Here is a 66,776-nt window from a genome sequence, read left to right on the forward strand (position 1 = left end):
TGATATGAATTAAATAATTCTAGAACTTCTTCAACCTTTTCTTTATGTACAGCTAACATAATGTCATCAACATAACGCAAATAAAAGGTGAGATGATATTATTTGTAGTGAAAATTTCTTGTTCTAAGTTTTGTAAGACTATATTCGCTAGTATAGGAGATAGAGGAGAGCCCATTGGCATGCCAAAAATCTGTTTAAATATTTTTTTATCAAAAATGTGTTTATCTAAAAAATGTGGAGTTAATCATAATCATAACTGCCTTAACAAACTCATGTAAATTTGTAATGCAAGAATAATTAAATATCACAAACTATAACTTGTGCTGTAGTTCTTTATGCTCTTGTTTTTCATAATTTTGAAATTATAACAATTGTTTTTTATAATAAATATAATTAAATTTTTTTCTTTAAACCTAATAATAAAAATTTTACCTATAAATTCTATCAATTTAGTCCCAATTTTCATTTAACTTTCATAAACTCTAATATTTTTAATATGTGTATAAATTTTTCTATTAATATCAATAAAAGAATATTTGAAAATATTTTCTATATTTACTTTTATTCTTACAATAACATTACTTTACTTTGCACACTTTTCTATTCATTTTTTTTGCTACTCATATCTATATTTATAATTATTAAAATATGTTCAATTAAATCTTCTTCCTTACGAAAAATTAATTTAAAAAAATATTTTATTAAATTATTAAAATCTATCCCCAATTAATAATATATAAAAAAAATTAATAAAATAATCAAATACTCTTTAAATCTCCCTTCCCCTATCTTACAGATGAAACTTCGGTTCTTTATTTTATTTTCTTACTAATTCAAATTATTAGAGGATTATTTCTATCTATTCATTATTGTCCTAATATTTTTATTGCTTTTAATAGAATTATTCATATTATTCAAAATGTCCCAAACGGATGAATTATACATAATATTCATATGAATGGAGCCTTACTTTTTTTTATTTGTACATATTTACATATTAGACGTCATACTACATTACTACAATTCTTTTAATTTAATCCACACTTGAATTTCAGATGTCTCAATTCTTTTATTATCAGCCTATAACTACAACCTTTCTCAAATATGTTCTTTCTTGAGGATAAATATCTTTCTGAGGAGCAACAGTAATTACCATATGTCAACTATCCCATACATTGGAAATATATTAGTTACATGAATCTGAGGGGGATTCTCCATTAATAATTTAACTTTAAATCGTTTCTTCTCTTTAAAACTTTTATCCTCCCATTTATCATTATTCTATTTATTTTTATTCATCTATTTTTTTTTACATTCAACCGGATCCTTAAACCCCACAGGAATAAACAGAGATCTTTACAAAATCTCCTTTCTGTGAGAGGTTGTTTTTATTGTTTACATGTAAGATTTTTATGTTAATAGGTGTAGACAGGCAGACATAAATCTCACTAGGATTCAGAGACCAATAGGAAACGATCTTGAAGATAGGTAGATGGCAGTACGAGATCGTGACTCTATATTCTTTTTTGGCAACTCTGGACACACCTTACTAACTATATAGTCCTTGTATTTTCTCACGAGAGCATTGTATCGTACATCCGCAATATTAAAGAGTTTACTATATTACGTGGTTAAATTATAAGATATTATTTATCGATAGCCTCCTATCCTCACACTTTCATCCATATTTTTTTATTTTAAAGATCTCCTAGAATTCACCTCCATTCTCTTCATTTTCCTTATTATCATTCTCCAATATCCATATATTCTAAGTGACCCAGATAACTTTACCCCTGCAAATCCCATAGTTACTCTCATCCACATTTAACCAGAATGATATTTTTTATTTGCTTATGCTATTCTTCGATCTATTACCAACAAATTAGGAGGAGTTATTGTCCTTACTATATCAATTTTAATTTTTTATACTTTCCCTCTTATTAAATCTAAATACTTTACTTCATTCTCGACTATTATTTCTAATCACTGAATATTCATTAATACTTTTATTCTGTTAACATGAGCCAGAACCCACTAATTAAAATATCATATATCTTAATTAGCCAAATTCTTACTTTAAATTACTTTTCATTTTTTATTATATCTTATCTCTAAGTCATAAAATATTATATGAAAAATTATTATTTATATTAATATATAAATTTATAAATAAATTCTCTTTTTTTATTTTTATTCTTATTATTTAAATTTATTCCTATATATTCTCCTCTTATTAAACTAATTAAAGTAAAAACAAAATAAAATTTTTATTTAAATAATTTAATATATAAAGAATAAATTAATATATTTATATTTATATATTTATACATATATATTATAATATATTTTATATATAATATATTTGTTTATCAATGATATTAATATTATTTTATATTATTATATTATTATATTATTTTTTTTTACATTCCTCTAATTATTAATAAATAACATTACTTTAAATCCGAAGCGCCACTACGGTCTAAGTATTAAGATGTTGAACTAATATATATATTTTTCCAACGAATGAATTAATTTTCAGAAATAATAATTACGTGTCGACAACCATATCGACACGTAATTATTATTTCTGAAAATTAATTCATTCGTTGGAAAAATATATATATTAGTTCAACATCTTAATACTTAGACCGTAGTGGCGCTTCGGATTTAAAGTAATGTTATTTAACATAAACGGTCTTGTTTCCTATCTTATTATTAATAAATAATTATATATATAATATATAATTATAATATATAATATATAATTATAATATATAATATATAATTATATATATAATAATTATATAATTAATTAATGATCTTGAAATAAGTTTATGTTTTGAAAGCATATTAAAGAAATATAAATTTTATATAAATTTTCTATTAATTTTTATCATAATTTACTTTACTTTTGAACCTTCCATTCCATTCCCCCCACTCACATCCCCCTAATAATTGAATTCAAATAAAAATTTAATAAAACCACATGCACACCACCACTTATTATCTTCCTAAACAACATTCTACACATACATATGGTATTCTACATATACTAATTTTAGTTTATTAATCCCTACAATTTATTAATCCTTACCCTACCTTACCTACCTACATTAAATAAACACAAACATAAATTTAAATATCAAAATAAAAATTATATAATTTAAAATACATCATAAAAACGAACGTGATTTATAAATCAAAAACGTATGAAAAGAAGAGCATAAAAAACCACCGCACAAGATATTGTTTGTGATATTTAATTATCATTACATTAATAAAACATTAGACGTTTCGGCTACAATCTGGCCATCTTCAGTAAATTCATAATATTCTTGAAACGCAGAATTACATACAGCTGACATTAAGTTCAACCATCGTATGATATAATTATATTGTATATAAACGTGTTCTTTCATGTGAAGGTGCCTCGTACAACAATCTTACACCGCCAATTGTCATATCACGAAATATGTAGAACAAGAATTTCCAGATTCTAATTCAACAAATTAACCTACCATTAATATCTTTTAATCGAATGAATGAGAATAGAATCGTTACCTGTTTTACAGCAAAAAAATGATGAATCTCAAGTACATCCTTTACACAGATGAAAAATTGCCGTGACATTGTGTGTTATTTTGTCATATCATATATGTTACCACTATTTATATATATAAGTCAAAAATTTAAAAAGTTCTAGAATTATTTATTAAATGTGAGAGAGATCTTTCTTAAGAAGAGGCAGATAAACATCAGGCAAACCTTCAATGTCACTTTGCTTATTGATACCACTTATTTGGCCTTTAATGTATATCATTTCAGAAATTCTTCTTTTCATTAATGATTGTTCTGTGTCTAAAATTCTTATGTTATTCCAATCCAATTCATGCATCTCATTCAACTGATGACGTGAAACTACTGACATCTTAGAGGTGGATCTTCTTATGTCAGCCCTATGTTCTTTTATTCGAGTTTTTAATTTCCTTTTTGTTTGGCCAACATAAGAAGACTCACAATATTTAAACAATTTATTTTATAGACTTCACAATGGTCCTCTTTACGCAAAGGATCTTTTCCCGTTCTTATAAATCTATTCATTTTATTTATGGGTTTATAATCGATATTAAAGCCATGAATATATAAAAATGATTTTTAAAATTTTCAGATATTTTGCTTAAATATGGTATTATGAAAAACTTTTTCTTTGGATTAGAATTAGAGTCGCATTCGTTATTATTGTCCTCGATTTTTATCTAAATTAGTTCTACTTTCTAAAGTTTTTATTCTATTTTTTATTGTTGAAAAGATGAATTTAAGACGATTATCATTCATTAACAGAATGTGAATTAAATCAGAGATGTTTTTCTCCTGAAATTTTGGATGGGATAAAAGCAAAATTCTATCTAATTGCCCGATGATTACACTCTTTTATGTACTAACAGATGATTCGAAAAATAATTTAAATCTCCCTGAATTAGTACGTTTTTATAAATATCGAAGATGATTCTTCCTTCTTGTCTCATTAGTTTTACGTCTAAAAAATTTATGCCCTTTTCATCGCCAAAGTCAACAGTGAATCTAAGCCTTTCATGATATGAATTAAACAATTCCAGAACCCCCTCCACCTTGTCTTTATGCACCGCTAACACAATGTCAACATAACGGAAATAAAAAGACGAGATAATATTATTAGTAATAATAATTTCTTGTTCTAAGTCTTGTAGAACAATGTTCACTAATATAGGAGACAATGGAGAACCCATTGGCATGCCAAAAATCTATCAGCTATATGTAATTCTGCGTTTTAAGAATATTGCAAATTTACTAAAGATGGCCAGATTGTTGAAATGTTTAATATTTTATTAATGTAATGTGATAATTAAATATCACAAACAATATCTTGTGCGGTGCTTTTTTTTCATACGTTATATAATTTAAAATAAAAGATAAAATAATTTTTCAACATAAATATTAGGTGTTGGAATTAATTCGTAGCGTTTTACAAGAGATGGCACAAGCAGTACACTATTTCGTTGTTACCTATAGTTCTGTATACATTGTAAACATCTATCATAGGACGTCATTTGCCGTACATAACCTTTCTTGAAATCATAAATAACAATACTGTATAATTCATTGAATATGTCAAAATTTGTGCCAGATAAAGTGTTTTTGCGGGGAGTTTTGCTTCATTACTTTAATATGAACAAAAGTGCAGCTGAAGCTCATCGTATTTTAGTGGATGTGTATAGTGAACATGCTCTGGCTGAGCAAACGTGTAGGAAGTGGTTTGCACGTTTTAAAGCTGGTGATTTCGACTTGGATGACAAGGAGCGACCTGGTCAGCCGAAAAAATTTGAAGATAACGATTTGCAGGCACTGCTCAATGAAAACTCATGTCAAACACTTAAAGAATTATCTACGTCATTGGAAGTTGACTTCTCAACAATAGGAAAACGTCTTAAAAGTTTGGGCATGATCCAGAAGGAAGGACATTGGGTCCCATATGAATTGAAACTAAGGGATATTGAGAGACGTTTTCTCACGTGCGAACTGCTGCTTCAACGGCAGAAAAGAAAAGGTTTTTTGCATCGGATTGTTACCGGTGACGAAAAGTGGATCCATTATGACAATCCAAAGCGCAGAAAGTCATGGGTTAAGCCCGGCGAACCATCAACATCAGTGGCAAAGCCCAATATCCATGGCTCAAAGCTCCTGCTCTGTATTTGGTGGGATCAGAAGGGTGTCATATACTACGAACTGCTAAAACCGCATGAAACCGTTACTGGAGATCTCTACCGACGGCAACTGATGCGCTTGAGCCGTGCATTGAAGCAAAAACGGTCGGAATACTTCGAAAGACACGATAAAGTCATCTTGCTGCACGACAATGCTCGCCCACACGTTGCAAAACCGGTAAAAACATACCTGGAAACACTTAAATGGGAAGTGCTACCGCACCCGCCGTATTCTCCTGATATTGCACCTAGCGACTACCACTTGTTTCGATCATTAGCTCATAGCTTGTGCGAGCAGAAGTTCACATCTTACGAAGATTGTACAAAATGGTTCGATTCCTGGATTTCATCTAAAGATGAACAGTTCTTCCGACGCGGTATTCATTCACTGCCCGAAAGATGGTCAAAAGTAGTAGAAAATGATGGGAAGTACTTTCATTAATGTATTTTTTAATGCTCATGTGAAATAAATAACATTCTTTCATTAAAAAAACGCTACGAATTAATTCCAACACCTAATATATTAATTCATCAAACCGCATTTGCGATAAAACTCCACATGTATTAAAATAATTAGAAATACTACTACATTAATATACAATCATATTCATAATGAAATATTAGGGGTTTGCATTAAAAGCCGCTGTTTTTTCTTTATATTTGAGCACTTATTTCAATAACAAAATATATGAATACCTCAATCAAAGTATTTTCCCTCGGAAGCTATGACTTTTTGCCACTTTTCAGGCAGAAGTTGAATTCCACGACGAAAGAATAGTCTGTCTTTTGAGTCAATCCATTCAGCAACCCAATTTTCGACTTCGCTATAATTATGGAAGTGTGTATCTTCTAGAGCATGTTGCATCGATCGGAACAGATGATAATCGCTTGGTGCTAAGTCCGGAGAATACGCTGGGTGCGGGAGAACTTCCCATTCGAGATCTATCAGTGTTTGTTTCACGACTATAGCAACATGCGGCCGAGCGTTATCATGGAGTAAAATCACCTTTCGACGATTTGATGCAATTGATGGTCGTTTTTGCATCAAATTATCATTCAAACGTTCCAATTGTTGTTGATAACGCTCGGTGGTGATTGTTTCGTTCGGTTTAAGCAGCTCATAATACACGACACCTTCCATATCCCAACAAATACAGAGTATTGCTTTGTGACCGTGGATATTTCGCTTTGGAGTCGATATTGATGGTTCGCCAGAATCAACCGATGATTCTTTGCGTTTTGGGTTGTTGAAAAAGATTCATTTTTCATCGCCGGTCACGATACGCCACAAGAAACTCTTCTTGTTATGCTTTGCAAGCAAAGAAATTGAGATGTTTAAACGGTTGGCAATGGCATTTTCAGTTAATTCATGTGGCTGCCATTTTCCTTCTTTCTGAATCTTTCCCATAGCTTGTAAACGTCGAAAAATAGTTGATTTATTGACTTTCAGTTGTTGAGACAATTCTTTGAGTGTTTGAGCTGGATTTTCTTCCAATAGAGCTTGCAGTTGTTCATCTTCGAATTTTTTCGGTTGACCTGTTCGTTGTTTGTCGTGAACGTCACAATCACCACTTTTGAATCGTCGAAACCAGTCTCTACATACTGTTTCCGATGGAGCAGATTCACTATAAATTTCCGCAAGCAATCGATGAGTTTCAGCTGCACTTTTTTTCAAATCAAAATAGTGTAAAAGTACACATCGGAAAAACAACTTATCACGTTCCATTTTAATGAACTGAATGTTCAGTTATAGAAAAGCACATATGTAAACAAAGATGACGTCTGTTGACTGAATTTTAGTAGGAAATGTTCACATTTAAAAATGATATAAGTAGCAGATGTCTCTGACCATAGCATACGCAATTACTGCTATCTAAATGTGAACAGTGGCTTTTAATGCAAACCCCTAATAATTAAATTAGTAAACATACCCACCACTAAATATCTAAAGATAATTATACCACCATATTCCGCCATAAAAATCAATGCAAATATTAGCCTACGATTTAACTCAGTCATTATTCTCAATAAAAATACTAAAAATAAAGCCATAACTATAATTCCATACCATACATATATCTGTCACTTTAAAAAATCTATAAAAGAATATCTCTCTCTCAAAATCATTAATACTAAAAAAATTATAATTAAATTAACTTCATAAGATAAAGTTTGAGAAATACTTCGAACTGCCCCTATTATAACGAATATGAAGAATTAGAAAATCACCCCATAAATATAACTTATAATAGTTAAAATAATAATCAAAATTAATAATGAATAATTTAAATAATAAATATTAGTAATATAACCATATATTCAATTTATTATCATTATAAAATAATAGGACAAATATAATATATATAATAATTCGACATATAAACAATAAAAATTTTTTCCCTAAACAATTCAATAGCATCTTTGAAAGGCTGTAATAATTCCTTCAATCTTACTTTATTTAGATCCTTACGCTTGAATATACCTCAAAATCTCTACGCTCTAAAAGCGTTAAAAAGCCACCCTCATTTATACATAAATTTTTAAAATAATTAATCTAACCACATTTATTAATATATAATTTATATATCTTAAAATTATTACTTATATATTATTTAATATTAAATTCTAAATTTAATACACTATTCTGCTAAAGTACTAAATAAAATTTTAATAATTATATTTTATCTTTCCATATCATTATAAAATAAAAATTTTATTATGTTTATTATTTATTATATTTATTTACTATATATATTAAATTTTTTTTTTAATTTCAAATTCATAAATATAGTCCTTTCATACAAATATTTATAATCTAATTATATTAGGTGTATGACTTTGCTCATTCGGTTTTCGTATAGATGGCTTTAGCGGTAAGTGGTGATCGAAATAAATAGATCATAGACGTCACACAATAAACTTGGGCATCTGTCAACATAATCCCATAGAAACATTAGTCGATTTGTGTCTGCATCATAAAGTTATTCTCGATTGAAAATGTCAGTTTACGAGCCAAATTCTTGTCATTTGCGGAAGGTTTTAATTTTCTGCTTCAATATGAAGAAATTTGCGGCTGAGGCTTATCGAATGCTTTCAAATATTTATTATATAGTGAAGTCGCTATTAGTGAAAGAACGTGTCATAAGTGGTTTCAACACTTCAAGAACGGTGATTTTCACGTCGAAGACCAGCATAGCGGTGGAAGAGAGAAGATTTTCGAAGATGCAGAATTGAAGGCATTACTTGATCAAGACTCTTGATCCAAGATCATGCTCTGTATTTGGTAGGACCAGCTCGGCGTAGTATATTATGAGCTGTTAAAACCGACTGAAATAATCACAGGCGATCAGTATCGAACGCAATTGATGCGTTTGAGCCGAGCATTGAAAGACAAACGGCCGCAATACAACGAGAGATACGATAAAGTGATTTTGCAGCATGACAATGCTCGACCCCATGTTGCGAAAGTGGTCAAGACATACTTGGAAACGTTGAAATGGGAAGTCCACCCGCCGTATTCTCCAGACGTTGCTCCCTCTGACTATCACTTATTTCGATCAATGGCACACGACCTGGCTGACTAACACTTCCGATCTTTTGAAGAAGTCAAAAATTGGATCGATTCGTGGATCGCCTCAAAAGATGAGCCAGTTTTTTCGACGCGGGATTCGTATGCTGCCCGAAAGATGGGAAAAAGTAGTGGCCAGCGATGGACAATACTTTGAATCATAAATGTATAACTAGTTTTTTACAATAAAGCCTCGAATTTCGGAAAAAAACCGCATAAGCAAAGTCATACGCCTTATAGATAGAAATCGATCTGGCTCACGTCGATCTAAACTCAAATATGTAAGATTCTAAAAGTCGAACAGATTTAAATATTAAACTTCTACATTTAATTTTTATCTTAATTCAACATCAAGGTCGCAATCAATTTTATCAATATGATTTTTCTAAAAATATTATGCTGTTATTGCTAAGGTAATTATTTCTTGTTTAATTTTAAATAAAAATTCCTCATTTAATTAATTCTATTTCTACTAATTTATATTTAATTTTAAATTAAAGTTCATAAAATTTTACAATTCTCCCAACTAAATATATAAACTCATTTAAATAATTAATAAATACACATTAATAAATTTATATACAAAATTCTGTAGGGTCTTCTCGTCCCATAATCTCATCTAAAAATTTTTATTTAATCACTAAATTCGATATTTTAATTTAAGACAGCTTAAATTTCATTCTTACGTTCATTCTAATTTCCAATTAAAAAACAATTTATTATGCTACTTTTGTACAGTCAATATGCAGCTATTTAATTTTTCAAATCATTGAGCAGTAAATATCTTTTATTATAATCAAAAAACAATGTTTTTCTTAAACCTTGAATTTATTTATTTTTGTCTAATTCTTAAATTAACATTTCTAAAACCTATATTTTTATTATATTTTTTATTTATCTTAATTATCATGTTTTTTATTTATTTTATCATATTTCTTATTTTAATAATTTAAAATAATATTTCTTTATTCAATTAAATTTTTTAATTACAATAAAATCATTACTTTACTTTCATTTTCTTAAATACTAATTATCAATAAATATAATAAAATTATTATAAATATTATATATTATATTTCTATTAATTAATAAATTATTAAATTTTTTTATAAAATTAAAATTTTATTAACATTAATTTAAATAAAAATTACTCCCTATTATTAATTAAAATTATTTAAATTTAAATTACAGATTATTCCATAATTTTTTTCTGAAATAATAATATTTTAAATAAAAAATATATATTACATCATTAATCTGATAAATAAACCAATTTATTTACCATTTAATTAAGACTAAATTAAATTTAATTATAAAAAAATTAGATATTTTTAAAATTGACTAGAATATCTCCTCTAATAACTTATTTTTAATAATTATTACACATTAATTACCATAAACTAAATTTTTATTATTAGTTCTTTTAAATTCGAGAAATTTAATAATTTATAAATTATAATTTAGTTAAACCTGATACCAAAGGTACATTCAATTAAAATTACTTTTATACATTTAAATTACAACTCATTTACATTACTTTTTCTTTATAATCACTTGTAATTATTTCATGCTAATTAATAAAACTAAATAAACATTAATATATCATTAATTATTATTTACAAATTTTTCCCCCCATACTATATATTATTTATATTATAATTAGTAACTATTAATATTAACTAATTAAAAATTAATTCCAAATTCCTTTAATTTATCATTTATCTTCAATACTCTTATCATGTAAATTGAATGTAAACACATTCCTGTACATTTACTTTGTTACGACTTTCTTCAATTATTTATTTATGAAAATGACTGTCGATTTGTACATGTTTTATTTAAATTTCAATTTATTAAATTTAATACATTTACTATTAAATCCTTCTTCGTTTAAATATTTAAAATTTAAAATTTGTAATAATTTATTTAAATGTAACTCATTTTTTTCCTAATAATTCTACATTTTAATTTGAATTCAAATTAAAATAAATATAGGAATGAGTTTTTCTAATTTCTTTATTATTATTCGTATTAATATATAAGCATATATTAATTATATTAATAGTAATTGAATTATTGATAGTGAATATGTCAATAATTATATATATTGCTATTGTTACGTTCAAATCCTTGAAAATTTGGTCAAGAAGACAATGAGGGAGAATGGAGAGGGTATGGAAGGACGGTTAGACTCAATCTCACAGATATACGCGCGGAGGTGAATACCTGTGAGTTGCACGCACCTTTTCGCTCCCGGAATATGGGTTAACGTCCGAAGGGACGCTATGACATCTATTCCGATAGACAGTGCGAACGTCGATCCTATTTTTTGGGTCAAGGAACTTAATCCTTTTCTCGGGACTGGACCTCGGGTACGACCTCAGATATTAGAGGGAAGTGAATGCGAGAAGTGATTTTAATAAAAAAAGAGAGGGAAATACACTAAGTTACGTTTATTAACAATGAAAAAATAAAAAAAAAATGTTACATATAATAGACTTCTTCTATACTTTTTTTTTTATATAAAAATATAATTAACACCTTATGGGTGTGTGTGTGTGTGTGTGTATGTGTGTGCGCGCGCGCGCGCGCGCGCGCGTATGCGTGGAGAGGAAAGGGTTAACGAGTATGGGAGGCGAGGAAAGTGTTGCGAAACACATCGAGATGCTTGTAAAGAACGGTCTAAGGAGTGGGGTTTCCGGGAATGTACACGGTGACTACTCTATCCCCATCGTTGGAGGAGGACGAATATAGCCTGAATAATCGATCTCAGTCGATCGGTTCGGGATTCAGTTGAAACGGGAGAGGTGGGAGCTGATCCAAGGGAGGAGGGAGAGAAAATCCTTCTTCGCGAGAAGGAAGGGGAGGGAATCGTTCCTCGAGGGGGGGAATAATTCAGGATTTCCCGAATAGCAGGATCGATGACAGGAGGAGAGGTGAGATCTAAAGGTTGTGTCTCTAGTGTTGGTAAGTAGGAGATCTCGCTAAATTGCTCGTCAATCGGCGCAATTGTGGGTGGTCCAAGGGGACGGTTCCGCCTACTCCTCTGGACATAGGAAGTTTTCTTTCATCGTCCACGTTTTCTAATGGTACGCACTGCAAACCGAAGGGTTAAAATGATGTGTTAGGGTTAGAATTATGTGTGTGCATGTTCGTTGGAAACGCGCCCAAGTGTATATAGGTACAAATGTATGTGTTTCCATGCGGGAAAACGAAGGGATCGACTGGAAGGAATAGCGACTTACTGTTAGCTGCCCCCAAGATATCGGGTAGGTTCCGGTGGGTGATTCGTCGAAGGAGATCCGTCGTCTGCGGAGAGCGTCAGAAGGGCAGTCGCAGTGGCGTACGCCTAATGATTCCAGTGCCGATTTTCCCATAACTTCGCACTCGTGGAACCGCGAACTGGCGTGATTAACGCGGGTTTTAATAATTTCCGCACTACCCGCGACAATACGTCAACTCGTGGACTGCACTGACGTGAACCGAGTTAGCTTGATTTTCGTACTGATCGCAACAATAGTTTGGATCGCGAACTTCACTGATGTGGGCCGAGTGGTTTAAAATTCTGTACTGACGCCCTGCGCTTCCACGGAACCTTTATTTATACCCCGAAAAAAGAGCGTTGTGCTCTTTGTCTAGGATGCAAAAGTTAGTTGCAATGTCACGCGAGATTTACGATTTTTATAGCGTCCTATCGTTGTTAATCTAAAATACATCGTTAAAGCAGTTTCGAGAAAGTGATTTACGTTTTTTCTTAAAGTGCCAAGATTGCTCCAGATGGATGACAAATTCTGTTATTCTCGCGGAAAATATGGCTAGATAAACAGATGGTTACACAACTAGATTTGCGTGCAGGGCTACCATTGTCAGTCGCGAGTCTGATCTTAGATAACGCTATCGTGGGAAGTTATCCCATGCGTTTTATGATTTTTTAAGCGCGACGTGGCGCTTGTTTTCCTAAGAAGAAATTGTTGGTCAGTCTTGCACGACAAAGCTTAGATTTTTACTATTGCGTGACTTCGGTGCATTTATAATGTCTTTTGCAATCTTGTCTCTTTTCGGGCCTGCATTAAGATTGTTATTTCTTCCGTTGATTATATATATATAGAATAATTGTTAAGTTTAAATTAATAATGGTTATGGGAAGTTATGATTTTACTTTTTGAAGATTTTTAATGATTTATGTAGCTTTTTTTATTCAAATATCTATTTATTTAATTCATATTTGATTACCTAAGGCTCATGTTGAGGCCCATTTATGGATAGTTTTAGGTGGAGTATTATTAAAGATGGGGGATATGGATTAATTTGATTGTCAAAAATATATTATAAAGTTAGGATTAAATATGGGTACATTATTTTTAGAATTGGGATTATTGGTAAGAATTATGATAAGAATTTTATGTTTAGTACAGATTGATATAAAAAGTATGTTAGCTTATTCTTCAGTAGTTTATATGAATTTAATATTGTGTAAATTGATGACTTTTTTTTAAAGTAGGTATTGGAGGATATGTGATGATAATTTCTCATGGGTCATGTCTTTCTGAAATATTTTATATATGGTAAATTTGTATCATAAACGATCAGGGAGATTAATGTTTTTAAATAAGGATATAGTAATTTACCTATAGCTATAATATGGTAGTTTTTATTTTGTATTATAAATTTTTCTTTCCCTTTGTCATTAAATTTTATAGGAAAGATAATAATATTGATAAGAATTTTAAATTGGGATATTATATTAATATATTTAATATTAATTTGTTTTTCTAGAGGAACTATTTCATTGTATTTATTTTCATACGTTTATCACGGGAAAAATATTTATTATAAAAATAAAATTTATAATTTTAATTTAAAAGAATATATAATTTTATTATAATTATACTTTTTTTTCCTTTATTAATATATTTACTAAATTTAATTATATTTATGTATAATTTTAAAAAAATGAGTAAATATTTAGTGAATATTGTTGTAAAGATAAATAAAATTTAAGTAGTTTAAAGCAGAAAATATTAGTTTGTAGGATTAAGGATATGTGTAATTTTGAATCTTAAATTAATATTTTGAATGCGTTATTTTTTATATATATATTTTGAATATTTATAATTTTGAGAATAGTGAATGTTAAATTTTATTATTTAGATTTAATAGTTACTTTAGAGTTTTAGTTATTTTAGTTTTTTTTTAGTTGAATGCTACAAATTTGAAGTTTATTTTTTTAATTGATTGAGTTTCTATATTGTTTATTAGATTTATTATATTAATTTCTTCAATAATTATATTATATAGAATGGTATATACAAGATTAGAAAAGTATATAAATCGATTTAATTATTTATTGTTGTTATTTATTTTATCTATAATTTTAATAGTGATTAGTCCTAATGTAATTATAATTTTAATAGAGTGGAATGAATTAGGGGTAGTTTATTATCATAATTATGTGTCTTATAATTCTGGGATTACAGTTTTGTGTAACCGAATTGGAAATGTTGGGATTTTAATAACAATGAGAATAATGATAATAGTAGGAAGATAGAAGATGGTTATGTTTAAAGAGGGCGTAGAATGTTATTATTAATATTGGCGGCTATTACTAAAGAGATTCCCTTTTCTGTGCTTATCGTTAGCTATGGACGCCCCTATTCCAGTATCAGCATTAATTCATTCTTCAACATTGGTTACTGTGAAGATATATTTTAATAGATTTTTAATAGAGACGAATGTAAGAGCGATTTTAGGTTTTTTATGTATTATGATTATATTTATATCTGGAATTATAGCTAATTTTGAGAATGATTTAAAAAAAATTATTGCATTATCGACTCTAAGTCAATTAGGATTGATAATAATGATTTTGAGTTTTGGGTTTAAATTAATAGCGTATTAGTACATGCAATTTTTAAGTCTATATTATTTATGGCTGCAGAGGTTGTTATCCACTCAATGAAAAATACTCAGGATATTCGATTATTAGGAAATTTAATAATGTAATAATAAGGTTATTAATTTCATTAAGTATGTTAAAGTAGTAAGTATATTAAAATATATCATTAAGTAGTGTTCTTTTTATATCGGGATTTTATAGAAAAGATTTAATTATAAAGATAATTTATAGAAAAAGAGGAGTAAATATATTTATATTTATTATAATTATTTTATCTTTATTATTAACAGTGTCTTATTCAATTCGATTAATATATTATTTATTTTTTAATAGAAGATTAAAATTTTATAGACATATAAATATTAAGGAAGATAAGATCATTAATGTGTCTATAATTATTATAATATTTTTAATAATTTTAGTGTTATTAGTAAATTGGATTTTTTATTTTGATTATTATATAATTTATTTGCCTGTTTATTACAGTTTTTTAAGATTAATTTGGGAAATTTGGGGGGATTATTAATATTTCAGATCAATTGCGTTTAATGCCGACAACTATATCGGCACGTAATTATCATTTCTGAAATTAATTCATTTATTTGAAAATATATATATTACATATATACATAAACGGTCTTGTTTTTTATCTTATTGTTTATTTACCTATATTAGTAAAATTAATTAGTTTGGAGTGTTGTTTAATGGGAGTGGTTTTAATATAGACAATTATTATTATAAGAAAATTTTTAGGATTATATTATTATATATATTTTTTTCTATATGATTTTTAAGGAGATTATGTAGGTGAATTTATAATCCAGTTAATATGTGAAGTTTAATAATTTTAGAGTTAAAAGTTAGGTAGAATTTATAGGTAAAATTTTTATTATTAGGTTTATAGAAAAAAAATTTAATTATATTTATTATAAATTGTATATATTTATATTTATTTTTGTTTATTTTAGTATTATAATATTTGTATCTGTATAGTTTTTATAATTTAGTTATTATAATATTTAGATAGCTTATAAGGCATAATATAGAAAATATTATGAAAATTTATTTAAAAAATTTTTAAATAAATATATAAAATTAATATATTATTTTTATAATGAAAATATAATGTTTTTTTATAAATTATATTTAAAAAACAATATGAAATGACATGAATAAGTTACCAAAACGTAATTTATCGTTAATATTACTTTAACGTTACTATTTATCGTTAACTTTACCGTTAAAGGTTTCGTTATGTTATCTTTAACTGTTATTGCCGTTATCGTTGCCTTTGCTGTTGGCATTAATTTTGCCATTTCCGTTATCATTAGCGGTTGTCGTTGTCATTAATTTTGTCGTTTACCATTGCCGTTGTCTTTAACGCTATCGTTTCCTTTGTCGTTAATGTTATCTTTGCCGTTGCCGTTAACATTGATGTTGCCTTTGCCGTTGCCTTTGCCGTTGCAAATGCCATTTTTCCGTTGCTCTTGACGTGTTGACGTTGCTGTTGCCGTTGCCGTTACCGTTGCCGAGTTGCAGAGTTGCCGTAGCCATGATGCCGTTACCATGTTGCCGTTGCGGTTGCCGTTGTCGTGTTTCCTGTCACGTCATGCAATCATCTAAGCTGAAAATCTTTTTTAATTTATTATTATTATTACTATTCTTTTATCCATATATATATATATATACATATATATATATGTATATATATATATACATATTATATATATATATATATATATATATATATATATATATATATATATATATATATACTAAATCGCATCGATTTTTCTTCTTTTCTCTCTCTCTCTCTCATACTTTAAGAACAAATCCCGCACATTACCGTCTTGAACAGCTAACTTTCAGGCAGCAATCCTATTAATTCATTATTTTATTATCCTAACAACTTAAAAATTTGTAAACATAATTCAGAATGATTATTAGAATTCTGCTAGACAAAAATTATAATTTGTTTTGTTTTAATAATTAAAATACTAAATTTGACCCTTGAAAGATTTCAACTAAATCAGAAGGCTAGGAATATAGTTTTTCTTTCATAATTCCTTTGCAATGCCAAAAAACATCAGTAAACCATAAAATAGAATGCAAAAGAGAACAGTAAGTTTTCAACCTTTGGAAATATCTTAAGCTTAATTCACATTCCAACAACTACTAAACTTAAACTCAAACTTTCAAAATTCATTTCAAAGTCAATAACAATGACAAATCCTTTAAAAACCAATATTAATTTTTGTAAATTTCATTGCAAAAGGTATCGACTAATCGAAGCATGGATAACCTAGTGACCTGACTAAATGCCCTTTTTTTCAAATTAATTGACAATTGAACTCCACGACAAGATTATAATCCTTATAAACAAACTCCCGCAACTATCTAAAAGTCATAAATTCAAAAATAACAAATACTAAAATTAACGATACCAGTAAGTTACTTTACGTCAACCTCTATATATACAATATTTACATTATGGTATATTACTGAACCGTATTTAGACGCTTATTTAAAACAAACCCTTCGAGGGATTATAAATATAAGGGCTACACGAAATTAAAGCCTGCAATTTTTACTTTTCAGTCATGCCTATATCTTTTCATCATTCTTAACAAATTATTGGAAAAACCATCTCTACAATACCCGCATCCATATACATTCGACAGATCTCGTATACATAACAACCTGAACCGCCTCACTGAATTCTCGCCTGAAACCTAGTAGAACTAAAAATAAAATAAATACAAAATCATTACTAAAGAACATTATTAACTAACAAATTATATTGTTATAAACAATCGACCCTATTAACCACTACATTTTATGTTGAATTATTATGGATCATAGCCCTACACATAAAATCTTTAGTATGACTTATATCCGAATTCTCAATAATATAGGAGATATTCTAAAAATTTTAATTGTACAAGAATACTATTCATTAACATCCAACTCCAAATCATTTGTTTATTACTTTTTTCAGTTGAGCGTTATCTAAAAACAATATAACAATTGTAACGATCCATTATTATGCATAAAATAATTATATACTACATTATATGTAAAATTGATCCGTATTAAAAATAGTAATAATATTAATATTGTAGAAAGACGAGAAAGATATTTTATTTATGATTCACAGCAAATTAGACGTGTTACTTAATGAAAGAAACCAATGTATTGGGTCATCTAAAAAGTATCCGCGGTACTTTGTCATTAGATATATGACCATCAACACACATCTAGTGACAAAAAACCGCGGATACTTTTTAGATGACCCAATAAATTTATTTAATAATAAGACTAGGAAATCTACCAATCATATGTAAAACACATCTAATAATAATTCTTGCACACATTGAAACGAATAAAATTATTAACTATTTCTTAAGTAAAAGGAATATCGTCCCATAGAATAAGCTTTGCCATAGCATCACGACTCATGCTCTGCTTAGATCATCCATTCATTGGCGACCTACATACTTCACATCAAGAATCGTAGCTATTTTTAGGCGCACAGTCATCCTGACTCATCATTGTAAGCGAGCTAGACACATATCTTATCATAAGGAGCGAGCCATAAATCTTACATATAATGAACAAAACTTGCGATCACGCCATTACTTTATAAGGAGCATTACTCATAGATCTTGATGAATCATGCCCATTTCTGCTATATAAGCTTCCTTCCCTTAAATGACGCATCATTATTTTCAAACATTCAAGTATTTGTTATTCCTTGTTCATAGATTTTTTTCCTTGAGCAGAAAGTGTTACTTACAGACGACTACTTCGAAATTCTTCCCTTTAACTTCATTCGTTACTTAGAAGTCAGTTCCTTTAGTTCCTGTAATTAATTAATATTATACTTCATTGTAACCACAACCATTATTTAAAATAAAATCATATTTTTACTATAACTTAAACATCACGTGCTCATCGTTTTATTTAAAACCACGCATTTCAACTGAAGTAGGAAGCTGTTCTGCGACGACCAACAATTCCAAACCAGTCTTCAGATGTAGAAAGCAGCTAATTATCCTGGGATTTTAACTTCCTTAACCGAATGAGAAATGCACCCCCAACAATGTCGCATCTAGGAATAGGAAATAAGAATTTTTTATTCTTATCATTAAATAAATTTACATTGGTTCTTTTTATTAAGTAACACGTCTAATTTGCTGTGAATCATAAAATCTTATATTTTCCTCGTCTTTCTACAATACTAATACTAATTTTGATTTAAATCCATTTTATATATAATAATGGTTCGTGAAATTGTTATATTGTTTTTAGAAAACATTCAACTGAAAAGGGTAATAAACAAATGATTTGGATATTAATATATGGTATTCTTGTCCAATTGGATTTTTTAGAATATCTCCTATATTATTTGAGAATTCGGATATAGATCATACTAAAGATTTTATGTGTGGGGCTAGAGCTTTATAATAATTCAGTATAAAGAGTAGCGATTAATAGGATCGATTGTTTATAACAATTTGTTAGTTAATAAGTTTCTTTAGTAATGATTTTATATTTAATTATTAATTAGTTCTACTAGTTTGCAGGAATCATTGAGACGGTTTAATTCGTTATGTATATAAGATCTGTCGAATGTATACTATATATGGATACGGGTATTGCAGGGGTGGTTTCTCTAATAATTTGTTAAGTGTAGGAATGATAAAAAATAAGTTTATAGGTATGTTTGGGAAGTAGAAATTGCAGGCTTTAATTTCGTATAACTTTTATATCTATAACTCGAAGGGTCTGTCTTAAGCATCCAAATGCGGTTCTGTTATATACCATAATGTAAATATATAGAGATTTACGTAAAGTAACTTACTAGAACCGTTAATTTTAGTATTTGTTATTTTTGGATTTATGACTTCTAGGTAGTCGCGAGAGTTTATTTATAACGATTGTCGTGAATTTCTATCGTCAATTAATTTGAAAAAAGGGACACTTAATCAGGTTACTAGGTTATCCATGCCTTGATCGATAATGAAATTATTTTTGATAATTAAATTGGCAATGATTATAAAGGATTCATTATTGTTATTGATTTTTAAATAAATTTTGAGTTTGAGTTTAAATTTAGTAATTGTTGGAATGTGAATAAGGCTTAAAGTATTTCCAAAGTGTGAAAATTTATTATTTGGATCTCTTGCATTCTATTTTATGGTTTACTGATATTTTTTGCAAAAGAATTATAGAAAGGCATTTATAATCCTAGCCTTCTGATTAATTGAAATCTTTCGTGAGTCAAATCTTGTATTTTAGTTATCAAAACAGAACAAATTATAGATAATTCTTGTGTAACAAAGTTCTAATAATTATTCTGAGTTATGTTCATAGGATTTCTGAAAAATTATTAGAACAATAAAGTGATCCAATAGGATTGGCTGCCTAAAAATCAGCTGTTCAAGACGATAATGTGCGGGATTTGTTTTGAAAGTAGGAGAGAGAGAAAAGAGAAGGAAAATCAATGCAATGACTTATTTGATATTAATTACTTTGATATTAATAAAAGTAACAGTAATAATAATAATGTTACATAAAATAAAATTTTTGAAAAGAGGTTTCCTGCTAAGATGATTGCATAACGTGATTTATTCGCTAGATTTATTCTGTCATTTGTAAGATTTTCCGATTATGCTAACATGTAATAATTTATTCATGCAGCTTTTCGTACCATCGAGATATAGCAACCGCCTATAAGGGCTGTAGAATTAAAATGTCATCATATCAATTGCGTGATCAAATGTGTGTAACATATATAAGTAGAACTGTTGTTATTTATTATCGCAAATAATTATTAAATATTAAATTGTGGTGTGTGTGTGTGTGTGTGTGTGTGTGATCCTATTGATCATTATTGCACTTAAAAGACAAATGAAGAAGAGAATATTCCAAGGAAATTATATTTTTCACCTTTTAATGACTTATCTTATCATGAACTTATCCCAGCATAACTACTATACATAACACAGATATTGTACATTTACGTATATGTTATACAGTACAAGTTTTATTTATATGTGTTTGCTGAGATTAACTTGCTTGTTATTTCGAGTATGTAATACCAATAAGTATGTAATATCAATGAGTAATTTCTTTAAAAACATTTTATTTATTGTGAAATATTTTGTATAACTATTGTAGATACGTTTCATATCATTTTATACTAAATTTATATGAATTTATATATCAATTTATATCAAATAATATACAATTAAGTAAATTTGTTCATGATTAAATTTTTTCATTAAATAAATTAATAATTAGAAAAATAATCAATATGTTTAAATTACCTATGTATATATGTATACATATATATATATATATATATATATATATATATATCACGAAAAAATTTCTAAGTCTCCGTAGCTTAAAGGAAGGAAGCTGCTTATATAGCAAAAAAGTGGGTTACATGATTCATCGAAATCTATGAGTAACGCTCCTTATAAGGTATTAGCATAATCGCAAGTTTCACTCCTTATATGATAAGATCTATAGTTCGCTCCTTATATGATAAGTTATGCGGAGTCTAAGGTTACAATGGTGAGTCAGGATGATTGTGCATCTAAAAATAGTTATGACTTAGTATAGGATATGTAGGTCGCTAGTGGCGTGATCGGATAATCTAAGCAAAGTATTAATCATAGTGCTATGGCAAAGCTTATTCTGTTGCGAGAACGATATTCTTTTAGTCAAAAGAAAAATGATTTCAATGATTTTATTTTAATGCATTAGGATTTATATTAATATTATATGAAATTGACATTAGACTTACATATGATTACTGATGATATCTTACATATGATTGGTCGATTTCTTATTCCTATCATAAAATAAGTTTACATATGATTCTTTTTATTAAATAACACGTCTAATTTGCTGTGATTCAAAAATAAAATATCTTTCTCGTCTTTTGCAATATTAATATCGTTTTAAATTTAGATTCGCTTTACATACAATGTAATAATGTCGCATCTAATTATTTGATGTAACAATTGTTAATAATGGTTCGTTACAATTGTAAAATTGTTTTTAGATAACGTTCAGCTAAAAAAAGATAATAAACAATGGATTTGGAGTTAGATATTAACGGATAATATTATTGTCCAATCGAAGGTCTTAGGATATCTCCTATATTGTTGGAAATTTGTATATCATATTAAAGAATTTATTATTATTATGTATATCATATTAAAGAATTTATATGTGGGATTGAGGTCTATAATAATTCAGCATAAAAGGTATTGCTTATTAAGGTTAATTGTTCACAATAATTTGTTAGTTAATAATTCTCTCTATTAATGATTTTATATTTAATTATTAATTAACTCTGTTTGATTGCAGGAATTCAGTGAGGCAAGGATTCGGATTGCAAGAATAGTTTCTCTAATAATTTATTAGGTATAGGAATAATAAAAAGGATAAATTCATAGATACGAAAATGGAATGTGTAGGTTTCAATTATACAACTTTATATTTATAACTCAAAGGGTTTGTCTTAAATAAGCGTCTGAATATAGTTCTGTTATATAAGATTACATAAGGTAACAAGAGATACTTAGGGTTACTAGGTTATTCAGGCTTTGATTTAATCCATAGTTTTTTTGATAATGGAATTTATAGCAATTAATATTAAGGATTTTCAAGGATTCGTTATTGTTATTGGCTCTTACGTGAATGCTAAGAGTTCGAATTAAAATTAGCAATTGTTGGAAAGTCAATTAGGCTTAAGGCATTTCCAAAGAGTGTGAAAACTTATTATTGGGTCATCTAAAAAGTATCCGCGGTTTTTTATCACTAGATGTGTGTTGATGGTCATATATCTAGTGACAAAGTACCGCGGATACTTTTTAGATGACCCAATATTTAGATTCTTTGCATTGTATTCTATGGTTTACTGATATTTTTTAGTATTGCGAATAAATTGTGGGAAGTCACCATATTTTCAGCCTTCTGATTGGTCTTTTATGAATTAAATCTTGTATTTTAAGTATTAGAATGGACAAGATATAGATAATTCTTATGTATCAGAGTTCTAATGATCATTCTTGGTTATATACATTAGGTTTTGAAGAAATATTAAGATATTAAAGTAATTAACCGATAAGATCGCTGCTTAAGGGTCAGCTGTTTATTACTATAATGAACAAAACATTATAATGAATATATTGGGCCATCTAAAAAGTATCCGCGGTACTTTGTCACTAGATATATGACCATCAACACATATCTAGTGACAAAAAACCGCGGATACTTTTTAGATGACCCAATAATATGCAAAATTCATTCTGAACGTTAGAAAAAGGAAGAAAACAAGCAGAGTCAATGCAATAACTCATCTAGTATGAACAAGAGTGGTGATGATAATAATAATAAAAAATGTATATGATTAAAATAAGAATGAAAAATATTTTTCAGCTTAGGTGGTCGTATGACGTGACACTGCTTCGAAACGCTGCTCTCGTTTATCGAGAAAATCTTTTACGGTCATTGAGTGCTCGCGAAAACAAATCCGTCAAGAGCACCACTGTGGACATACGCATAGAATTTGACTGCAAGAAGAATGTGCCCGCCAATACTACTGCCTATTACTTCATCATACACGATCGTGTAATCGAGTTCTGTCCGTTATTCAACGTAGTACGCAAGATTATGCAGATAAATTGCAAGGTCAGCAAGTATTTAGAACTTTGAAAGGAGAGAAAGGCCAGGTGAAACACAAAAATTCTTGAAGAATTGCTCATGGTTCAATGTTTGTGGATCTGCAAGGATTCATTATCGAAAAAAGATTTATCGTAAAAGAAGCAGTGCTGAAACAGGGGACCGTTCTTACACATTACATTTTTACGAGTCCCGTGCCATGGAAATTTTTGACAAGATCCGACAGGTCTTGCGCTTCCTAGTTGAATGCTTATCACCACGGATTGCGATGGGAGGACGGGATGGTCTCATACAGTGAGGCGAAATGCCTGATCACGGCGGCTGTATTTGAAGATGATGCTACCGTGTACGTCAAGGGACGCGAGAAACGAATGTGGTTTGTTTCTGGACGATGAGTGAGAACGCATGTACATTGAGACTCTGAATGCAGTTTGCGAAGACATGGAATCTTTAACTAACTTGGATGATTATAATACTATACGATATGGGAAACATGCAAAAAATTATGCTTTGCAAAATGTATTTAAAATATTTAACTGGTGGTCGCGACGCCTGGAAGAATTGTAAGATTTTTAAATAAAATATATGTTATCTCACATTAATATGTTTTTATTTCCATTACCCTGATCACTAGACATTTAAGTAAATATAATATATAGTAAATGGAGTTGAAAATAGACCGATAATGGTCTGATAGTTGTTTGAAAGCTGTTTATAGCTGTTAAATATTAGTCTGATATCTATTAAATATTTGTCTAATTATTCAATAGATATATACGCGCAATAGTACACGAAGCACTGCAAGTGAAAAATATTGAGGATTCTTTCAAGCGCGACGTCTTCTTGTATACTTTTTGGTTGAGGCATATGATTTTACTCGAGGCATTATACATTTTGTTGCTGATATTTATTATGATGATTTAATTATAACTGATGATCTAATTGCAACTGATTGTTATGTCCAAACTCTTAGGAATTCGGTGAAGGAGACAATGAGGGAGAATGGAGAGGGTGACAGGACGGCTAGACTCAATCTCACAGATATACGCACAGAGGCGAATACTTGTGAGTCGCACGCATCTTTTCGGTCCCGGGATATGAGTCAACGTCCCGAAGAGACCTATGAAACCTGTTCCGAGGGACAGTGCGAACGTCGGACCTACTTTTTGAGTCAAGGAACTTAATCCTTTTGACCCGGGACTGGACCTCGTACGATCTCAGGTGTTTAAAGGGAAAGGAATGTGAGAGGTAATTCCAATAAATGACAGCTAGGGAAATATACTAACTTACATTTATTAATAATAAAAAAGGAAGGAATATTAGGTTATATAAAATATTTATATACCATATGTATAATAAACTTTTTTTTATATAAAAATAAGAAATTTTATCCTTGTACATGTATTCAATATATTATGGAGATGTGCGTGCGTGCGTGCGTGCGTGCGTGCGTGCGTGCGTGCGTGTGTGTGTGTGTGTGTGTGTGTGTGTGCGCGTGTGTGTGTGTGTGTGTGCGTGCGTGCGTGTGTGTGTGCGCGCGCTCATGTGTGTGTGTATGAGAAGAGGAAAAAGTTATTGGGTATTGAAGATGAGGAAAGTGATGCAGGAGCACATCGAGATGAGGTGTTGTACAGGACGGTGTAAGGGATTCCCTGGGATATAGACTGTGACTATTCTATCTTCGTTGGAGGGGGACGAATATAGTCTAAATAACCGATCCCAGTCGATCGGCTCGGGATTCGGTTGAAACGGAAGAGGTGGGAGCTGATCCAAAGAAGGAGGGAGAGAAAATCTTTCTTCGAGAGAAGGAAGGAGAGGGAATCGTCTCTCAAAAGGAGGAGGGAGAGAGAATCGTTCCTCGAGAGGAAGAGGGGAATAGTTTAGGATTTCTTGGATGGCGGGATCGATGACAGGGGGAGAGGTGAGGTCTAAAGGTTGTGTCTGTTCTGATGTTGGTGAGACCTCGAGAAATTGGTCATCGGTCGGTTGTGGCGGCACGGTTGTGGCTTGGCCAAGGGGATGGTTCCGCCTACTCCTCCGGACGTAAGGAATTCGTCCCCGTTTTCTAACGGACGTATTAATGCGCACTACAATCCGAAGGGTAAAATATACCATATGTATGTTTCGTCGAAAACGCGTATAAGTCTGTATATATGTTTCCATGCGGAGAGACGTGGAGATAAACCGGAAGGAATGATAGGGCAACTTACTGGTTAGCTGACTGTCCATGGGATCTCGAGTAGCTACCGGTTAGTATGTGACCGAGGAGATCCGTTGTTCACGGAGAGCCAGAAGGGCAGTCGCAGTGGCGTATATCTGGTGATATATGATCTGGTGATATATCGCAATGACGATTTGCCCACAATTAATCTTTTTCTCTTCGCACTTGTATGAAACCACGAACTGGCGTGATTATCGCGGGTTCTGATAGGATTTCCGCACTGCCCGCGACAATGATTTAACTCGCGAACTTCACTGACTGAACCGGGTGATTTTGAGTTTTGTACTGACGCTCTACGCTTCCGCGGGACCTTTATTTATATCCCGAAAAAAGGGCGTTGTGCCCTTTGTCTAGAATGCAAAAGTTAGTTGCAATGTCACACGAGATTTACGATTTTTATAGCGTCCTATCGTTGTCCAATCTAAAGTGCATCGTTAGAGGAGTTTCGAGAAGAAAAGAAGTGATTTACGTTTTTTTTTAAAGAGACAAGATTGCTCTAGACGGATGACGAATTCTGTTATTCTCGCGAAAAATATGGCTAGATGGTTATCGTGTACAATTAGTTTTACGTGCAGGGCAATCATTGTCAGTCACCAGTCTGATCTTAGATAACGCTAACCGTGGGAAGTTATCCCATGCGTTTTTTAAACGTGTCGTGGCGCCTGTTTTTCTAAGAGGAAATTGTTGGTCAGTCTGGGACGACAAAGTTTAGATTTTTACTATTGCGTGACTTCGGTGCATTTATAATGTTTTTTGCAATCTTGTCTCTTTTCGGGTCTGCATTAAGGTTGTTATTCCTTCCGGGTTGATTGACATTTACGAGTTTTCGCGGAGCCTGTCCGGTCTCTCTTTTCAGTTCTGTCAGACAGTTATTAGAAGCCATTATTAGACTCCGCTCGAGTCTCGCATACGCCAACAATAGTCACGACGTGGAGCCGAAGAAAAGAATCGTGGCATCTGTAGGACGTAACATGATAAATGCTGAAGTTTATTCGTGGAATCGTTCGAACGCGTGATATATTTTTCGGGTGAGAAATAAACTTTTGATCGGGGTGTTGTACTTTCGGCTGCTGTAATACATTGATATAACGCATTGATTATAATTATAACATTAAAAATGCTGAAATTAAAAATGTTAAGTTTCATTATATCATTTGATTGCGTGATGTATTTTTCGGCTGAAGTGTAAATTTTTGACCAAGACATTGTTCTTTTGGAATAGTACTATGTTTCAACGAACATCTTTACTATAAAATCTCGCACAGCCTCCGGCTGTCAGTCATTTTCCAAGTCAATAGGTCAGTCAGATAGCTGTTAGTGAGTCTTACAATAATGGAGTGTTAGTGATTTGTTAGATATTGTGTGCAAAATATAAATATATTTATCGCTATTGCCATAGATCTGACAATTTTGTCAAATCTATGGCAATAACTGATAATGTAAACATACATAAAATAATAACAAACTTTGTTCATCATATGCCAAAATCTTTTTCCATTGACGTTAACATATAGACGAGCGTCAACTGAAGGGAAAATTGTAAGTATTAGGTATATAACTTTGCTTCCGCCGTTTTCCTATAGATGGCTTTAGCGGTAAGTGGTGGTCGAAATAAATAGATCATAGACGTCATATAATAAACTTGGGCATCAACATAACTCCATAGAAACATTAGTCGATTTGTATCTGCATCATAAAGTTATTCTCGATTGAAAATGTCAGTTTACGAGCCAAATTCTCAGTCATTTGCGGGAGATTTTAATTTTCTTCAATATAAAGAAATCTGCGGCTGAGGCTCATCGAATGCTCTCAAATACTTATGACCGATATTAGTGAAAGAATGTGTCGTGAGTGGTTTCAACGCTTCAAGAACGGTGATTTTGATGTCGAAGACCGGCATAGCGGTGGAAGAGAGAAGGTTTTCGAAGATGCAGAATTGGAGGCATTACTTGAGAGACTACTTTCAAGACTCGTGTCAAAATCAAAAAGAATTGGCACGATCATTGGGAGTGACTCAACCAGCCATTTCAAAACGCCTCAAAGTCATGGAAATGATTCAGAAGCAAGGAAATTGGATGCCGTATGAGTTGAAGCCGAGAGATGTTGAACGACGTTTGTTTGCTTGTGAACAGTTGCTTGAAAGGCAAAGGCGGAAGGGATTTCTGCATCGCATTGTGATTGGGGACGAAAAATGGGTTCATTACGATAACCCCAAGCACAGAAAATCATGGAGAGTTCCCGGCCATGCTTCCACGTCGATGGCCAAACCGAATATTCACGACTCCAAGGTCATGCTCTGTATTTGGTGGGACGGCATAGTGTATTATGAGCTGTTGAAACCTGACAGTGACTGAAACAATCACAGGCGATCGGTATCGAGCGCAATTGATGCATTTGAGCCGAACATTGAAAGACAAATGACCGCAATACAACGAGAGACACGATAAAGTGATTTTGCAGCATAACAATGCTCGACCCCATGTTGTGAAAGTGGTCAAGACATATTTGGAAACATTGAGAAGTCCTACCCCACCCGTCGTATTCTCCAGACGCTGCTCCCTCTGACTATCACTTGTTTCGATCAATAGCACACGGCTGACCAGCACTTCCGATCTTATGAAGAAGTAAAAAATTGGATCGATTCGTGGATAGTCTCAAAAGATGATCAGTTTTTTTGCGGGATTCGTATGCTGCCCGAAAGATGCTAGAAAGTAGTAGTCAGCGATGGACAATACTTTGAATCATAAATGTATAACCAGTTTTTTACAATAAAGCCTAAAAGAATTTCGGAAAAAAAACGGCGGAAGCAAAGTTATTATATACACCTAATACATTTATAAGTATAAATAAGTTGATATATATAATATTAATGTGGAACATTATGTGATAGCGTAAACTGCGATTCGGTAGAAGAAGTGTTGCTATCATCTAGTACGAAGTCTCGATGTAGGGTAGAACGGGACTAGTGTGTTGTGACACTTTTCCTTTAAATTATTATAAATCTTCACACAATTATAGATAGGACTAATGATAAATGTTTTAAAACGTTGCATGTTCATCTGGTTTAATAATTGAGTACTTATAAATCCTTGATATATCTCGTAAATAAAAAAAAGATTACATTAATTACAATGGATGCAAGTGAACATGTGGTCCATTGTGGTTCATTTTTGAAGGATAAATTGAACCATGAAGATAATTGTTTAAGGGGGGAAACCACAGTAAAAGTTTGAAAAAATCGAAAAAATTTTTTTTCGCTTATAAGGTGCTTTAGGGTCTTAAGAATAACATACCAAAAGATGGAGTGCCGCAAAAATTTCGGAATATTCAAATTTTCCATTCTGCGGCAACGCCTCTCAGGTATGCTCCGAGCGCCTTTTGTGATTCCGGCGCGCGCTGTAATTTATGAGTACGGGAGCAGATATAATGGCAGTCGATGGAGAAGGAACTTCCCTCCGAAAAGTCTATAGTACTTAAGAATATCTATATAGGTATCACCATATGTAATATACATTCAAAGAACACGTGTGTAACGTTAGTAAACCGAATGTCAATTGTTGAAACGGACGCTTTTTCGCTTCGCTTCGCCTCGTGTATACGTTCCATAATATTCGAATAATAGTGATAATAAGCAGTGATTATTGAAAACTATGAGTGAGAGAAAGAGTTATCGTGAAAAGAAAGGTGCAAAAGGTTATAATTCGTACGAAAAAAGACCGACAAAGAAAAACAAGCGAGCCGTTGAATCGCTATGAAATAGAAAAGCCGGAGGATTTAGACGTCAGCGCATCGGCAAAGAAATTGAAAGGGCGAGATGTTACCGACATTGAATGGGATCCTACGTTTAATATCCTACGCTATAACATCGTAAATTTTGTAGCAGTTTTTGCCGCCATTTCCAATATCGTCGTGTGTAAAGTGTGTCACTCTGAAGTGAGTTTCACAGAAAGCAGTAAACGAGGATTAGGATTTTAAATTGTTGTATCCTGTAAGAAATGTGACAAAACAGAAATACCGAGTTGCCCATATATCAAGAATGCCTACGAAATTAATCGCAGAATTATTCTTGCCATGCGATTGCTTGGTGTTGGTTTGCAAGGCATACGAAAATTTTGTGCATTTATGGAACTGCCCCGCCCGGTCTATCAATCGGTTTATGACAGGATCATTGAAAATATTTCTAATGCAACAAAAATCGTTTCCGAGAGGAGTCTGTCAAATGCAGCGAAAGGAGAAAAAAGACTTTCTGTCGAGAATGGAGAAAAAAACGGAATCACGATGTCGGGCGATGGATCATGGCGAAAACGCGGCTTTTCATCTCTATATGGTTTCGTTTCACTTATCGGTTGGCACATTGGTAAAATTATCGATGCTTAGTGAAATCAAAATACTGCAAATCATGCGAATTCTGGGCGAAAAAAGAACATACCGTCGAATACAGGGAATGGGCAGAAAATCATGTGGACAATTGCGAAGCAAATCACGAGGGATCGGCTGGAAAAATGGAGGTGGATGCAGTCATTGAAATGTTCCAGCGCTCTGAAGCATTGCATGATGTGCAGTATGTAAGTTATGTAGGCGATGGAGACTCGAAAACCTTCAAAGGTCACAGATGCTAAACCGTACGAAAACGTGACGATAACTAAAAAGGAATGCGTAGATCACGTACAAAAACGCATGGGCACTCACCTCCGTAATTTGAAGAAACGCACAAAAGGCTTGGGAGGAAAAGGGAAATTGACAGGCAAACTGATCGACGAACTGTCAATATTATATATTTCGGGTTAGCTATTCGTAGAAATTGCAAATCAGTCGAAAAAATGAAGACAGCTATATGGGCCACATTACTTCACAAAATATCTACGGATAACCATCCCCAACACGACGATTGCCCGACTGGAGAAAATTCATGGTGCTCGTGGCAAAGGGCGAAATCTAACACTTTGGCTACCTATACGCACAAATCACTAATGTCTGATATAGTTTATGAAGCAATTAAGCCAGTTTACGAACAACTCACTACGGATGATCTTCTCACTCGCTGCATCAGGGGTTTCACTCAAAACAGCAATGAAAGCTTCAACTCGTCAGTGTGGGCGATGGCTCCGAACTATGAATTCCGGCAAAATAATCATCGACATTGCTACGAACATCGCTTCGTGTGTTTTTAATGACGGATTAATATCAATTTTACATATAATCCAGATCATGGGCATGAAAATTGGCCCAAAAAGTCACGAACTATGCATGGACTTAGATGAGAAACGCATACAGAAAGCAGAACGATCTTTGAGTGAGGGCGCAAAACAGGCCCGCATCGATCTGAAAACAATTCGAAAGGCCAAACAAGAGCAGGAGTTAGATGAAGAAGGCCAATTGTATGGCGCAGGCATCACAGATTAGAGGTATATAAAAATATTATATGATTTTACAGTACTTAAAACTTTAAACGCGTTTTTCTCGAAACCACTTTTTTTAAACTGGGCGGACACATAACTCGAATAAATCTTTACCGATCGGTTTCAAATTTTGACAGTATATTCAGAATACCTTTCTCTATGGAAGTGCGTAGGGTTTTTTTTTATATTACATTGTTTTTTTTTATCAACAATTTTATGGCGTTTTTTTTTGTTAAATTTGCAAGTTTTCCTTAAAACATGCACCATTTTGCGAAAAATTAATATATTGAAAAAATCCTACGTACTTCCATAGCTATTGATATATAGAACCTAAAAAACTGTCATTTTTTTGTTCCAGGTCAAAAATTAAGGACTCTAAATGTCCGCCCATGGTCCCTCCTTCAAAAATAGGCGCCATCGGACAAGTGCGGCACAGCCAAAAGAAAAATTGAATTCTTACGGGAAGATTTTATTTATCTTAATTTTTTTAACTTGCATCTCAGAATTCATAAAAAAGCGTATTTTTTAATTTTATTTATATTTTAACATATTCAGAACTTATTAAAATTGGAATGAGGGCAGTTAGTTTGTATTGCTAGAAATATGATATTGAAATTTTAATTCTTACCTTTATTAGTATTTGATAGCGATTTTTTTTACGCTTTATGTATAAACGCTATTCTCTTTTCTATTATTGGATAATTCTTGTAAAGATTATATCCTTGCGTCATTTATTTTTACGTTACTTGAAAGTAACGTAAAATATTCTATAATATTCTGTAATATTTTTTATTCTGTTCTATAAAGTACACACAGAGCACTTTCATCAGACGGTGAATCATATATACAACTATTACTTTTTCTGTAACGAAGTGCATTAATATTAATATTTTCAATAATAAATAACAGAATTATCATAATTAAAGAAAATAGAAATTCAATCACAATGAGTAAGTTTAAATTCAAAAAAACTTTTACTACTTTTTATTTCGTGTATTGTTTATATTTTAAGCATATAATATTGTATCAGAAGATAGGAGAGAACAAGATAAATCTTCATACAATAGCATAAAATTGATAAAATCAAATTTTCTTATATATGGTTATTTAATTTAATTTAAATTAAATGTATTAGATGTACAAATAAGTTTCCACTGTTTTTAATCAAAAATTAAGCATTTATTGTGAAAGAACGATACATAATGTTTTATTGAAAGTATTGTCCATCGCTAGCCACTACTTTTTCCCATCTTTCTGGTGGCATACGGATACCACGTTAGAAGAACGCTTCATCTTTTGAGGCTATCCAATTATCGATCCAATTTTTGATATCTTCATATGATGTGAAGTGCTGCTCAGACAGGTCATGCGCCATCGATCGAAATAGATGGTAATCCGAAGGGGCAATGTCTGGTGAATACGGCGGGTGGGGTAGAACTTCCCAATTGAGTGTAGGTTTTGACCGGCGCCGCAACATGTGGTCGAGCATTATCATGCAGGAGAATAATTTTGTCATGCCTGGAGTAGTAGTGGGCGCGTTTTTCCTTGAGTGTTCGGCTCATTCTCATCAATTGTGTTCGGTAGAGAGCCCCAGTAACGGTTTCGTTCGGTTTGAGCAACTCATAATACACGACACCTAGCTGATCCCACCAAATGCACAACATGAGTTTTTTTCCATGAATATTCGGCTTGGCTGTCGATGTTGAAGCATGGTGATCCTCATGATTTCCTCTTCTTTGGGTTATCGTAGTGGATCCATTTTTCATCATCAGTGACTATACGATGTAAAAAACCCTTTCGTTTATGCCTGACAAGCAGCATTTCACATATGGAAAATCGACGTTCAACGTTTCTCGGCTTCAGTTCACATGGAACACAATTCCCTTGCTTTTGAATCATTCTCAATGATTTCAAACGATGTGAAATTGCTTGTTGAGTCGCTTCTAATATAAGTGCAAGTTCTTTTTGCGTTTGGCACGAATCTTCATTCAATAATGCTTCCAATTCTGCATCTTCGTACACTTTCGGCCTTCCGCGACTTTCTTTGTCTTCGACGTCAAATTCACCATTCTTAAATTTTTGAAACCATTCATAACTTCTCTCACTTAAGGCAGCCTCACCATATGCTTCTACAAGCAATCGATGAGCCTCAGCTGCAGATTTCTTCAAATTAAAGAAGTAAATCAAAAGTTCCCGCAAATGACGCTTATTCGGCTCAAAACTCAGCATTTTCGCACAAAAAAAATATGATGCTGATAGAAAATCGCTAGTATTTCAAGGTAGTATTTCAAGGTTATGTTATTAATAGATGTCCAACCTTATGATATAATGTTTTACATCAGACAATTTTAACCATAGCTTGCTAGTGGTGCCATCTTTTGTCAAATTTATTTGTACACCTAATATAATCAAAATTATAAAAATTTTTGAATATGAATATTCAATGTAATAGACAGATTTACAATTAAATGTATAATAATATACATTATTATGTTATTTGAGTTAATTTTATATGTATTTATATATTATAATATGTAATTACATAATATAAAAATAATTTTATTACTATGAATTTCTTCAATAATTATTTTATTCAGGCGATTTATTTAGACGTTTATATAATTTGAATCAAAATAAAATCTAACAGAATGTAATTCAGTCTAAAGTAATTTAAATTTAAATGGTTCATACTTTTAATATTTGATTCTTAGAATCTAATGAAAAAGCTTTTATTTTTTTTTTAAATTAATAATAATCTTAATAATAGATAATTTAATAAATAAATAATATCTTCATAAAGTAAGTTGGCTTTTAAAATATTTTTACATGTATCAATGAACATACGTAAAAAATCTTCCAGATTTAATCTATAAAAAAGAAAAAATAGGTTTATAAAGTATAATTCGTAAAGGAGTATTAAAAAGCAATACGATAAATAATATATAATAAAATTACAAAATGTTACAATATAATACATATGTTAAAAACTGTTGATATATACATTTATAAAATTACTTAATTCTTAATTTAAAAACTTTTTTATTAAAAAGAATATAAATAGTGTACAGTCAGGAACTAAAAGGTTGCACTTTCTTTTCGATGGGCTTCGAAATGCAGCATCTTTGAAAGATTATGGATCCATAAATAAGAACAATCCATAAATAAGAACCGCTTAGTGAGTTGGCTGCATTCCGAAACTCTTTGAAAAGAAAATGTTGCAATCTTTTAATGCCTGTACAACATTGCTTTATCAATTGCGATATTTCAAGAAAGTATTACATAATAATTATTATCTTACCTAACCAATTGCAAAATTTCTTTGAGCTTCGCGTATTTTATAATCTTACCTTGTGATATTTATACAATGTCCATCTGTTTCAATTGTTTGTAGATGTTTTAGTTTTAGTTCTTCATCAATTATTAATTTGAGAAGATTATCTATAAAAATATTTTATCTATATTTAATTGTTTCATGTGTGAAATTAAAAATGTGTTAATTAAGAATAGTATCTAACAATTTTTTACAATTACAATGTTTTGTTTTTATTTATATTGTTTTATGTAAAATATTAAAATATAGCAATATATTATTACCTAAGAAATTTCAAATGTTTCTATAAGCTTTGCTGAATTTTTTTCCAGCTACGTTATAGAAATTCTTTGTTACATTGTTTGTTCTTGCAGAGCAATTATGAACACTAACTTTGGATGTCAATGGTAAGTTGCAACCAAGTTTTGCATACATAAGTTAGAAAATCATTGACAGTAGGATATTTAGAAGAAATTTTATTAACTTTAAGTTGTATAAGGGCAAGAGCTTGCTCAAAACAAAAAAAAATCAATGCCATTGTCATTGTCATAGATAAAACGTTTCTTGGTGCAGCTATTAATCCTAATCGTTGCTAATGACGCAAAAGAGTCTGTAGGAAAATATTCATATTATAATAATTTTGATTTATATAAAAGAGAGTAAAAAATAAACAAAATATATAAACAATATTAAATTTTATAGGCCGACTTGTGATAACAACCAATAAAAAAAATTAATTTAAATCTAATGATGGTCGAAGCTTGATTTGTATTGCTTTAAATAATTCAATATGAATTATATACTATATAGGGGAAAGTTATTGATACTGACATAGGTCTCCTATAGTGATACTCCTTTATTTCTCAGAAATTAACCTTTGCACTTTATTAATATTAATAAAAACATTATGTGTTTAACTAATTGAAGAAATACGAACTCATAATTCATATGTTTGTGGCTTATTTCTATACCAAATCAATTAAGAATAAATTCTATGAATCCGAGAAGAAAATTTTTACAATGTTCTTTTGCAAATTGCGTAGTTTAAATAATAACAGCGACTGTATAATTATAATATTATGTCATTTTAAATGCTTATTTCAAATTATTTTTTTATAGAATATGATATATCTTTATCCTATAGAAAAGGAGAATATAGGCATTACGATCTACTATGTCAGTTTTTAAGTCCATTTTGTCAGACCCTCATTTTTGCTTATCTTACGAAACACTTAATTATTGCAAAATTGCGAACAGTATTATAAAAATTGCTTATATTATCTGATAAAAGACACTTTTTATAATTATGTTTTTGAAGTTGTATTTTTACAAACAGAAGTTGTATTTTTATCTTTTGTTTAAGAAATATTGTCTAAAAACAAAGTGATATGTCGGTATCAAAGTGTGCATCAGTAATCTTCCCTTATTATATATGTACATGCATATACTTTATAGTCGTATTCTACATACACCTCGAAATTTTTCAGGACTTTACGAACTAAACTACTATACTAGCTAAACTATTGAAATAATATTACAAATTAAAATTTTGCTCAATGAGCATCTATTAGTAAAATCTTAATATAATAGAAATCTGTAAATAAATTTATTTAAAATATATAAAATTATTATACTTGATTATAATGAAACCAATATCCGTGTGCTTCTGTTTTTGGAAATTGTTCACTTATCACTTTCATGGCTGCCACTTTATAATCACTCATTAAAAATTTTAAATTTTGTTGAAACATTGGCACTAACTTCATAATTTTCTTTTAAATAGCTCTACATATTACTAGAATGATTTTCATAGGGATGAAGATAGTAATGCCCTATAAAATATAATACAATATTCTACAATATTCATATTATTAAAATTAGTGTATATTTAAATATGTAATGATATAATATATGAAGTTTAAATTGTCAAAAAACTGTTATTTAATAATTTTTAAAGTTATCCCCAACAGCATCTGTAAAATATGTAGCAAACTGAAATATCTGTTCAATATATCACAAAAAAGAAAGAATCGCAAAATAATTACTAAAATGGTAAATAATTATTATACATATTTCTCAATTCTGATGACAATCAATATGGCTTTCGAGCCTTAAAAAAGATATTTAAAAATGCATTTATTATGAAAAATATAAATGTAAAAGGAGTCACATTTTTTATGCATTACCTAAATTTGCACTGCACATATAAGAGATATAAAATCATATATTTTTTATATTTATCTTTATATTTGCTACGTGTATTATTGTAAAGAATGCAATCAATATTTATTGATAGCATTGTATTGAAAAAATGGAACAAGTTCCTATTACAGCTTTTTCTTGCCTTTGTCTTATTTATTCAATGTTATTTATGAAATTTTGACAAACTACGGCTAATAGTATGTGCTAGTATATGCTATGATAATATATGATAGTATATGCTATGATAATATGTAATATATTTATAACATTCATACATCGGGTTGTACACAGTTGACTCAATAATACACGTGGAATAATTTGTAATGTTCATATTTAAATGTACTATTTTGATATATAAAAATAATGTACTATATTTAACCTTTTGAGGATAAGGATTTTTCATTTTTCTATAGAAAATCAATCTATATATATATATATATATATTGTGACATGACGTCTTCTGTCCGTCACAAGGGCCGCATGGCCTGACCTAATAGTGCAGTATAGCGTCCTGGGTCCACTCACATTTTGGGGGGGGGCGGACGCACCTGCGCTTCTCTCGCGTCGTCGTTCGCGTATCTTACGCGCTCCGCGCTGCCGTTTTTTTATTTCTGTTTCGGTGTATTCCCGTACCGAGGGTTACAGAGGCCGGCGACTCCCGCGACCTTGGCGGAGTGACGCAATCTCACCGGGGAGAAGAGAAAGAAGCACGACAAAGATTGAGAGTCCAGAGGCGACCGCTGAGGATAGACCGCCGGGAGGCATGATACCTGGCCCCGGGTCGCACGCAGGTGATATCTTTCCCGCATTCGTTACGTTTTTTTTGTATTGTCGCAAAGCACCTTTTATCGCACCCTCTTCCAGGCGCAAAGCGGATAGAGAGCCAGCACGACCTGACGGGGAAGGCCACTCTGCGCTACAAGGATGGCGAGAGCCCCGGAGAGGCGCCTCGAGGCCACGAGGCGGCCTGAGAAAGACTACAGTGATCTCTCGAATTTCGCGCGCCAGGACACATGCGATAGACATGATGCAGTTTCCGCGAGTAGCGGAAAGCCGCGGGGCCACGCGCCAAGCAGGCGATAAGGAAAACTCGCGGGGAAAACGAGCCCTGCGTGCGCCCGGGAGGATTAGCGGCCAGCACTTGAGCTGTGGCCCGCTCGAAGAGAGGACGCAGGACGCCAACTGATTGAGAGCTTTCCGAGGTCAGCTAGGAGCACCTGCGAGGGAACCGGTGAGACGAACGTCACCTCTGTACAGTCGCCGGGTTCCGCGTCCGGGAGGCGTAGCTATCGGATTTTTTTACCGGATATAAGAGTGAGTGCACGTTTGATCGTGTATTAGAGTTTCGCGGGATTAGAGTACGCGTGTCGCCTCCCGGAACGGTCCTTATCGTCGAGATAATTCCAGGGCGTCCGCCAAGACCACAGCCTCGTCAATTATTATCGGTTTTCTTTATCGCGGATCGCATGTTACGTCGAAGTCCCGTGCCGTAGTATTGTCGCGTACCGTCTCTATCGTCTGTAGCGTAAGATTTACTTGTTCATTCGGTTTTCTATGTCAGAGCCCTTAAGGTCGATGGATAATCGCAAATGAGTGCACGTATTTTGGTCGTATCAAGATTGTACATTGCCGAGCTTGCACGTATTCGAGCCTTCCCCTGCGTCGCGTCTGAGCGGCGCGAGATTCCGCGGCCGCGCACGAGGTCACGCTACAGGCTATATATATATATATATATATATATATATATATATATATATATATATATATATATATATTGAATGTATGTCTTGCGTAGAGTCGCCAAGTTTATGATCAGTATACTGGCCAATCCTGTCCTAAAAAGATTAAGATATAATATATGCTATTTTATCAAATAGCATAATAAAATGTATTGAAGATTTTTTTGCAGTTTATCGCGTTTCTATATTTTTATTAAAACATACACATTTGTGTCGATTTGTGTGTACGGATTTAAATTGCACTGAGTGCGCACTATCCAGACAGCACAGAATATTTATATATTATATATATATATATATATATTATATAAAGCTCTATTTGAAATATTATTAAAATATAGACTAAATATTTTATGTAATATTTATGATAAATATAAATAAATATTTCTAATAAGTACTTTTTGCTTGGATTATAATGACTTATTAAGTATCTTCACAGCATTTACTATGACATATACATTATGTCAAAAAAGTACCGGGAATTGATCATTTAAAAAGTCCGCTTAAAGGAATTGTCAAAATTCTTTTTGTCGCTAAGTTGGCATAACTCTATACTGACGGTCCTCTATACTGACGCGGAGTTGGAGTGCCATCTGTGATTTAATGTGATTATAGTGCTCGATTTTATCAGTTCATCTTAAGTGTGTTTTGCGATTTTTACAATAAATAAAAAGATCGAACAAAGAATTTGTCTCAAATTTTGTATTGCAAATGGAATTTCGTGTGCCGAATCGCTGAAGATGTTACAGAAGGCTTACGGTGAATCGACTTTATCAAAAACACGTACATATGAATGGTACAGTGCATTGAAAAGCGGTCGAGATGTGGTGAAAGATTTACCTCGTTCTGGTCGGCCATCAACATCTTCAACTGAAGTTAACATCGATAAAGTGAAGGAAATGGTGATTGAAAATCGTCATTTCAGTTTGAGAGAGATAGCCGCTGAACTTACGGTGTCTCACGAATCAATTCGTACCATTTTACGCGATTGTTTGGGCATAAAACGCGTTGCCGCTCGACTAGTTCCGAAAGACCTCAATTTTCTTCAAAAACTCAATCGCGTAAAGGTCGCTGAAGACATGTTAGAACGAGTTAATTCCGATCCCACATTCATAAAACGCATTATAACTGGTGATGAGACATAGGTTTGCGAGTTTGATATGCAAACCAGTCAACAAGCTTCGGAATGGCGCCTTCCAACTGAGCCAAAACCGAAAAAACCACGTCAAAGTCGATCAAAAGTCAAAGTGATGTTAACTGTTTTCTTTGATTGTCGTGGTGTTGTGCACTCGGAATTTTTGCCAGAAAGTCAGACGGTAAATAAAGAATATTATCTGGGCGTTATGCGGCGTTTGAGAGAGCAAATTCGTCGAAAAAGGCCAGATTTGTGGAAAACAAACTCATGGATTTTGCACCATGATAACGCACCATCTCACAAGGCTATCATTGTGAACGAATTTCTGACCAAAAACTCAACAAATATCATCGAACAACCACCGTATTCACCTCCGGCTGACTTTTTTCTCTTTCCAAAACTCAAATTACCACTTCGAGGCACTCGTTTTCAGTCGATAGAAGACATAAAAGAGAATTCGCGGCGAGAACTGAAGTCGATTCCGGAAAATGCGTTTAAAAAATGTTTTGATGATTGGATTATTCGTTGGCATAAATGTATTATTTCGAAAGGAGTCTACTTTGAAGGCGATACAATAAATTTGAATGAATAATAACTATTTTGTGTTTTATTGACCAATTCCCGGTACTTTTTTGACAGAATGTACAATAAATATTGGGTCATCTAAAAAGTATCCGCGGTTTTTAGATGATCCAATATTTCATAATATTTAAAATAAATGTTTATGATCTGTGCAATCTAAGATCACAAAAATATTTACAAAATATTTAAAATAAATCTTATAAATATTTATAAATAGTTTGTAAATATTTTATAAATATTGTGTGCTGTCTGGATAGTTCTGTCATGAAAAAAATATATTTGCTATTATATGCAAATTTTTGCGATAAATATTCTGAAGAGAAGTTAGAATTCTATCTTTTGATAGAGAAATAAAGCTCAAAAACTAATATATATAGAGAGATATGTATATATAAAATATATATACACGGTTTAGTTACAACTAAAACTTTGTGATAGTTGTTAGAAATAAAATAACAATAAAGTAACTAGTGAAATCGTTACCATTACCCCAAAAATATAAAACTGCGTTACAATAAATGTTACTCAGAAGAAAATGTAACGTCATTATCCATTCGTTACTAAAAAAAGTAATTTGTAACAAATAACGCGTTACTTCCCAATCCTGATAATATGACGGCTGTTTCAGGATATCTGTATCACAAGCAATAAATATGGGCTAGAAATAATAATCACAAATTTATGTGTTGATTACAGTATTGAAATTGATATGCACAAGGATTGATATCTATGATTTATTTCTTAAATAGAAGACATTAAACAGAAGTATACGAAATTTAGAAATAAATTAAATAAGAAAATAGTAATGGTTCGATAATATGATTAATTCCTACATTTAAATTAAGCAAAGAACTAAAGATAAAAATTAATCGTTACGTTCAATAAAGAAAAAAGTATAAAAAGAAAGAGCATAAAGAACCACAGCACAAGATATAGTTAGTGATATTTAATTATTCTTGCATTACGAATTACAATAAAAACATTAAACGTTTCGGCCACAATCTGGCCATCTTCAGTAAAATTAATAATATTCTTAAGACGCAGAGTTACATCAAATTGGAATAAAATTCAACTGTCGTATGTTATACAGAGTCCATTATAAAAGTAATGCGCATCTTCTGGGAAAAATAGATTTATTGATCGTAGCGGTACAAATGCTCAAAATTCTTCAAAATACTCTCCCCCTGAATCAATACACTTGTGGAGACGTGTCTGCCACGCCTGGAAGGCATGCTGAAACTCCTCGACGGGAATGTCTCTTAGGAACGTTGTAACATGCTTTTGAATGTTTTCCACGGACTCCCAATGCTTTTCTTTCAGCTCTCTCTTCAGACGGGGAAACAAAAAAAAGTCGCACGGAGCCAAGTCGGGACTGTAAGGGGGTTGGGGGACTACCGGGATGTTGCTCCGGGCCAGGTAGTTGGCAACAATGAAGGCCGTGTGGCTGGGGGCATTGTCATGGTGGAGCTTGATCGCGTCTTTGATGTCAGCCCTCACGCGTGCGATCCGGCGCATTCAATCTCTTGAGCACCTCCAGGTAGAAGGCTGAGTTGACAGTTTCTCCCTGCGGTATAAATTCAAAATGGACGATTCCTCAGACATCAAAAAAGACAATAAGCATCGTTTTGATGCGAGACTTGTCATTCGCTCCTCCCGGCCCTCCTTGAACGCCTTGTGCCACCTCCCGGACTGTGACCTTGAAATGCAGTCGTCCTTGAAGGCCTCTTGAAGCATCTGGAATGTTTCGGTTGCATTCTTTCCAAGTCGCACGCAAAACTTGATGGCGTATCGCTGTTCAAGCGAACGCTCCATCGCGCCATGTTACAAAGTCGAAAAACACACTTCACGCGGAGGCACGTCTTTCCACTCAGACTGCTCGGAGCAAACTGGCGACCGGCTTGGAAAGGCAGACCCCCCATCACATTTTCCGATCCATTTTACCCCGTTGCGATGGATGTTCGCGTGACAATAAAATCATGCGCATTACTTTCATAATGGACCCTGTAATTATAAAAATTGTGTTTGCATTAATACGACGCTGCTTCATATCATAATGTTAGAATGTCAGAAGTCATATAGTGAAAAGTGTAGAACGAGAATTTCCAGATTCTAATTTACAATAATTTATTTTATTATTAATATCTTTTAAAACGGAGTATAAAACAAAAGAAACATTACTTGTTTTATAGCAAAATAAATCGATGAATTACAAGTATAATCATTGCACAAATAGAAATTTGTCGTGACACTATGTGTTGTTATTGGTCGTATCACATATTTTCCCGCTATTTATATCCATGAGTCAAATAGTTTAGAAAGTTCTAGAATTATTTATTAAGTGCGAGAGAGATCTTTCTTTAGAAGAGGAAGATAAACATCAGGCAAACCTTTAGTATCACTTTGTTTATTGATCCCACTTATTTGGTTTTTAATGTGTATCATTTCTGAAATTCTTCGTTTCATCAATGATTGTTCTGTATCTAAAATTTCAATATTATCCCAATCAAACTCATGCATTTCATTCACACGATGACGTGAAACAACTGATATCTCAGAAGTAGATTTCTTAATATCAGTCTTGTGTTCTTTAATACGAGTTTTTAATTTTCTCTTAGTTTGGCCAACATATGACGATTCGCAATTCAAACAATTAATTTTATAAACTACCCCACAATGATCATCCTTAAGCAAGGGATCTTTTCCTGTTTTTATAATCGTATTTAATTTATTCATCAGTTTATAAGCTATATTAAAACCATGAATATCTGCAAGTTTTTTGAATTTTTCAGAAACCTTGCTTAAGTATGGTATCGCGAAAAATTTTCTCTTGTTGGAATCATATTCATTATTATTTACTTCGCGATTTTTTTCTGGATTAATTCTTTTCCAAAGTTTTTATTCTATTGTTAATCATCGAAAATACGAATTTGAGAGGATAGCCATTATTGAGAAGAGTGTGAATTAAATCCGAAATGTTCTTTTCATGAAATTTGAGATGGGACAACATTAAAATTCTATCAAGCTGCCCAATGATTACTCCCTTTTTATGTGCTAATGAATGATTCGAAAAATAATTTAAATATCTCCCCGAATTGATAGGTTTTTATACATATCAAAGATGATGCTTCCTTCTTGAATCATTATTTTAACGTCCAAAAAATTAATACCGTTTTCATGGCCAAAATCACTAACTATATTTTGTGCTGTGGTTCTTTATGTTCTTTCTTTTCATATTTTTGAAATTATAACCACATCGTTTTTTACATTTTTGAAATTACACGAGCATTAACATGTGTACAATAGGAAATTTTTTTGAATTTATGAGATTCAATTTTGGACTTAACACGTGCTTCATTCTCAAGAAATTTACTAAAACTTAGAAAATGAATATCAATGTACGAATAAAAATATATTTTCTAAAAACATGTCTAAAAGAACGTCTGATTCCGATACATATGTATAACTTTATACGCAAAAATAACCATAAATTGTTCCACTCTTCGGAAGAAAGAATCAACAGACTTAAACATAATTTTGTTTTTAAATATTTAAGAGTTGAATTGCAAGATGTTACATACATCTGAAGCAGATCAAATCTGAATTATTTACCACATGTAGACAATTAGAAAAAATTTTACCTATTAATATTGCTGATTCCTTCTTCCGAAGACAAGAATTTAATTTTGACATTTTATGGTGACAAAAGTACAATAGAATTAATAGGAAAATAATTAACCTGCGTAGAAAACATATTTCTAGAGAATTATCTAACATTAAGAATATTAATTACAACATTATACAACGATCGGATTATGAGATGAGTGGTGATGCCTCTAATGCACCCTTGATTACAAAAAACATATTTAATAAAATGATATCGTGTTTAATATAATGATGAAATAACACATATTTGGTTTACAATATTAAGATCGATCCTGGTAGCTTCAATACAAAATTTGATATCTTAAATACCAACGAGAAATGGTTCATTAATCTGAGTAAGGTTGACATTCCAAATAAAGCTAAAATAGTTTTACAATTGGGTCAACATTTTAATTTATCTAATAATTTAACGAACAAAGAACGAATTACACATGAGTTCATTAAACACGTCGAACATAATTTGTTTAAAACTGATGAGGAAATTTGTAAATCGGTCAGAAATGAGACATTCCACATCCTCAAGTCAATTAATAATTGTGATACGGAATCGGCTGAAAACAAAATTATACAAGAAGGTGTAAGAGAGGTTAAACGATTCATCTCAGAGAATCCTGATTTTAATCACGAAAGCGGACAAAGGAAACACTACGGTAATCATGAATCGTGAAAATTATCGGGAGAAAATATATGAAATTCTTAATGATCAGACGACATATAAGGTAATAGATAAAGATTCTACTAATAAAATAAATTTAGAAATTAGGAACTTATTAAAAAATTGGAAAAACAAGGGGTACATTAACCCAAGCATATACAAAAAATTATATGTGTCTGATAGCGAACTTCGAGACCTTACGGACTGCCCAAAATTCATAAAGAAGGTCATCCACTAAGATTAATTGTTAGTTGCATTAACAGCGCCTTTTATCCACTGGCGACCTTATTAAAAGAAATTATCAATAATAATAATAGTAATAATTTTTGTTATGTAAAAAATAGTTATGATTTGGTTGACAATCTTAATGGAAAGGTTATCGAAAGAAATTTTAATATCATATCATTTGACGTGGTCTCCATGTACACTAACATTCCTACGGATTTAGTATTAAAAAGCATTGAATGTAGATGGAACTGGATTGAAAATAAGACTTCGATTCCTTTGCATGAATTTGTTAAAGCAGTTTTGATCATAATTAACTTCACGTTTTTCAGATTTGAAAAAAATATTTAAGCAGATTTTTGACATGACAATGGGCTCTCCTCTATCGCTTATACTAGCGAATATAGTCTTACAAGACGTAGAACAAGAAAATAATGATTCAAGAAGGAAGCATCATCTTTGTATAAAAAACTACCAATTCGGGGAGATATTTAAATTATTTTTCGAATCATCCATTAGCACATAAAAAGGGAGTAATCATTGGGCAGCTTGATAGAATTTTACTGTTGTCCCATCCCACATTTCATGAAAAAAACATTTCGGAATTAATTCACACTCTTCAAAATAATGGCTATCCTGTTAAATTCGTATTTTCAACAATTAACAATAGAATAAAAACTTTGGAAAATAGAACTAATCCAGAAAAAAATCGCGAAGTAAATAATAATGAATATGATTCCAACAAGAGAAAATTTTTCGCGATACCATACTTAAGCAAGGTTTCTGAAAAATTGAAAAAACTTGCAAATATTCATGGTTTTAATATAGCTTATAAACCGATGAATAAATTAAATAAGATTATAAAAACAGGAAAAGATCCCTTGCTTAAGGATGATCATTGTGGGGTAGTTTATAAAATTAATTGTTTGAATTGCGAATCGTCATATGTTGGTCAAACTAAGAGAAAATTAAAAACTCGTATTAAAGAACACAAGACTGATATTAAGAAATCTACTTCTGAGATATCAGTTGTTTCACGTCATCGTGTGAATGAAATGCATGAGTTTGATTGGGATAATATTGAAATTTTAGATACAGAACAATCATTGATGAAACGAAGAATTTCAGAAATGATACACATTAAAAACCAAATAAGTGGGATCAATAAACAAAGTGATACTAAAGGTTTGCCTGATGTTTATCTTCCTCTTCTAAAGAAAGATCTCTCTCGCACTTAATAAATAATTCTAGAACTTTCTAAACTATTTGACTCATGGATATAAATAGCGGAAAAATATGTGATACGACCAATAACAACACATAGTGTCACGACAAATTTCTATTTGTGCAATGATTATACTTGTAATTCATCGATTTATTTTGCTATAAAACAAGTAATGTTTCTTTTATACTCCGTTTTAAAAGATATTAATAATAAAATAAATTATTGTAAATTAGAATCTGGAAATTCTCGTTCTACACTTTTCACTATATGACTATATGACTTCTGAGGTTCTAACATTATGATATGAAGCAGCGTCGCATTGATGCAGACACGATTTTTACAATTATAACACACGATGGTTGAATTTTATTCCAATTTGATGTAACTCTGCGTCTTAAGAATATTATTAATTTTACTGAAGATGGCCAGATTGTGGCCGAGACGTTTAATGTTTTTATTGTAATTCGTAATGCAAGAATAATTAAATATCACTAACTATGTCTTGTGCTGTGGTTCTTTATGCTATTTCTTTTCATATTTTTGAAATTATAACCACATTCCTGTTTTACATTAAAGAAAAAAGTGCTTAGTTTAATTGTTTAATATTAGGTGTAGTAAAAAGAAATCCATTATTTTTACAATAGATGGCTTTAGTAATCTGTATCTCGTCTACGCGTGATACAGATTACTAAAGCCATCTATTGGAAAAATAATGGATTTCTTTTTAATACACCTAATATGATTGATTCTTGCTTTAATTGTTTAACATGATTGATTCTTCCCTGGATCTAAGTATATCAATCATATTAAAGAATTATTGATCGCTCACATCAATTTTCTTTGTTAAATGCAACTAATATTTCAAAACTTGAAAAGTGTAACAAGGCCCCAAAAAGGCCTCATAAAATCGTTTGAAATATACGACAAAGTTTTAAAAGTAATATGTTTTCAGAATCTCTAAAATATTAATATATTGATATATGTATATATATATATATATATATATATATATATATATACATACACATATATACACATACTAATATTTTATATATATGAATATATTAGTACCTCTTAAATATCTTGAAAAGTAATCATTTTTGAAAAAAATGTTTTATACAAAAGTTTGTAGGGTTGAAAATGATCTATTGACTGACCTTATCAATTTGACCTTGGATGACGCCACCAAGGTCAAGTCAAGGTCAAATCAATTTTTTAAAACGAAACATCCTATTTTTTATTTTAGAATCTAATAGCTGAGATCTGGAGCTTTCCAAAACTATATAATAAAGCTTCTTTTTAATCAGTACTTTTCAAGATATGAGAGTTGAAAGTTACAGAACCGTCGGCATTAGCATTATCCAAGATGTAGAGATTACCCGACTGGATTTATGAGTCATGTATGAGCCGCGAATGTTTATATCTCTATCTCATCCTCCCTCCTACTCTTCCCCTCACTTTCCCTCCTACTCCTTTCCATCCCTTCTCCGTCCTTCCCACCCTTTCAATAAAGCTGGAGACTACATAAGCTAGAGATCTCTCCTCTCAAGTTCACTCTTTCTATGACTTGCGATTGAGAAGATATACTTTATCACGGCATTGGATCAAGTGCAGTGATATTTTTAATGGTTAGGATGCAATTTTTCTGAAATTTGAAAAAATAGCATTTCCTGAATAATGCAATTTTAATGCAATTTTCTAGGGATTCACTCTAATTGCATTATGGGAGCATGCAGTGATAGTCTTTATCGTTACGATGTGAATATTATTGTATTTTGAAAAAATTGAATTTTCTGAAAAATTTTAATGCAATTTTCTAGGGATTCATTCTTGCATTATTGGATCAATGCAGTTTATCGCCACATAGTTGTTTTTTTATTTATATAAAGTATTTATTTAAATTATTTTATAATACTTACTGAACAGGAGCGTATCCCTTTTAGTGATGCGGGGATGGAATGATCGTAGGAGATTTTACGCACATGTGACAAAACTTTTCAATCAAACTTTTAGGAAGGAGGACAATTATCTAAATGGACTGTTATGCGTACTGTATAACATTTTGAAGAAATGGGTTTTGTAAAAGACCATAATTGATTAGGTAGTCCAGCAATAGCGACAAATTCTGATAAAAATTTGAATGTTCTACAGTCTTTTATCGTAGATCCGCGTAGTTCAATTTGCAAAGTACAACAACACGACATCGATCCTATGTCAGTTCATAAAATTCTAAAAAAGAAGAAATTTCATTCATGTAAGTTCCATTTGGATCTTTCATTTGGATTTGAAGGGAAAAATTTATAATATTAAACTTCGAAATTCTAATGATTTATGTCAACGAATAATAAATGAATTTAGAATCACGCCTCACGAATTCTGTAGAAATGTAGTCTTAATTTTTTATAATGGTCTAAGCACATTGTTAGACTGCAATGGGACACCAATTTGAATATTTGCTATAATATGTAATATTCTTTTAATTCTAGCTCGCTATACTGGGATATGACGTATTTAATGCGATTTTTTACATTGCAATTCAGACTTTAACTTTTTATGCTGCAATTTAAAAATAAAATATTTTTTGTTTCATCTTTGTTTATTTGTTCTTGTCTTACTCAAGAGATATTAATTTTGCATGTAATAAGTTAGAAATATGTTTTCTATTCAGAGATATAACTTGACGAAGTTCCAGATCTCGATGGGGTCTAGCCGAGAAAGTAACTGAAAACTGGTAGGTAAAGCGAGTTGGGTTATAGGAATTAAAGGAATGACAAATGCTCAAATGAATGACAGTTGATTTAGATATACCATTGTCTTTATTTCTAAAAGATTTATTGAAAAGTCTTGTTTCTTGCGTAAGACCTCCTATGTCCTATGACTATCCTCGCATCATTAAAAGGATAGATATAAGCACCTTAGGTAATGGTAATGCCACGGCGGTTCAGTAACTTTCAACTCTCATAATTTGAAAAGTACTGATTAAAAAGAGATTTTATTATAGTGTTTTGAAAAGCTTTCAAGCCTCAATTATTAGATTCTAAAATCAAAAATAGGGTTTTGTTTAAAAAAATTGATTTCACCTTGACTTGATCTTGTTGATGCCATCCAAGGTCAAATTGATAAAGTCAGACAATAGATCATTTTCAATCCTATAACTTTTGTATAAAACATTTTTCTCAAAAATGATTACTTTTCAAGATATTTAAGGGATCCAAGATTTTTTCTCTGTATATGTACATGATATATATAATATATATATATATATATATATATATATTTTATATATATATGTTAAAGAGAGAAATATCTTTACAACTTTCAAAAAATGCATAAAATGTTAGTACAACATATGAAGAATATACTGACAAAATTTTAAATCGAAATTCTAAGAATTGAAGGAGTTATTATCTGTACGTAATGCGCCAGAGCACGCCACAGGTATAGTCATGCGCTTGTCGAAGCAAAGGGATCCGTCTATTGTGATCCCCTCAAGTGACAAAAAGTCAAGCCATCGGTAGAAATTTTAAACATCCTACCTCACTGCATCCTGATGTTCAAAAACATATCCGCCAATATACGAAGATCTATCCAGGAAGATTTACTTCAAAGATGCTTGGGTGGCCACACGCAGATTGCAAATAAAAGTTTTAACTCGATTGGTGCCTCGCTCCAAAGCACCTACATTGTGGGTTAAAAATTATTGAATTATTGCAGCGTACTTGACTGTTGAAGTATTCAACAAAGGTCATTCGTTCTTTTTAAGTTCATGAGTATGCTGGATATCATAAGGCAAAGTAAATCATATGCCAACGACAATGATAACCGACGAATAGCTTGGCAGGAATATCGCAAACAAAAGAAGTTCGTAGAGTCCATCGAGAGCAATTTTTAATGGAAAATGAGCTTTAGGAGGAAAATGAAGGACTTGTATGGTCTTGGAATCATAGGCTAACTAGTAAGTCAATGAAATCATATAGTTTTCATCTTTCAAAACTTTGACCGCATTTTTCTCACAACGTCATTTTCAAAATTGGTGTACAAGCTAAAAAACTACTTAAACGATCCTCTTCAAATTGAACATACAATTAAACTATATAATACCTTCTATGTGAACCTAAATGTTTATGAAAATTATTTTAAAAAAGTATTTTTTTATTGCAAAATTCGATGAAAATTTTGTGAAAAATTCAAATTTTTTTTTCAGACATGCGTCATTTTTTCAATTTTCATTTTTTTCACTTTTTTTAGATTCACATAGAGCATATACATCTTATTATATTAAAAAAATTTTTTTTGTCTGTTTTAGATCAATTCCTAGGACGTGTCCTACCGATTGGCAACTTACACCGCCACCTCTGTTATTTGCGGCGCTGCAGCTTCAGTATTTTTTGTAATAAAAAAAATACATTATCTACTTATTAGGTGTTGGAATTAATTCGTAGCGTTTTTAATGAAAGAATGTTATTTATTTCACATGAGCATTAAAAAATACATTAATGAAAGTACTTCCCATCACTTGTAAAACGCTACGAATTAATTCCAACACCTAATAAAAGATAGACAAAGTATAAAAACTTTGAAACAATTAACTAAATACTTTCTTTTTAAAAAATTCTGGAAAATTGCCATTTTTTTAGCCTCCTAAAGATATTTCCCTCCTTAATAAGTATGCTAAAAAATTAAAGATTCCTCATACATATTCAAGTTGAAAATTTTATATAATCATATTCAAAATAGCTTAATTTCAAAGGGTATCAAAGTTTGAAAAAACATTTTTCTTTTTTTCAGAATTCGAAAACTTTTTGGACTATTTTGATGAAACTTTGTAGGAGAGATAATAGGCTAGACGGGGCTAATAGACTCATTTTTTCAGTTTTGAATTTTTACAGTAAAAATTAAGAAATTTATCGAAAAAATGAATTAATTTTACACCAGTTACTAAATATTTGACTACCTAATAATATTTTAATAATAAGAGGAAACTGATAACTAATATGAAAAAAATTTTTCTAATGCATTTTTCCATCTGATTCAACTAGCTCCAGCACCGGGGTAATACAATTAAGATTATTAAAATAAAGATTAATGTATTTTAAGCTATATCTTTGACTACATATTAATAAAACTTTTATAAAAATATATTTTAAACACAAATATTCGCTTCGCAGAGCAAAACAATCTTCAACTCCTTTTTCCAAGATTTGTTCATTTCGTGCAAAAACACATCGAATAAGCCTAGTTTTCGAGATTGGACATGAGGGAACTAAACTTATAACATTCACCAGAGGAAAATCTCTTTAAAAGAATAAAATTTTGAGTAAGTACTATAAGAATCGTCACTACATGAGTCATACAATTCCATGCTGTTATTAGGTATTAGGTTCCATGTTGTTGTTCTACTATCCCCATTTGTTTATTTTTTAAAAACATTAACAATATACGATAATAAAGAAAATATAAACAAAAAAATCTGTTAGCCTTTATTAAGTACGAACTACACTTATTATCTAAGTAGAAATCAAATATCTTAGACAATTATATACGATTGTAAAATAAAAACTTTAAGAATAAAAATATTTACTTAGGTGTACGATTTTTTAAAATTGTGGCATAATTTCTATCGTAGATATGTTCGTAACAAGATGTTACAGCAGAGCACTTTAGCGACACTAGATGTGTGTTGATGGTCATGTATCTAGTGACAAAGTACCGCGGATACTTTTTAGATAACCCAATATATTGTATATATTTATATATATATATATATATATATATATATATATATATATATATATATATACAGGATGTCATGAATATACGGCCCCACGCGTCCCGAGCAGGTAGAGTGGGCTTACCGTCAATACCATCGCGAGCATCTAAACTCAAACGGCGCGACGCGCCTGCTAGGCCATTCCCGCTCCTCGCGGCCCGCGCGCCGTGCGCTCAGTGGGCCGTATCTTCGACAATAGTAAGTCGAGCGGACACGCGTATTCGGCTATCTTTAAACGTTAATATCTCGTTAATTATTGCGAGTATTACAAAATGATAGAGGATTTTTCTACTCAATTTAGTCCACTCTATCTGCTGAGGCCATATATTCATGACACCCTGTATATATATGTATATGTGTGTGTATATATATATATATATATATATATATATATATATATATATATATATAAATATAGTGATGGGAAAAAGTTCCGAAACGGTGAAGTATTTCAGCGAATTGCATTTTTTTGGGAAAATGTTAAATACAGAAGTTTTAGGATTTTTCCCTGGCTATCTAATGGTGATACTGAATTCGACCTTGACTATAACTTTGAAGGTCATTTCAAAGTCAAGTTCACTTTTTTAAATGGGAATCACTATTTTTTATTGCGGATTTGGAAAGAGCGGGAAATTTTACGTCAGAACATGACCTTGACCATAACCTTGAAATCAACGTCAAGATCATTTCAAGCTGAAAGTTCCAAAAGTCCTGGTACGGCAAGAATATCTCGGCGAAATTGCGAGAAAATGTTCAATACGAAAGTTTCATGATTTTTTCCCTGGTTATGTACGTTGTTTGTTTAGCACACAATTTTAAAATCTCTTAGTCATTTTTCAACCTAAAATAAAAAGTATTTTTCATTTTTACCACGTGGAGGTAGATGTTATATGTACAATTTATTTTTTGCTCAGTTTATCTTTTTGTGTCAATTGTTGACGCTTACGTTCTACACGGAAAGAAGTTGCTATATTGTAGATACAGACCGTATCCGGCGCATGGCGAGAGATGTGTCGCTCTTTCCCTCGAAATTAAACCACTACCAAGACCAAGACCACTACCAAAACCAATACCACTACCAAGACCAAGATCACTACCAAGATCACTACCAAGACCAAGACCATTACCAAGACCACTACCAAGACCAAGACCACTACCAAGACCAAGATCAAGACTGGGTGGGTGGGTGTGTGTGTCTGTCTGTCTGTCTATGTATGTATACATACATACATACATACATATGTGGTATTCGCAGCGCAGTAGCATTCGTTTTCTTATTTTATACTTTTTAAAAAGGAGCAGGTCGAAATCAATTTCGCAGTACACATAGTACGGAATTTTAATGTAAAACCTAATAATAAGATATCTGTGTATGTGGAATCCGTATTAAGTACGTAACTGTCGCGTTATTTATGCAAATAAAACTTCGTTCTGGTATTTTTGTGCTGATACCTTCGTAAAATTAATTTCGTCCAATTATTCATAGTCGCATTGTTCCAATCGCTTGTATTGAATATGCGTCTGACTGATACGGAGCGAATTCATATTCTCATAATGCGAAGGTGTGGTGATAAAATGAGATCCTATGAAGAAGTTGCCAATCTGTTTAATAACAAATTTCCTACGCGTGATCCTATTTCGAAATCTACTGTCCATCGAACTGTCTTACGATTCGAGAGAACTAGTTTAGTTACCGATGAACAAAGATCCGGTAGACCAAAGACAGCTACTAATGATGATGTGTCTATGCAGGTTCTACAAAATATTATTGAAAACCCGTACAATCCTCTTTCGAGAGTAGCTCAGGAATATGATATCGACCGAAAATCAGTTGCAAAAATTTTGAAGACGGTTACCACCCGTATAAAATAAGACTCGTCCAAGAACTCTCTGAAGATGACTATGACAGAAGAGTGGAGTTTTGCGATGAAATGATGAGGAGGTATGACGAAAACGATCAATTTTTCAATTGGATTTGTTTTTCTGACGAGGCTACTTTTGAAATGAGCGGATCTGTCATCGTCAGAATATGCGATATTGGGCTGATGTTAATCCTCATTGGATGAGAGATTCGCATACACAACACCCAAAAAAACTAAATGTTTGGGCAGGAATTTTAGGACAGAATATTATTGGGCCGTATTTTATCGAGGGGAATATAAATGCGGAGAATTACGTGCATTTATTACGAACGGAAGTCGTGCCACGTATCCAAGAAATTACTGGATTCGCTTTTGAACATGTTTGATTTCAGCAAGATGGGGCCCCAGCTCACTTTGCCGTAGCTACTCGAGATTATCTTAATGAAATATTTCATAATAAATGGATAGGTAGAAGAGGTTCGATTGAATGACCACCTAGATCACCGGACCTAGCACCATTAGACTACTTTTATTGGGGATATTTGAAGAGTAAAATGTTTGAGACTAAACCGCTGATATTAATGAATTAAGAGCAAGAATAATAAATGTGTCTAATTCAATCACACCAGAAATGTTACAAAATGTTCAGGAAAGTATTTACATACGTATGGCACACTGTCAAGCATTGCACGGGCATCAGTTTGAACACTTAATACATTAAATACAACACACACACACACGCGCGCGCGCGCGCGCGCGCACGCACACGCGTTTACGTAAAAAGTAAAAAGTACAAAAAATTAAAAAAAAAAACAAAAAATGAAAATACAAAAAAAGTAAAAAGGTTCTGGATAGACATCTACCCCCACGTGCTAAAAATGAAAAATACTTTTTATTTTAGGTTGAAAAATGGCTAAGAAATGTTGAAATTGTGTGTTAAACAAACAACGTACATAGCCAGGGAAAAAATTATGAAACTTTCGTATTGAACATTTTCCCGCAATTTCGCCGAGATATTCTTGCCGTACCAGGACTTTTGGAACTTTCAGCTTGAAATGATCTTGACGTTGATTTCAAGGTTATGGTCAAGGTCATGTTCTGACGTAAAATTTCCCGCTCTTTCCAAATGCGCAATAAAAAATAGCGGTTCCCATTTAAAAAAGTGAACTTGACTTTGAAATGACCTTCAAAGTTGTAGTCAAGGTCGAATTCAGTATCACCATTAGATAGCCAGGAAAAAATCCTAAAACTTCTGTATTTAACATTTTCCCAAAAAAATGCAATTCGCTGAAATACTTCACCGTTCCGGAACTTTTTCCCATCACTGTATATAAATATACACACACACACACACACACACACACACACACACACACACATATATTGTATTTATATTTATATATATATTATGCAGTTCTACTATACACACACACACACACACACACACACATCCACACACCCACACACACACACACACACACACACACACACACACACACACACATCCACACACCCACACACACATCCACACACCCACACACACACACATCCACACACACACACACATACACATCCACACACCCACACACACACACATCCACACACACAGGTGGTTGATTGACATCGCAACAAAGATGTTTGTTTTTGAAAATTAATTAGGTGTAAGGATGATGCGAGAGTAAGTTCATTCAGATACCAAAGAGGAACATATAATCTTTAATTCCGTATAATATTTTTAATTGGAAAAGAATTTAATTTTATTAATTATATGTGTTTATGTAGTTCATGTGCCTTGGAATTTGCCATACGACGCATATATATATATATACATATGCGCTAAGATATGCACAGGTTCCAAGTCTTTTGCTTTATACCGGATGTCCTTCTGTTTGAATTTTTACTATAATTCTATTGATGGCTATATTAGTTTTCTAAGGTTGTGGAATCAATATACTGGTTTCTGAGTTTTAAGTGGAAGTATTTCCAATTGTTTATATTATAATATTGTGCATTAATGATTATTATTCCAATATTTCTTATTTTTGATTTGACTACTAGGTAGATGCAGTAGTTTATTTATAACATTATACTCTTGTTATAAAATTCTATCGTTAGTTAATTTAAGGAAAAAGGATAAGTTGGTCAGGTTACTAAGTTATCCATGCTCTGATTAGTCAATATCTTTTCTCAATGAAATTGGCAGTTATTAATATTAGTTTTAAAGGATTCATTATTGTTATTAACTTTTAAATGAATTTTGAGAGTTTGAGTTTAAATTTAATAATTGTTGGAATGTGAATTGAGCTTAAGATATTTTCAAAGGATGATAACTTACTGTTTGGTTCTCTGACATTCTATTTTATAGTTTACTGATGTTTTTTGGCATTACAAAGGAATTATGGGAAAGTAATTATATTCCTAGTCTTTTGATTGGTTGTTATCTTTTATGAATCAAATTTTGTATTTTAGTTATTAAAACAGAACAAACTGTAAATAATTTTTGTGCATCTCCAAACATTATTTTGAAATCGTCACACGGTCGCGCTTATGGTCCACAGTGAGCAAACGCGGCACCCCTCTTGTCAATTTTTCATATCCAATTGTTCATACAAAATTGAAATCACTGTGCCATGTGTGCCCTCAACAAGCTCACGCATTTTCACTCGTCGATCAGTTAAAACAAAATCGTGGACTTTATCGATGATTTCTGGGGTAGCAGTCTCAATTGGACATCTCGAACAAGGTGTATCACATGTGAATGTTCGACCATTAAATTCATTCAATTGTATACAGTCGCAAACGCTGGTGCAGATGTGTTATGAACATTATCCAACTTGGCTTTGATTTCTTTCGATGTTAAACCTATTATATATTTGATCACTGCACGAAACTTGTTTTTTTTTCCATTTTGCAAAAAATACAAAGATTGTTCGCTTTAATCGTCTATAGAAATGAAACCACGCAATGAATTCAGCTCAAAATTTGACAGTAATTAGCTGAAAGGTGCTACTTGTCAAAAAGTAATATGACATAACACTGCGAGTGCCTTCTGACAGATTTTCTAAGAACTTATTGACTTGCCTTCGTATATATGTATTATTAATAACAGAATCATTATTTAAATAAATAAGAGAATTTAAATATCTAAAAACTTCTGTTTCATTTTTACTATAAAACAAAGAACAATTGTCTAATATATTTAATGTCTTCTAAAATGTTTGGATTTTAAAGAGCCGATTCTTTATTCTATATTGAAAATAACATAAGATATTTATTTTTCAAAGAATTAAAAATAATACAAGATATTTATTTTTCAAAGATATTTATTTTCTTAAACATAATGATTTAATTTGTGCAAATTATATGGAACAATGTACACACAACATTTTAGAAATGGTTTATCGATTCTCTAAAAAAATTTTTTTAAATATTTTTATTACCATTGTCTGCAATCAAGAGCATAATTTTTAAATAATTATTTATTTTAAAAATGTATATCCTTATTTTTTGCCAAAACGATTATCTATTTAAAATTCTTTTAAGTTCTCTTGACTCTGTAGGTGCTTATTTTAAAAATATGTGATAAACTTAAAGATGTCGGTACAATTATTCAAATTTTAGTTATATAATTATGTGAGTATTATATTTTGATAATTAATAATTTTGAACAAGTCTTTCGTATGTATAATTGTCTTTATTTCTTACTGTAAGTAATAAAGAGAAAATTAACTTTTAAAATATTGCAACTCAAATATTTTATTTTATTTTTAATCATTATCTTAAAATAAATCAATTTTTGGGTATTTAAGATTATGTAGTCTCTTAATTAATAAACTATTATTTAAACTTAGTGATATTACATATTTAACATACACAATTGTGCAATATTTAAAAGAATAGAACGTTCAATAAAGCTCACCAAGAATATTAGGATTAGGTTGAAGTGAATGAGGAGCGCGCGTCGGCATTGAACGCTATATAGATCAGAGCGCTTATTCGTGAACTTCAATTTTTCTTGCAAAAACTACTTGTTAGATGCAATTTTGCAAAAGGAAAAAATTGTTTCTTCTAGCATAAAATATGATGTCTTGTACTTCGCGGGCGCGAATTTGAAAACACATATACATATACGATATATCACATGATACGATCAGACATGTCGACTGCAGATATAAATATAACCACACGCAACAAATCTTTAAAATATTATACAAACATTGCACATTTTATAGATTTTTTTCCATTAGATTTATAATATTAAAATATATATATATTTTTATATATTGCGCATTTATATCTCAGTTGAAGCTTATATTGCTTGCACGCCCATTTTATTGCATATGTGCAAGCTCACGCGTGCGATATTGTCCTCAATTGAGGACGCATCTGTCAGATCCAATGACATCATCGTCATGCGGATAATCTGTACGCGTGCGCGTACCATGCAATTACTGTGTACGAAATTATCTAGGTTGTTATACATAGGTATTAATGATTGATATAAATTAGAACAATGATATTATTTATAAAGTACATTGAAGATTAGATATTTTTGTATGAAGTGTTGTTATTAATAATTGTAGTATTTGTTTGATGAATAAATGTGGCAGTCAAATAATTTATATATAAGGAATGCTTATACAAGTATATAAATTATTTGACTGTCACGAAATTCATAATATCAAAATATATATAAATATTTTGAGGCAAAATAATAAAATCATTTAAATAAAATTATTCTTCACACATTTTTATTGCACTTTTTAAAGTTATGTTATTGGTATTAACGTTTTCATTTTTTCTAGATAAAAAAAATATGTGGAAGGAAACCAAGTACTAAATTTTGTTTTTATGATGGTTACACTTACTACTAAAGGTTCTCGTAACACAAATATTCTACGATGTAATATTCGTCGATCGACATTATGTTTTGACACTCTTAAAGTTCATGGGACATTTAGTCCAAGATCATAATCATATTAAGATACAATCAAAAGCAGTTTATCAACAACAACAAATGTTGCAACTTTGTCGAAACTTCATTTTTAGAAATTTGAAAGAGATATTTGATACTGTCAGTAGAAAGTAAGTATTTCTGAGTGTTAACTACACACGAGTCATTTACGCACAAGCCAATTACGGCCAATTACTTAAAAAAAAATTAAAAAAATTTCCTACACAGAAGTCGCTGTGATTGGCAGTAGGTAATTGCTACAGTGTGCAAGTGAATCGCTCCCAGTATTTTTCAAGTTTCAATTTTTAGGTTATTGATATATCTTTTCTCTTATAAATACATAGGGTGCATTTGATAGTTACGTTCAATTGAGAAAACTAATCAATAATCGCTTAATAATTCTTTAATATTATTGGTTCCTGTACTTAAATCTTGCAAGAAATTAAATACAAGAATCATATTAAAGAATTATCAATCAGTTTTCTCTGCTGAATGCAACCAATACTACAAGTAATCGCAGTGCTCAGCTCTTGTACTTATTTGATCTATGTTTTTTAATCTAATGGAATATCAAATACGACTAATCACATCTAACCAAAGATATAAAAATTCAGTGAGCACTTAGTGAGTGGTTGTAATACTAAACATACATACATTGACTGTATTCAATAGAGAAAACTGATTAAGGACTGTAGACAGGGTAAAGGCCTGAAAAATCGGGGGGTTTTTGGAATTTTTAAAAAATATATAATAAAGTCAGATAATTGTTGTGTCTTTATTCTATCAATACTGAAGTACATAAAATAATTTTTTTTGTCTCGATTACTATAATTAAGGCTGCTGTACAAAAGGTAATCTTGAAGTTATTTTTGCCTCATTGACAATGAATCGACTATATGCTGTCTGAAACAAAAAACTAAAAAATTACGATAGTAAAAAATGAATATAGCTACAGCCGAACGTAGAGAAAGTACAAAATCGCAAAAAGTAACAAAATGGCGGACATATGAATTATTTTTAATTTGGCCTTTTTTTGTTACAAAAAAGTTGAATAAAATTGTAAAATTTTTATTAATTAAAAACGGCTACGTTCGAAAATAGAGATAAGTTTCCTAAATAAAATCCAAATTAACCAAGTCAATAAGTCGAGTAGATTTTTTATTTGTTCTCAACCGAGTTGAAAAAAATGATTTTGAGAAAAATGCGTTTGAAGTTTTACTTTCAGATTATTATATTGCACAAATTTAAATTAAAAAATTTAAATTACTCTTATTCGGCAATCTCTGGACCAAGAAATTTTTTTTTATCTTAATATTAAAATACTTCTTTGACGCCAGAAGCAATTCTAGCGCTTAAATGATTTTCGTGTGTATAAAAACTGCTACGCATCGCCGTACAAAAACTGCCATATTTCCGTCAATTTTTCGAATATCTCTTTAAAACTTGGCATATATATTCTCGAAACATATATTTTTCAAAATATTACAAAATTAAAAAATCGATTTTTTTTAATTTTACCTTATTTACAGTTCTTAATAAACGAAAAGTCAGAAAACATCATTATTTATGATAACTTATAATATTATTACATATTATTAGCACAATATGTCTGTATCTACTACATGGGCTGAAAAATCCCGAGATTTTTAATGAAAACAAGCGTTTTTTATGCAAAGTTATATTTATTCCTCAACATAGTTACCTTCGAGGGCGATACACTTGGTATAGCGATTTTCCAACATTTCGATGCCCTTTCTGTAGTACGAAACGTCCAAGCCTTCGAAATACGCCTCGGTTTCCGCGATGACTTCCTCATTCGATGTGAATCTCTTTCCCTGGAGCTACCGCTTGATGTTTGGGAACAGATAATAGTCGCTGGGGACCAAGTCTGGAGAATACGATGGGTGAGCAACCAATTCGAATCGTAATTGGTCCAATTTGACCAATCGCTTTCAAGGACGTGTGTGACGGTGCGTTATCGTAATGGTACAGAACTTTTTTCTTCGCCATATGGGGCCGTTTTTTTATTTATTTCGTCGTTCAGTTTGTCCAATAACGCTGCATAATACTCTCCCGTAATTGTTCTTCCCTTCTGCAGGTAATCGATGAAGATTATGCCATACGCATCCCAAAAAACGGAAACCATAACCTTCCCGGCCGAACGGCTTGGTTTTTTGGCCGCTTTGGTCGGCTTTTCAGCCACTCTGCAGACTGCCTATTGGACTCAGGCGTATGGTAATGGATCCACGTTTCATCCATCGTCACAAAACGTCGAAAAAAGTCCACTCGATTACGCTGCAACAACGCCAAACCGACCGTTAAATCATCAACGCGCTGCTGTTTTTGGTCGATGGTCAGCAAACGTGGCACTCATCGTGCCGATAACTTTTTCATCTCCAAAACATCGTGCAAAATGTATCCCGCCCGTTCTTTTGAGATGCCTCAGTTAACTCGCGCAACTTTACTTTATGATCACTCAAAACGATTCGATGCACTTGCTTTGCGATTTCCATTCGTAGCCTCTTTTGGCCTTCCAGAGGTGCGTCTTCGGTACTTGTACGACCCATTTTAAATTTACTAAACCACTGATAAACTGTTGTTCTCGAAGGAGCAGATGTGGGATAACATTTCTGCAACCATTTCAATGATTGTTCACAAGTTTTTCCCATTAAAAAACAATGTTTGATCAAGATGCGATATTCCTGTTTTTCCATTTTTTTTACGAAGGCGAAAATAACGGCACTTAAACGACTGTAGCTTGTAAACGAATGAACGAAATGTCATGAAACTTCATACATAAACTAGTGATAGATGAATATCTCGAAATGAATCATGTTCATTTTCTAGTGGCACCACCTATTGAAAAATCTCGGGACTTTTCAGCCCATGTAGTATGTATATTTTAAATGAAAATACTATTATTTTAAAATTTATTTGACATTAATCAAAGAAAGTAATTTATTTTTTATATTTTATTATTATATACAGGGTGCGGCAGAGAAACTTACTTCTTTTAAAAATTAATAAAAACGAAACTATTGCAGATATCAGTATAATTCTTTTTTCCCCTTACAGATCACCTCATCAAATTGTTTTTCATGCACTTTTGAAAATTACATCTATCAAATGACGGCCGCCGTTGTCTATGCACTGATTGAGTCGATTTCTGAAGTTTCGCGTCACTCTCTGAAGCATGTCTACCGGTATTTCGGCGATGGCGTTCCGAATGTTTGTCTTCAGGTGAATAGGTTCCCTCAACAATTCCATCGAGGTCCGTGCTGTGTGGACCGTGGCTCCGTCTTGTTGAAACCACACATCCCCGACGTCCATTTCTTCCAGATGTGGAAGGAAAAATTCTTCGATCATCTCCCTGTATCGAGTTGCATTCACCGTGACAGCGTGCTCGTTTTCCTCAAAAAAATAAGGACCAATGATTCCGACCGACGAAATTGCGCACCAAACGGTAACACGTTCACAATGGAGAAGGGTTTGGTGAAGTTCATGTGGATTTTCAGCACTCCAGTAGCGCATGTTCTGTTTGTTGACACAGCCGGAAAGGTGAAAGTGAGCCTCGTCGCTGAAGAACGTTACCGTCGAGGAGGCTTTCAAGGAGAACTTCACATGCAGTTTGGCGGGTCACGAAATCGCGGTCAGTCAACTCCTGCACAACAATCAGTTTGTATGGATGAAATTGGAGTTCGTTGTGAAAGATTCGTCTCACAGTTCGGTCCGAAAGCCTCAGAGCAGCCGCATGTTTGCGAGCAGAACGGTGGAGGGACTGCAAAAATGACTGTCTCACTCTCAACATTTTCCGGAGTCCTGGTCGTTCTTACAGCTCCTAACCTGCGTTTAATGACACTGCCAGACTCCTGAAATGCGGTAACCCACGAAAGAATCGAATTCCGACCGGGGATTGGACTGCGAGGAGGAATAATGAAGCGCGCTCGAAAGGCATGTTGAGTGGCGACAATGGAGCGGCCATTACCAAAGTATGCCTCGACGGCGAACGCGCGATGCTCTCTCGTCCAAAGCATGATCGAGATGCTGTGGGGGGAACAAAAATTGAGGACCTATCCTCTCGGACACACCCCTTCCCAGCTCCCTACCTTCACCCCTTGCCGTTTGACGCGTTTTTCAAAAAAGTAAGTTTTTCTGCCGCACCCTGTATTATACTTTACGGTTTAAACAATTTTTATTAGTTTTGTTTCTAAATCCTGCGAATACATGCATTAAGAAGCTTGCGAAAATTCATAGTTTTCCATACACTTTTCTCATGTTCGTTGATACACATATTCGCAAGTTTTAAAAATGAAATAAAAATTTAATATAAATGCTGTGTAAAAGCACGAGAAGTGATAAGGTATAAAGTCTTTAGAAAATTTTCCAAAAAATGCACGATAAGAAAATAATAAAATTATAATTGCAAGTCTAACTCGTGTGCACAATGTGAATACCCTACGTATACAAATATAAAGAGTATTCATATTGTGCGTAATATATATTATTGAACAGAGAGAGAAAGAGAGAGAGAGAGAAAGAGAGAGAGAGAGAGAGAGAGAGAGAGAGAGAGAGAGAGAGAGGTGATTGGGGGAAGAAAGAATAGGAATGAGAAAGGACAAAGAACAAATATTTTTGATCTGTTTTCTGTTCATGCACTAGACTGCACTTTCTCTCATTTTCAACAAACATTAAATATATATATCTATCTCACTTTAAGTTACAAAAATATACACTACTTCAGTCACAGAAAACAGATCTTTATATAATTTTGTTTTTTTTATTCTTTCTTTTACTTTTTTTTAATATCCCGACAAAACGTATCCCGCCGACGGAATATATCTTAGTGTCGTCGATATCGAAATGTATCGAGGTGTCATCGACGTCGGAAAATATCCTGATGTCATTGGCGTCGAAATGTACCTTGGCAGATACCTTTCGGACGGCTTAATAAGAAAGATAATGAATCATATGGAATGCCGAGCCGGAGCCAGTCTAGAAAATATAAATACAATCTCGATATTATATATAATATTAAAAGTGAATTAGTATGAGAATGAGAGTGAGATAGAGAGAAAGAGAAAGAGAGACAAAAAATAGATGAGTGAGTGATTGAAAAAATCGGGCTGGAGGATAAGTAAAAGTGGCGGAAAAATGAACGAGTAAGCAAACGAGAGGAGGAAGAGAGAGAGAGAGAGAGAGAGAGAGAGAGAGAGAGAGGGATTGATTGATTGATTGATTGATTGAGGTTTTATTTCAATTCTACGGTAAATCCTCTAAGAACTGTAATAATATAGTTTACAGTAGAAATAACAATTATAACAATAACATAAAATAAAAGAGTAGATGATAATACAATTACAATAAGAGCAGTAATAATAAAAAGAAAATAATAATAATAATAAAGAATAACAATAATAATAAAGAATAATAATAAAAATAATAATACAGGAAAAAATAAAAGAAAAGAAAAAGAAATTAGAGTACCCGATCAATCCAGTCGAATCCTCACGCGGAGCCTCAGATGACAGAAGAGAGCATGATGAAAAGAAGTGACTCAGTTTCTCTGATCGCTGAGTAGAGAATTCCAGAGTGAGGAGATTGCATATGCAAAAGAGAACTGATAAACTGATATACTGCTGTTCGGTACCACAAAATCGAGAGGAGAGACACGAAATGTCGCACGAAATCTCGAGCAGAACTTTTGCCCATCAGCAAGATACGATGGAGTTCCAATGATTAGAATTGAGTAAGTCAAGCAGCCTGTTAAATAGCCTTTCTATCATTCGAGAGCAACCATTGCAACCATTGTAGAAGCAAGATACGTGATCATCTTTATGCAAGTTGAAGATAAAACGCATGTGTTCATCGTCCGCCTGATCTTAAGTCTGCTGACGGGTCAAGTTCATGAACACCGCAGAACAGTAATCAAAGAACGGGAAGATCAGAGAGGACACCAGCCGAACATGTAGTGATATCAAGACTATGCTTATGGTACTTCAATTGCCACAAGACTTTATTGGACTTCGATTACCACAAGACTCTATGGGAAAGATTCTTAACATACTCAGACTAGTTAAGAATGCTCGTAAGAGTGACGCTAAGGTTAATGACCTGATTGGAAAGTTCAATTGGGATGTTATTGAGATATACTGTTCGATATTATTGTTTGTCTGGATGTTGTTTATGAACCGAGCACTCCCAAGCAGAATAAGTTTTGTCTTACTAACGTTCAAGAGAGTTATCCGATGCCCACTGCGCCATAACCAAGATGTGACCGAATCCTCGAATCGATACACGTATATCAGTCTCTTCTTCTGCTGTTACACGGTCGCCACGTCCTTTGACTTCCTAAGAAAGATACTCTTCTAAGTTTATTCAACGCTTGCCTGTAACTCGGTAATTGTAGCGCTGCCGTCCTTATCCGGAATACCATTATAGGAGAAGTAGTAAATGTAGGTAATAAGGTAGGTAATTCAAATTTACTCAACACAGTAAATAATATATTGTAAAATATCACAAGTTTCTTTGTACATGATAGTAATCGATGAGTATGCGCTTCACAATATCTGCTTCGATACTTATGTGCGCTTTCCACTGCGAAGCTCGGAGCCTCCAGTACTAGATTCCTCGCGTTTACGCGAGGAAAAGTAACTCCGGTTTGACTGTATCGGAATGCGATCCAGATAAAAAACGCTATTGCGATTAATTTATGGCTAAAAGCCTTCGCAGTTAAAAAGAATTCTTCTATCGCGTTTTCACTGCGATAACTTCGCGATAACTATTCCGAACTCGATTTCTCGCGGAAATAATTCCTTAGCTAATTGATAGTTACAATTTGTTCTTTCAACAGTCAGGAAAACACTCTTATCTCTTAATTAGAGACTTATCGTATCTAAGGTTGAGATCTTATTCTGATGTTAATTGTAAATGCTTATTTGCTCTACGACCGAGAGAATACTCCTCCCTCCACTCATTTTAACTTTTCGGCTCAACGGTCGGGAGAAAAACTCTCCAATGATTCTCGCTCGCTTCCCTATATCGGCCGCGTGCCTTCTCTTCTTGTTCGCCACTTCTCCTGTTTCACTTACGCGCGTACGGCACTAGCGCTTATAGTGCTTGATTCGCTTACAGCGCTCGCTCTTATTGCTTGCTCACGTTTTTCATTTATGTCTCTATATTTAATTCCCATATCCTTTTATTTTCAGATACTCATCAAGTGATTCGTTTGCGGCGGTTATCCCCTTTTCTCGCTTGGAAGATCAAGATTCATACTTAGCTAGATATTTAATGATAATCTCTGATTACTGCTGTCGCAATATTCTCTACACTGTACTATACGGGTACTCGATATCCCCTTTCTCGATTCCAGTATCAATTTCGCCTAATGTCTCATCATTAATGTTCGCGGTTCTGACTCCCACGATCTGAAATTTCCGCGCTCGCATTCTCCTTTCCCTTCAAAACAATGTTTTGGGTACTTTCGGTTGCAATATCCGGAATCGGCCATTGTCAAGTTTTTGGGTTCCCTTCCTTGAACCTTAACGGTGGCGCTTCCCAGTATTCATAACCCATAGTTCGAAACAATATTTCTTGATCGCTTAGATTAGATCAAACATCGACCCTTTCGAAACGTCACTCTTCCTGTTCGTCATGTCCAGGATACTGACGGTATTTCGATTCTCCGCCATCGCTTCACGTTTGCTCTAACCATTTTTTGGGTCAACTCTTATCCACGGATATATATGATACTTCCTTCTGTTTGGTCCATATAATCCTCGCGCGATAATTTCGGTCTACCTTGCCTACCGCCCCTCCTAATGGTAGGCTCCCCAGTCCATCATACTATGTGATGGTATCCTATTCTAATCTCTATGTTATATTCGAATATCTTCGTTTCCTGTTTCGACTTCGGTACTTATTGCCTCC

General features: G+C 32.2%; 1 long non-coding RNA gene and 2 pseudogenes across 2 annotated transcripts; 2 read left to right on the top strand and 1 right to left on the bottom strand.

Moving 5' to 3' along the window:
• Positions 1-11,298: 11,298 nt before the first annotated feature.
• Positions 11,299-25,293, top strand: LOC147910861 (uncharacterized). Of its 2 annotated transcripts, none has more exons than XR_015545093.1 (3): positions 11,299-12,398; positions 22,592-22,697; positions 23,666-25,293. It is a non-coding gene; the product is annotated as an uncharacterized LOC147910861 (long non-coding RNA). The 2 variants fall into 2 exon arrangements; XR_015545092.1 differs by lacking the exon at positions 11,299-12,398 and adding an exon at positions 22,091-22,488.
• Positions 25,294-30,200: 4,907 nt separating this feature from the next.
• LOC147910862 (uncharacterized) lies at positions 30,201-31,533 on the top strand (annotated as a pseudogene).
• Positions 31,534-34,537: 3,004 nt separating this feature from the next.
• On the bottom strand, positions 34,538-38,066 carry LOC147910863 (uncharacterized; annotated as a pseudogene).
• Between the last annotated feature and the right edge of the window lie 28,710 nt (positions 38,067-66,776).

Source organism: Acromyrmex echinatior, chromosome 1, assembly GCF_024713525.1.
Source record: "Acromyrmex echinatior isolate Ae372 chromosome 1, ASM2471352v2, whole genome shotgun sequence".
Taxonomy (NCBI): domain Eukaryota; kingdom Metazoa; phylum Arthropoda; class Insecta; order Hymenoptera; family Formicidae; genus Acromyrmex; species Acromyrmex echinatior.